This window comes from Corvus cornix, chromosome 5 (genome assembly GCF_000738735.6).
Source record: "Corvus cornix cornix isolate S_Up_H32 chromosome 5, ASM73873v5, whole genome shotgun sequence".
Lineage (NCBI taxonomy): Eukaryota > Metazoa > Chordata > Aves > Passeriformes > Corvidae > Corvus > Corvus cornix.
In genome coordinates this window covers 41,086,440-41,157,008 of record NC_046335.1, presented here as the reverse complement: position 1 = coordinate 41,157,008, position 70,569 = coordinate 41,086,440, and the positions used below count along the sequence as shown (strand labels likewise).

The following is a 70,569-nucleotide window of genomic DNA, read 5'->3' as shown; positions in this document are numbered from 1 at the left end:
TTTTGCTTTGACACCACCCCCCATCCCAACAAACACACACACACACACAGTGAGCCCTCTTTGGGTAGCGTGGGAGTTCCTGTGCTGGTGCCATGCAGCAGGCAGAGGAAGGAAGATGAACTGAGTATGGATTGTTGGTGCCTGCCCTCTTTGCAAATGGTGTTTGAGCTGAGCCATTAGTGCTGAGCTCAGCCCCTGACTGATGCTGGGAGCCTGGGAGCACTCTGGCCTCAGGGTCTGTCATGCCCATCCCTCTCAGATAACCTGGTTGCTGACATTTCCTCACTGTGGCTCAGGAAAAGGAGGTTTCCGTACCCTCTTGGGCTGAAGCGTTTCAGACTTTAATGACTCGAGTCTGTGGAACAGAAGCAATAAAGATGTGGGAGAGAAGGAGGGGAAGCAAACTCTCTCTCAAAGGTACCAAAGTGTGTAACACCTCGTAAAGCAGTGGGAACTGGAGCTCAGAAAGTTATTGGAATCAAGACTTTCATCTCCTGTCAATAAAGCGTTATCAGCACCGAGCCTAATTTTCAGCTCTTAATTCCAGATGTGCACATTGGAACTTCATGCCTCTTCTCATGCTGAAACCTGAAGTTAAGTTCAGGCCCCAGGGCAGATGGAAGGTAAACTAGAAAACAGAAGAGTTCTTTCCACTTGTGTCCAAACCCCGGAGTGTATGCCCAAAATTTAATCCCTACTTTCCTGGGTTCCAGTCAAGACGAAAGGATGTGACATTGCAATGTTCCCTTGATGAGAGAGCAGTACATGGCTGAATTAATAGGAAAGGCCATGAGCTATGGCTTCTTTCAGGTCTAGAAAGAGAGAAGCCATTCAATTTCCTGGACAATCTGAAGCCTTTCACACAGAAAAATTATTTGAACAAAGGCAACTGGCTACATCTTCTCTCCAGAGTGATCATAGTACAGACAGAATTGAAACGATACATTTACTCAATATTGCAGCATAGTCCAGAAGAGGTGGAGACAACACCTCTCAGTCTTTACTGTCTTTTATTCATGCCTCCATTGTCTGTTGGTGGAAACACAGCTATGCCAGCTAGAAGCCTGTCGTGGTCTTCCCTTCCAAGCTCATCCTGCAACTCAGTCCTGAGAAGCCAAATGTCTCAAACAATAATCAGTGAGTTGAAATTTTTATGCTGGAAGAAGGTGAATATTGTCACCATTGGAGTACAGGTGAGGACCATGAGGATGAGAATAATCTGGTATTGTTCAGCTGGGGTACAGGAGGTAATATCTAGCCCCCATTGCCTCTGACAGTAGAAGTTTACTGCCTAATTTTATTCACCAGTAGCTGACTATGTTGTTCCACGAGGGTTAGCTGAGATGTGCTCCCACAGCAGCAAGAAGGACACCCCACCTGCTCATGTCCTGCCTTACTTTAGAGAGCAGGTCTTGAGAGATGTGCAGCTCAGGTGGGAATCATACAAGGGTTGAGTTCATTGACAATAACAAGAATATGCCGCTTGGATGTCTTCACTGTGCAAAACATGCCCATCACCTGCGCCTCAGGAGACCTCAGGGCACACTTTGCCTCTCTACTGATCTCACTTTGAGATCTCTGTTTGAAGTCACAACAAAAGCAGACAAAATCTCAGGCGGCCAAGGATAAGAGTTGCACAAGGCACTTTCGGCAGCCACTGTACGTGGTAAGATAATTAAATGTAGGGGCTTTTGGGGTAAATGAAAGAGTAGTGCTCTTTTCTTTTGGTCTCAACTATACATTTGCCAAGGAACAATCAGAGAACAGGCAGCTTCTTTCAGTGGCAGACAGCCACACTTTTGGAATCAAGCACACAGGGAGTTGGAGATATTCTTGTACAAAATCCATGGTAAATTATCAGGGAATAGGGAATCCAGAAGAAAAAAAGGCAAAGGGAGAAAGGATAAGAAAGAGAAAATGACGGAGAAATCCCTCTCGTGATTCGCAATGAGTCTTCACGTTCAAAGTGAAAGCAATAGAAACACTAAACATTTTATAGTGCAGCTTCATTTGTTTAGGCTTCCCTACTGAGCATTAAATTTTATGGTACTTTAAAGAGTGCTTGATAGTTTTGTAAAGCCCTGCATTAAACACACACGTACACACACACACGTGCATGCACACACGCAGCTTTAACAACCTCAGCATCCTGTAGTGGCCCAGTACATTCTAATTTTACACTGTGAACTTAATGCAAGGCATCAGAAAACACCTTGCTAGGAGAGAAGTGTTTGATGTTGGAAAGGAGAGAGGAGCAGAAGGAGAGTGTTTGGAAGGAGGCAAACAAGAGCCAACAGAGCCCGCTCCAGCTTGTTCCCAGCAGCCTCATGAGAGCCTGCTCTCGTCAGTGAAGCAACCAGCCTTGTGTGTGTTATCCACAGGAGGTTTGTCTTTCCCTGGGTTGTCATCACATGGGAAGAGACTTGCAGCCAGTCCTCTGCATGCAAACAGACTGGTTTGCAGTGCACAGGGTAGAAGGTGCAGTTGTGCAGCAGAGCGTAGGGCACACAGAGAGCACCAGGTGGGGAGCATGCTCTGCTGACAGACTATCAGATGGATGAACATATTATCTGGACACCAAGGAGACTCCCAGGAGCTGGCCTGGCTTTCCCTGAGCCCAGATGTATTCGGATTTATTGGAAGGAACTAGCACCCTTCAAAGGATTTCCTTTCATGTGCCCCACACTGCACAACCTCCATACCTTCTGCCAAAGCTGTGATGGACTTCTCATGTGATGAGACAGAGTAATGAGGGAGGTCTTAAGCAGGTCTGAAGCTCCAAAAACTTCAAGGATATGCTGGAGGCACTGAAGGACTGTGCTTCCTTGGAAATACCTAATCCCCTTCAGATGAGAAGCTCTAACCTATATGACCCTGGAGCCATGAATCACCCACAAAAGGCTTGACTCTCAGCATGCTTGATTGTCAGGTTAGCAGTGGAAGAAGGGCTTTCTTTATGGTTTTCCCTCAGGAACACTCTGCTCAGGACTTCAGAGGAAGACCATTTATCAACAACTTTTTCTACCCCAACTTCTCTCTATGGCACTCTGAGCTTCTGACTGTGACAAGAAGGTGAATGTCAAGCTGTGGGTACAGATAATGCCATGTTGCCAGTCATGGGGTATTTCTAGTTCTCCCAGCAAGCTCTGACAAATGGGAAGCTCTTGGTCCAAGCAAGCAGAGCTGTTTTTTTCACACTTTACCTACTGTTGTACATGTTTCTAAGAAGAAAAAGAGCATGGAAACATCTGCTGTGAGAACCAAGTGTTTTTCTGGCTCTAGCTGCAGGTTACAGCTGCCTTTGCATTGAAGCTGCACTTCACAAGATGTCACTCTGTGCCCCACGGTGGCTACACAGCAATTCGTGTAGCACTGCGTGCACATAGAGCTGTGGTCTTCTGCCGTACTCAGCAACTGAGAAGAATTGACAGCAGAGCTTTATGCACCTGCTTTACAAGGCCATGGAGGGCTCTGGTCACCCAGGTGATGGCCTGTCCTGAAGCCTAATGCCTGGGAGGGAACCATAGGTGCAGAGAGTTGTAGGAGATATGCTGCAAACAACACTCCTTGCACTGCCATACAGACATCTTATGATGTAGCAAGAGGTGGGACAGGGGAGAACAGCACAGAAGTAAACTGGGAGCATGTTTTTCTTTCTCGTTTTACTTCCCAAGTGATAGAACCACTTCACTGAGATCATAGGCTGGCTCTCTTACACAGATCAATGTTCAGCTGCTTTATAGCTTTTTGTTACTTCATTCCTCAATGCCAACATCCACCAACAAGCCCCTAGCCTGGCCAAGCCAAGCCAGGAGTCCAGGCTCTTCATCCCTCCTGCCTTTGGCTCTTCCGAAGGGCAACCAGAGCATTCTAGTGTGGTTTCAGGTCTGCATTGTGCCCAGCCAAGACACCAGCTGCTCTTCAAATCTGCCACCAGAAATCACTTGGATTTTTAACAAAACTGTCAACAGGACAGTGAATTCACAGAGGGTTTTTTCCTTCTCAAACACATTCTAAGGAGGAGAACCAAAGACTCTGTGATGGTCAGGCTCCCTGAAAGCCATGTGCTTTAGGCAAAGACAGTCAAGGGATGTGCAAGTTAATTTCCTTGGTTGTCCTTGCAACTTAAGAAGCTAAAGGTGCTATATAAATAGCAGAAGAGTTATATAGATTTAGAACATGCATGTTCTGTATTTTGTAAGCATTTCCTGTATTTAGAGGAGATTTCCAACAGCCCACTAAAAGTGCTTAATACCTATTTTCTTCTAGTGACTCAATTATCTTTGGTTTTAATTGTGTAGGTTAAGCAACAGTACGCCTGAATTGCCCATTAAAAGTTGTATTTTGAGCACCGAGAGAGGGGTATCATGCAGAGAGAGTCACGCTGCTGTGACACAGTGTGGGAGTGTGTCCTAGCACCCTTTCCTCATGCAGTATGAGTTGGACTGAATTGGCACTGGTGTGCTGGCTGGCTCCTAACTCTAAGGCAAAGCAGATTTTGAAACCAGGACCAAGTAAATGAGGACCAAGATTGGGTTATGCACAAGAAGAAATGAAGCCAGGCTAATTAGCCCTGGGGTCTACCTCCAGTGTAAAAGTGTCCCCACACACATGAATCAATTCAGCCTCACCAAGCAAGCAGCCTGAGCCCCATGTCCATGCCACTGAATGGGAAAGCACATATCCTGGCTCAGTCCTGGCTCCCACAGCAAGCCTAGAGCAAAAATCATGATTCTCCAGGATCCCATTCGGCTGCTCCCCTCCCAGATTTTATTGTCTTTGGGAACCCACCACAGGCCAATAACAAATTATGCAGATATAGAAGCTTTTAAAAACATGCTTCTAGTTATTCAGGTGCCTGGTCAAGAGCCACATACTTTTACTTGTGGTACAAATGACTTGTCTTTTTCTTGGGGCCCTCTCCTTTTCTTCTTCCTCCATTTTTATTTCTTGGCTGTTCTGTCTTTCCTGCGAAAGAGAACTGGGGGTGGCTGTTTAAACATCATTAAAGCCAACTACTTCTCACAAAATATATGCTTGCAGGAGTAACCCCATTGCACTGGGGACAAATATATCCTGGTCCCAGAGCTGTCATCACAACCATATGCATTGTACTGTGTCTCTGAATGGATTCGTCCCAAGGTGAATACAGTAATGCTTTAAAGTATTGCATTTGTTAAGTACTCTGTCAGGAGTGTAAATCAGAACAGGACAGCATCCTTTCTGCTGGACAGGCAGGATCCTAGCCAGATCCTGAAGCCTCATGAATGGCAGTCATGGGGACTGAACATCACACCACATGCCCTCCTTGCTGGTGAGGAGGAGCTCAGGCCCAGCTTATGGGAAGATGTTCCCAAACTAGTGCTCACAAGCCCTGCCAGGGTCATAAATCCAGACATACAAACAGAGGCAAGCACTGCAATCCTACTAGCGAGGACAGAAACAAAGCAAAACAAAACAAAGGGCATGGGATCACTAGCATAATGTGTTTTCTAGATAAGTTATTCAAGGCAGCCTTGAAGAACAGTATCTACTTCTTGTGAGCTTGTGCTGCTTCTGGGAACCATAGCAGCATGGGCACCCAAGTATTTCAAGTCTGGCAAAGCCAGTCTGTGCCTAAACTTCACCACATCATTTAAAGTTCAGGATGTGGCTGTTGGGCATTACCAGAAAGAAGTAGCCACAAAATCTGAACTCTCCCCAAGTTTGGGAGTACTCAGATCCCTGCATTCACTTCAGTTTCCTCTCTGGCTTTGTCTGGGAATGTTTGTGCCAGCAACCTACAGAAGAAAATGAAGTCCATTGCACACAGATGCTTGGCCAGCTCTCAGTAATGAAACACGTCTTTATCGTCCACAATTTTTGATTTAAGGAAGGGGCAAAACTGCCCACAGTTTGCAGAGAAAATAAAATATATAAAAAAAGAAGCAAGCCTCAGTGCTTAGGTTGTGAAATGCAGCTTCCTCGGGACAATAAAGACGTGTTTCATTATGGAAAGTGGCCGACCATCTGTGTGTTTTTGCCTCGTATCCCTCAGATCTGGGAAGTAACAAGGCCAGTTTTACACTCACTTTGCTGACTGTAACTGTGCTGACGTGTCTGACTTTGTAAACACTGCCAGCATTTTCGGAGTGAAGACCACATGCCTCCTGCTCCTCTGGGCACGCTCCTCCCGTGGGGTGCAGGGAGCCCTGCCGCTTCCCCTCCTGCAGGCAGAGACATTTGGCAAGTCTTCTGTCTGTTATGAGCTGCTCTGGAGGACTGTTCCCTGTGTGGCTGGCAGCCTCTGGCATAGCTGAAATAATCTCAGAGGAGTGACACTCATTCTGTGTGCAGGGCGAGGCGTGACGCCCTACCTTGGGATGAGGCGATGCTAGACAGACCATGCTTCGCTCCTAAAATCCTGCTGTGCCTCCATGCAGGCTGCTCCGCTGCTTGCTCTGCTCATACTGGTTTCCAAGCAAGGGCTGGTTGGACAGATGCACGTGGAGCTGGATGCTTACTGTCTGTACACAGTGTATGGCAACAGCAGTAAAGGTGCCTGGGTTACCCCTCGTTGCCCCTGTGCTTGGCTGCTTGTTCTGAGGGATAGAGAAAAAGGTCTCCAACATGGGCAAAGATGGTGCTGCCACCTCAGAGGCTGCTTTTTCATATCAGCTGCTGCACCTGACCTGTGGGGACTTGCTGGAAAGGAATCCATGCCCCCGCCATGATCTCCAGCCAGAGCCATGCATTCTTAGCCAGACAGAACTTGTGTGGTTGCAGCAATGGGCAGGGTGGTGCTAGAGGAGGCTGCCATGGGAAGGGGAAGGAAGGCTGTTTTCTGTGTGAAGAGTGGGATGGAACAGAGGGTGAGATGTCCCAGGGCTGGCTCCAATTTGGGGTCAAGTCATTCTTGACATGGAGGGTTTCACCTCTCATATCTCACCTGTTGAAGGCCAAACTCTTGCAGATCTTCGGCTTTACAGTTTTGAACATATCCTTTTATGTTTCTGGCTCACTGTGCAGTCTGTATGTCTATCTATGTCTGATGCTTCCTATGGCTATCCAAATGCCAAGGCTGCCACTGGTTAGGAAAAAACTGCTCCAGTTTCAGAAGAGACAGAGCTCTGGGAAGAGTAACAGTTTATACCTATCCAACATGATTGAAGATGTACCAAAATCTACTCAGGCTGCTCCAAAAGCCATCAAAGACAGCATAATGACTCCAGCTGTGACCACCAGCCTTCAGATCAGGTCCTAAATGAAGCCATGTGAACTATATGTGGTCAGAAGAAACAGAGCTCTAAGTGCATAATGTGGCAAAAATATGACATTTTCCAAACAGCGGGTGAACTTATTTAAAATAAAGAGAAAGGGGAGAGGAGAGAAGAGGAAGAGAAGAGAAGAGGAAGAGAAGAGGAAGAGAAGAGGAAGAGAAGAGGAAGAGAAGAGGAAGAGAAGAGGAAGAGAAGAGAAGAGAAGAGGAAGAGAAGAGAAGAGAAGAGAAGAGAAGAGAAGAGGAAGAGGAAGAGGAAGAGGAAGAGGAAGAGGAAGAGGAAGAGGAAGAGGAAGAGGAAGAGGAAGAGGAAGAGGAAGAGGAAGAGGAAGAGAAGAGAAGAGAAAGAGAAGAGAAGAGAAGAGAAGAGAAGAGAAGAGAAGAGAAGAGAAGATGGCCAGAAGAACAGAACAGCACAGGTTTCCTCTGTGTCTGCTCTGAATGGCTAAAAAAGGGTCATACAGCACCAGGAGCCCTCATTTCTAAACATGACACAAGGACCTGATATTGGTGTTTACACAGTCATTTTAGGGAAGAAAGAGAGTTTAATTTCAACAGCACCCCACCTACAAGTGTGCCTGGATATCATTATTGGCAGGTGCATGTAATCACAAAAACACCAATCAAATAATAGAAACATTAAGTTTCAGCTCAAGATCAAAAGAAAGAACCAAAACCTCTACCCTTGCTCAGCCTGATGTGTCAGCCACATGCCTCTCAGTACCTATAGCCTCAAGATTATTCATTCCTCCAAGGCACATATGTTCAGCTCTCTAGGAAAGCTAAGGAACTTCTTGTCCTGGACCCCCACCTGTAAAATCAGTCAGCAGCAGCATTCCTAGGAGCAATGCAATGAAACCAAGCTTGGGGAAATTTCTGGATGGTGAGGTCTTGTAAAGGGCTTTTTGCAAAGCCCCAGGAGCAGCACAGCTCAGGTAACCAATACTGGTGAGCAGATGTCCAGCCGTGCCTACTGAGGGTTTGCAACACCCGTTTGGGGATGGAGAGGGTAGGGCAGGAGAGTCAGGGACAGACAGGTGACAAGGCAGCATTATTAAAAGTGGGAGAGTTGGTAGAATGGCACTGATCAAAAATCAATGTCCTTCCAAGACTGGAGTCACCTGCCCATCATTTAGATAATTTTAAAACTAGATTATATAAGGAGTTGAAGAAGAAATGGCCTGGATCAGTCCTTCAGTGGGTTCCCAGAGAAAAGCTTGAGATAGAATTTAACAGCTTTTCCCCGCCAGTTCTAATTTCCATTAAATGGAAGCCTTTGTTTCTGCCAAAACCAGAATGCAAGGTTTCTTTGAAATTCTTGGCTAAAGGTTCCTCTCTTTGCACCAGGAGAAGCATGGATTTAATTCCACAGCAATCACTGGAGCACACCCAGGCCTCTGGGGTTCAGGCCTGCCCGATGTCCCCGCTATGTCCCCTGTTCCAGCCTTCACACAGACACTGCTCATGTCTGTCCAATGTGCTGAGCAGCTGCCCTGTCACTCAGGAAAAATCAGTCCCGGTCTCCATCAGGCTACACTGTAATGTTTTATTCTTTCTAAACTAACTAGTAGCTGGACCACTAAAATTGGCATTTTAGAGTCACTAAATTGCAGCTACTTGGCATAGTGCACCCAGACAAGCAACGGAAAAAGGAAAGAGAGCAAGGGATTTGTGCACACAGTGTCCAGGTCAACAGTGGTTTATTAGGTCCCATTAACCATATGGTCACGATTATAATAAAAGTCTGAGTTATGGCCAGTGACATGTGCAAACCACCCCTCCCTCCTCAAAAGCCAATATATATATGATGGGTGTAGATTCAATGTGAACACAGACCTATATCACAGGAGTTTTTTAACCCTTTCTGGTCCCTAGGGGAAAGGAAGAAAGACATGAACACAACCAGGCTATGTTTGATAACTCTCCAGGTCAGCAAAGCCTCTCAAAAAATAGAAGCTCTCCTGTTACTGCTCTCCTTTCCTTCAAGTGTTTGCTGTAGCTTCTTGGGCTGGGAGGCCATTCTTATACCACCAGACCGCAGAAATTAGGATACTTTTCATTTCTGAGTGGGCCCAGGTCCTGTTCCCTCTCCATCTGCCTTGTGAAGAACCTGGGTGGTTCTTCCGAGCTGTGTAACGCAGAGCAGAATTTGTCCCTGAATATTTCTGAGCAGTTTTGTAATGGCATAGCTCTGGACTGAAACACCTGCATGCTGACCCTTGCAGGTGAGAAAATACTCTTGGTGCTGTGAAGTCATGCCATTTCTTCAGTACCACTCATGGAGGGTGTTCACAGTACTCCGCTGGTGTGTAATCATTGGACATGTGAGATGCAAAGACTCTTCAACTATTTCATGTGTCAAAGAGCCAAGGTAAAAACAGGCACTGGCTAACGTAAGTGATAACATTAGTGACAGAGCTAGAAAGAAAAATCAGAGATCATGAGTAGGAAGAAGCAGAAAAAATTTCAGAGGTATTTTCCTGGCCAGGCCAGAGAAAGAAACAGAGAAAAAGAATATGCAATTTTAAAAATTCTTTCCATTTTAATCATTGCGGAAGTTAATAACCCCTGGAATGAAATTTAAATGTGTGACTTTCTGCTTAGGCAATGTGCCTTTGAAACAGAAAGAGGCAGTGGCTCCTCCCAGGCTGCCTCCTCCACTGCACTGCATGGCAGGCAGCAGCAGGTCTGTGGCTCCCTCCCCTGCAGCTGCAGGAGGCTGGGACAAGGCCTGTGTGCCCTCAGCCTCCCACAGCTACAGACAAGGGACACAGAGGCCTGGAGGCCCACACAGAGCCCATGGCCAACCCAGCACCATCCCTCTGGCCACTGCTGCTTCCAAGCCCTCTAGAGAGGTGATGGGACCAGCAGCTCTGCCATGTTGAGTCTGGCTCTTTGCCTCAAGGTCTCTGAGTCTGTGAGATAGCTCCAATGAAATCCACACTCTGTCCTGTCTTTCCATGTGATTAATTTGCTGGAGAGGTTGTTTTCTCTCAGTGCTCCTTCCTTAGCCTGCGTGTTGGCATCTTGTCCTCCTGTGTGAACACACACCAGGCAGATCTCCAGATCTTGTATACTGGGGCATGTCTGGTGACACGCCACCCTAGTTATGCCCTTTGACCATAAACAATGATATTATAAGAGATATTTCCATTTCCTGGCTCTGGGAAGAATCCAAATCTAGCTCTTCACGGTTTGGATACATCATCGCTACGGCATGGAAGGACTCCCCCCCTGCTATGTCACTGTTACAGGGCTTGTCTGAAAAGCAACAGAGTTTGTGCCTTGATCAAGGCTTGGAGTGAGGCTGGTGGCAGAGAGCAGGCCCATGCAGCAAGGCACAGATGGTCACTGCAGGCAGGGGAGCAGCGGCTCTGGTGACTGCTGAGGAAGACCTGGAATTTGGGAAAGATTATAACTGCATGCAGCAGTGGTCAACATGTGAAGCCCACTGGGGACAATACCTGGGTCTGTCCTCTCCTCGGGCATCTTAGCAGTCTGCAAACACTGCAGCCAAACAATTCCCAACGTGCGTCCATCATGCCTAAACCATGTACTTATCCATCCTCTCTCCCAACGTGGCTGCATGTTCGGCCTCAGCCCAAAGTCACGCAAAACTCAGCTGTTAGCACTTATCTGAGCACCCCCTCCTGACACACAACCCACCCATCCCCTCCACTCAGCAGCTTCCTAAATCTCTGTCCAGAGGAGTGATTTGCCTCAGGGATTCAGTTCTCTTGGAGAAAAGGTCCCGGTCAGGAGCTCAGCTCACCTTTCCATCACTGGGAGCTGGAGAGTTTCAGACAGCAAATCCTAGGACATAAATAAAAGTTTGGTCGAAACTTGGAAAGTGCCGGACGTGCAAAGAAATGACCTATAAGGTAAAAGTCAAAGATAAATAAGAACAGTTCATGTAAACTGTGTGCTCATCTTAACAATAAACAGAGCGGCTGCCGCAGCGAAACTTGAAAGGGCTCCACTCTGCAAAGATGAATGGTTTGCTGAGGCTGCTCTGGGCTCCGTTTGAGGGGCTTCAGCATGAGTAATTGGGTGTGAGAAGCACTGGCTCACCAGGGCCAGAGCAGGCGAGCTCCAAGGAGGGGAGCGTAATGATCACTGGGGTTATTTATTGTTTCGTTTGCTCATTAGCTTGGCATCACCTTAGCTCTCCAGCCGCAGCGCGTGACAGCTTTGAACTGGCGCCCCGGGTGTCGCGGACGCTGTGACATGCGGTTTGATGTGTGCCCCGCAGCTCCCGTAGGATTTCCGCTCTCCGCTCTGCTCAGCCCAGACGTCCAGCTGGGGATAAATCACCCTTCCCTCCCCAGAACAGCTCAGGGCTTTATTGGTATTATCTATCATTGTATAGTCCTTGTCTGGACGCGTGCAAGCTTACTGTCTCTCAACAGTGAGGGCAGGATTTCAGAGTGCTGGGAGAGCTAAAACATGGGGAGCTAAAGCCTTGTGGGTTTCCCCAGGCTCACTATTCATCACAGGCAGCGTGAGGAACTGGAGACAGGACTGGGATGTAGCACGGTTGGTTCTGGCTGAAGGCTCTTGCCTGCAGAGGGGCAAGCTCTGCAGAAAGCCCATGCACCACTCCCCAGGAGCCTGGCAGAGTCAGTTCTGCTCTCTGTGCCTCTTGGCTGGAGGCTGGCTGAACTTGCAGTCCCTTTACCCCCTCGGCAAGGGCAAGTCTTCCTTGCTGGCACTGCCTGGCCTGAGCGGTGTTGGAGAAGATGCAATGTTAAAAGACAAGCCCAAGGAGAAAAGAGGAACTTGGAGAGAAACTGTCAGTCCAGGAACACCTGCTCCAGTCCAAAACAGCTGCACAAATGCCAGTTGACTGCTTTTAAATGTAACGTATGACTGAGGCTTTGGTCCAACAGTTGTGGACTTCAGCAGGCCATCTGCACAAAGGGAGACTGCCAGTATCAACATTTTGTGCCATTAACCACCTTCATTCCTTTTATTTGGCACCAATTTTCCCCTAACCTAAAGAAGGTGTGTGTTACAAGTGACAGACAGAGACCAGAGGCTTCCTTAAGCCACCCTGATGTGACTTGTGATCATGACAACGTGTCATGCAACTGCCATGATAAAATACAAGCTCACCAAAACTACACTGGCAGGAGAATGCCAAGAAAACACCTCTGTGGTTGAGAAAGGTGAATAAGATCCCAAACTGCCCAATTGCAGCAGCATTTACGCTGTCCTAGTTCCCTAGCAGATCCGAGATCCGGTCCACTTGTCTTTCCCTCACTTTTCATTAAGAGGGTTTGACCATGTTCTGTTAATGGCTTGCTAGACCCTATTACTTAGGGTGAGCTTTAGAAAAGCATTTATGATCAGAAATGGGCACATCATCAAACGTGGGTAGGCAGCTCCATTGCTCAACCTCCTACATCCTAGTGATGCCTATCAGTTAATGGAATGAGAGCTCAGTGGCAAAGGAAACACGGGAATTCCTCTCTCCCTCCTTTCATAAAAAACATCTAACTAGCAAAAGCTGATGTAAACAACTAAATGTTTCAAGATACAGCAAAAAGTATCAGGCTTTCAGTTCTGCTGGGGGAAAGTTCAAAAGTCCTCTGCCAAGAATTTTATGCACTCAGACAGGGAAAATTGTCAAGACCCTTTTAGAAGCTCCTAGTTGTTGGTAAAGAGCTCATGACATCTAACGCAGAGAACAACAGTAAGCACATGGCTTGGCCAAATTCAGTAATATATCCAGGGGGATGGATGTGAGAGGCATTAGAAGGCAAAAAGGTGTTTTGATGCTGTAGAGCCACTCACAAAAAAAAGGTGTTTTTTTCTGTGAGTGCCCACACAGGAGACATCCTCCTAACTTCTCTGGAGACAGAACTACAATGCTGCCATGTGTTGCTCTGAGCATCCATCCTGGCACAACCATCCTGCAAATGCCTCTGTAGTCTCACCAGCAGTTTTCAAGTTTTAGATAATACTGACAGCCTTTTACCCTGATTTCTCCCTAACTCCCTTCCCACCCTCCCATCCCAGCTCGATGCAACACGAGCAGCAGATCTCCCTTTTCAGGGCTGTTTTCCCATTTTTCCCTGTGATGCTCTGCTCTGACATGTGCCCCACATATGGGCCAATGTTTGGCCCCCTGGGGTTGCAGGCAGGGGGGCAGCTGCATGGCATGGATGATACCCTTATTAACACACTTCCTCTCCGCATTCTCAGACTGGATGTCTCTGAAATGCTTTGGGTGGTGGTCCCAGTTCTCTGCCACCCCTCCTGCACTGGCACAGAGCATTGCTAGGAAGGGCAAAGCCAGGTTTTGCAACAGTGCCTCCATTCCCTCCTTTCGAGCTGTGAATGCACAGTGGCTCTGTGTCTGGGCTTCCCCCACTGTTCCACCTGGAGCCATCCAGGTGAGCGTGGATGCAGTACCCAGGTAAGTGGACCCCAAAGAGTCCCTGGAAGCCTGAGGCAAAAGAGTGCTCCAGCTGAAAAACCCAAGTGCACCTCTGTGATGCTGGCTGACAGACATTAAAGGCATCTATTTCAGCTCCTTGGAGCCAGATGCCTCCTCCTTCCTCTGCTGGGCAGAGAGCCGGCTCAGCATGGAGTTTTCTCTCCCATTTCCTAGGGATGTCAGTCAAAACCAGGCTCTTGGAAGTTCAAGCGTGGCCAAAAGGAAGCAGATTTCAAAACACACCCCTCCCTCCATTCCCCCCTTCCTAGGCCTTTTGTTTCCAGTTCCCCCTCCTCCCATCAAAGAAAGAAACAAGAAAAGATTCTGGAGTCACCAAGCCATGATCTATCATTCTTTCAGGGGAGTTTCTTCTAATATTAATCAACACAAGCCTCTCTCCCCGCCTCCCCTACCCCAGGGGAACAGTGGGCTTGGAAAGCTCAAGCGGGTTTCGAATGGATCTTGCAGCGAAATTCCTTAGTTCTCAGTTGGAGCAAGATGGTGTCGGTGCAGTTGCCAGGCTTTCTGAGATTCGTGGAAGATAAATGAGATTCACTGCCTATTGCCTAGTGCCATGAAGGAACAGGACACCCAGAAACTCCTCTGTTTTTTGCAAATGAGGGCCAGAGCCCCTGCTTTGCTGCAATTGTCCCCAGCAAAGAAGGTGAGACTCCAGCTGGGAGCTGATGACACACACCTTCTGTATTTTGCTTTTCAACCCTGAACTGGATCGCAGAAGCATAAAGATTATCCTAAGTATGTCAGCTGCTGACAGACCTCTGGGGGTGGCTTCAAAGTGGCACAGAGTAAAAGTACAATTTCTCAGGCCACTTTTTCCCCTTCAGGTTCCTCCCCTTGGTCTCTCAGGGGGTTCCAGCAGATCAGCACAGGAGTGAGCTCTTTCCTTCCTGTGCCCAGTGGTGACAGCCTTGCACTAGGACATGAGGCAAGTTTGGGCAGTCTGAAGGGTGCAAAGGGACTAAAGAGATGCAGAGAAGTTGCCTTGTCCTGCAATCTCTGCCCCAAGTACAACATGAATGCCTCTGGTGTTAAGCTCTGCAGATGAGCCAAGGAATGTCCTCAGTGGCTGCCAAGTGGGACACTCCTGTTTGTGCAGTTCAAGATGCTGGCTGGCCTCCCCTCAGGCCAGGGCCTGGGCCTGTAGACAGCAAGAGGCTTACAAAGAGCTTCCAGCTCATCCTTTCCTGGAGGTAAAGCAGGTGTCCAGCCAGTGGAAATTAAAACTATTACTCCATCACTGCTGATCTGGCTGTTTTGCAAAATATCATTTGCAAAACTTTGCACCCAGGCTGTTGAAATAATATTGCCACTAGATTTACTCCAGTCCATTAAAACCACAGTGGTGGTTCTCTAATCTTTCATGAACCCTTGCCAGCTCTGCTGACTTCATGGGTTTTGGCATGATCTCTGCCCTCACATCCCTTTGACTTCTTCTTTCTTTTGTTATTTATTTCATTTAAGCATTAAGAACCAATAAGAAACTGTGTTACTAGTCCTCCTGATAGCTCTAAAGACACAATAGATGAGGGAGAGCAAAGGGAAGTCTTCCAAGATCCTGCATGAGAACCTGGGTGCTGAAGCATAAGTGGACTGCACCACCCATGAAAGATTTCCTGAGAGTCAAACCAAGTCACAGCAGAAGAATTTTCTGATAAAATAGTGTGGCCTCCCAAACACTTTGTTTAAGACAGCTAATTAATCTAATGTATAAAGATGGTAACATGAATATCCTCCACTACCAAAAGTAGGGACTGACTCTAAACTTACAGAAGTCTCCTTCTGATGACAGATAGTCTGGTAACAATCCCTTCAGTATATGCTACCAGCAACAAAGGTGTCCTCTCTAGATCATGATCTCCAGAATACTCTGGCCATATTTTATTCACTTTTTATCTCAGTCTAAAGGGAGATGATTTCATACTCCCTGATTTCTGATTTTCATTCCCATAGAAAAATACTTAATAATAGGTTTTTTTCCAGCTATAATAATAATAATGCTGGAGTTTCAAAAATACTATTTGATTTGGTTTGTTTTATCATTTCATTTATTGGTATGTTCTTATTGCTTCCACTATTTCATTGCACTTCACCATAAACACATGCTGGACACTTGGAAGTAGTATAAAAAGGATAGCAAACATAATGTAGAAAGGAAGGAAGACAAAATGGTATTTTGAAATTTGACACTTTTCCAAAACCAGAAGCAGTATTTTTCTGAAACAATAGCTTTTATAAATGTCTGAGATTATCTTAAAATTCTGCTTCACTGAAAATTATAAACATATTAGTTTTCATTTTTAGTTTAGACAGAAAGGAAACTCATCGGTGACGACATCTCCTGTACAAGCAGCATTCAGAGGCTGAAGTAGCTCTCGGTCTGTGTCTTTAAGAAGGAGGGATGACAAGGGGCTGGCGTGCAGTGGCTGTTAGCATTTCCAAGATGCTTTGTATTATGGCAGGGCAGAAGAGTTGACAGTCTCTTCTCAGTTCTGTGGTTAGCTGGCTACAGGCATGCAGTCATTACTTTATATTAATGTGAGATGTGAACATTGTTTTGCTGGTTGTAATTATTCTCCAACTGGTACAACCTTAAAAATTACAGCTTTGGAGGATCTCTTCCTCTGTAGTTCTTCCTGGGAGTCGCTGCCTGGGTCGGTTCCCAATAATGAGATTTTCTAAGGAGGCTGGGAAAGTATTGATTGATTTATTTGCTTTTGGATGCTAATTAACTTTGATGTTCTGCAGCCACACTCCTGGCTGCCATACTGCATGCAGGGGAACACTGAAGCTGGGCCTCTGTTTAGGAACAGGACCACTGTGGGGGTCAGATGGGAATAAGTGTCACTAGTTTGTGTTGCATTTCCTGAGCCCGAAGCAGAAACCTTTCTGAAGGGCTCTTCTTTTCACAGGACATGCCAATGGACAGGAGCAGGGGAGTCCTTGCACACCAGGCTTTTCTAGTATGGGCAAGGCAGAAGGAGATGCCCCAGTGTGGGGCTGCCTTCCGGTGAGCTGAGAGTGAGAACTGTCCCCCCCATCCAGGAAACTGTACCTTCTGGCAAAGGTTGTCCTGCAGCCACTAGGGCCTCCAACTTCCATGCTGACAAAAGCAAGGCAAAGACATCTGAAACAATTGCTTAAGCAGTGATGAAAGGGATCAGCCTGCCTTTATCTCCACAAAAGACAGTGTCATCAGTCTTTGCACCATATTTCAGCACTGTTCTCTCCACCGAGCCTGCCAGTGAGGGGCTGTGCAGCTGTGCAAGCAGATGTGGTGATGGCTTCAGTGTTGTTGAGTCTAAGGTTTGGATGAAACCCAAGTGGCTTCTCCCACACAGGCGAGAGCCATCAGCAGACATGACCTCTGGTAACACTCAGCTCTCAACGGGATCATAACCAGAGCCTTCCCCTCCACCACCATAGCCCCTCAGCACGCTTTGAAATGAGGTGCTGGAAAGCCAAGAAGCACACATGAGCCCTGCTAGGCTTTGGGATCATGTTGCTGTGGCACAATAATCCTCAGGCCAGCAGAGGGAATTTAGAAAGGAACATAGTTAGCTAATGCCACACACTGATGTTCCCTCCTCAGCCCAACACTGACAAACACACCAAAGGTGTCTGGCCTTCAGCTAGGGTGCACAGTGTGCTTCAAGATCCAAGTGAAACTGCAACATTCAAACTCTTTGCATGCTGGAAGTGCAATCATGTTTTTCTTCTTTACTGCCTCCCTCTCCACTCTCTCCTGGTTTTGTCATAGCGTACATCAGGGCCAAGTGAAATAGGAGTGGAGAGATGCACTCATTTCTTCTGGTACTGCAAAACAGAGATGGCCTTTTTTACAGGGGAAACAACCCTGTGCTTACAGAATACCATTTTAAGAGCTCTAACTCTTAAATGTTTACATGATGCTGCATCTACTAGAGCAACACATGTGATACCCACATTTCTAGTAGCAGCCTCCTCAGCCATCATTTTGCCACACACATAAGTCAGCAAGACCTCCTGCATGTTGCTCTTGGAGCTCTGGCTTTGTGCCTCTCATCCAACCAATTTATACCACACTCACAGTATTTAGCAGCTTGCCACAGTGCCAGAGCCAAGGCATAAATCCCTTGTGGGGAGTTGTGCTATAAATGTCCACTTGGACCTCTACACTGCCAGGATGAATCAGGCCATCCCCTGGGGCCACCAGGAAGTGGCCTCTTCCCTGCTCCTAGTCACGCAGTCACCCTTAGGGTGGAGAGGGCCAGGTACCTACTGCTGCTGCTTAGGAAGGACCCAATCTGTCTGGAGCATGGTGCTGTTGTTCAAGCACAGGATACAACATGCTGCCTGTCCTTTCAGTTGTGTCCAACTCTGGGTAGAGGCCCCAGTTATCAATAGGTGACATAAGGGTTTGAGACCTGGACAGCTTGGTAGCTGCCTTTTTATGTCATATCTTAAAAGCCAGTCTACAAATGATGCTACTGAAGAGGTGAGTGAGGAGAGCCTCAGTTAAAGGGGAAAATTCACTCTTGAGCAGGATGCAGAGAGCCTCACTGAACTTAGGGTGAGACAACTAAAGCTCTGCCCTGTGGGGAGGGATCTAGCACAGAAGATGGCCCAAAGGAGCAAAATCAAACTGTTTTCACATTGCAGCAAGAGGTGGCAAGATGAGAACAGGCAAGAAAAGCTGTGGAGGTACCTCTTCCTGCTTGTGATATGGAGGCAGCAGAGAGCTGGTGCTGCTCATCAGCAGGGTGGGTGCAATTATCCCTCTAGAGAGCAGGCAAGTAGTAGGGTGTAATCATTCATTCACAGTAAACTGATCTTTGGTCTCCTGCTTCCTCTCCCTTTCTAATCCTGGCTCTGATCCTCCATGATTACTCAGATATCAAACTCCTCTTTAGCTGCCATGACGTGCGCTAAAAATCCAGCCATGTGCCAGCGGTCTGAGCTTAGTGACAGATCAGTGGGTGCTATGGGATCGTTCGTTGAGCTCTCAGACAATGAAAGGACAGTTTTTTCCAAACCTTCTTACTGACTGCCAAATTTAATGAAGATACATATTGGGACAGTCAGCACTTTAGGTGGTGAGACCATCAGTTGTCTTCTGCAATGAAAAGGGCATTTTTTTCACCCCTCTAGTTACTGAAGCTTATTGAGAGAGACTGCAAGAGATGAGTTATCCCAGCTGAAGAGTCTGGGCCTGCTAAATCTCGTAGGGTGGCTAGCTGGGCAGCACTATTGCAACACAAAGATGACTCAGCCACATAGCATCTTTGTTGGCATCCCATTAACTGCTGTGGAGACGATTATTTCTTTATTACTAAACCAAGCCTGTCAGTGGCTTGGGGCATTTCTACGAAAAATGTAATAGAGGAGGAATAATAATTCAAAACATGTCAGACCAGAAAGCCATGGCTCATCATATCAGACTCCTTCTGCCTGAAAATCAACCAGTTCAGATCGTTCAGAGTGGGTGAACCACCGCCAAGGATGCTCTTGACTTCACCGAAGGCAGCGCATCCTTCCAGGAAAGCAGGATCCTCTTCTCATACAAGTGCCCTTACAAATACAGAAACAGAGGAGAGCAGAGTAATTCTCAGAGTAGAAGCTACATCAGCAGAACTGACTCAGAAGAGAAATTTGCTTTTCAAAGTTTTCCAAGAGGCGTCAGCTGCTCCTGGGTGAAGTGATGCTAGCAGGCAGCATCCAAGTTACTTTCCCACTGTGGGAACTGAACCCTTTTAAAACTGTTTTGACTGTAACCAAGGAATTAGGGAGATGGATGAAGCCAGCCGAAAGTGTGACAATCTCCTAAAGGCACACAGATGGTAAGCAGACGCTGCAAACTGATTCACTTTGAGCGATCACTTTCCTGAAGCACATTTTGGACGGTTTTCAACCTCTCTGAGGACCTGAGGAAAACCGTAACTTCTCCAAGGCAAAATGAGAGGCGGGAAGGGAGAAGGAAAAAAAGCATGATTTTTCCTTGAAATGCACATTCACACATAGTTAGTTATTTATTTGCCCTTTGACATTGAGAGAAGCTCATCTCCAAGAATGATCACCCGTGGCTCAGCCCAGATGGAGGTGGGCTACAAATTTCATTGCTAGTGCTAACCATGAAAAAATATTCCCATTTTACCAGAAACCACAATCTCCCATAGTTCCCAGACTGCTCAAGTGATGTATAGCTTGGTAATTGTCCTGAAAGATAAGGGAAAGCCTCCTCTGTGGTTGCATTTGATATTGGCCTGATGTATGGGATTGCTCAGTGCCGCTCGGTGGAGAGTGTCTAGAGACAGTGTGGAATATGCTTCTCTGCCTCTTCTCGCTGGGGAAACTCTGCTGGTGGCAAGCAGGATCCTGAGGCTTGAAAATTGCTTTCCCACATCTAACATCCCTTTCATAGCAGCCTTAGTCAGTTTTTGGCATGAGGACTAGAATTAAAGAGTTGTTTATAGCTGCTCCAGAGCCTCCTCTGCAGTGCTACCACCCCTGTGGCACCCCTGCACCAGGGACTAAGTGGAGCTGCTGAGACAACTCAAAAGGGTAGGAGTGAAATGGGGCATGGTGGGGAAAGTCTTGCAAGTGGAAGAGGGAAAAATGTTCTGGAGAGGGAAGTCTTCACCCACAGCAAGTGACAGAAGCTCTGTTTCTTGTGTCAGAGGAAGTGTCTGTGGACAAACCCCTGACTGATTGACTATTAGAAACACTGGTTGTTGAAAATCCAGCTAACCAGATGAAGCCTGATACAGAAATCTTCCAGCTTGGTGCTATATGGAAGAGATGGACCACTTAAGGTTTTCAGATAAAACTCTGTGATGTCTATTTTTCCACTTTCCACAGAGAAACGGGAATCCTGTCAATAATTTGTGGTAAGATTGTCCAAGTAATAGGGACAAGCAGCTGCTAGACAGTGTGTCCATCCTCATCCAAACCCAGTGTCTCACAGCCGTGAAAGTCGAGGATACCCCGCTCACCCCACGCAAGCACAGCAAAAGGATGATATTTATCTCAGCATCTGCTCTAAGAAAACGCTGGCACACTTTGCAAAAGTTATTTTGCATTGGGGATCTTCAATCTGATGAACATTCCTCTGTGATTTTAAAAGGATTTAAAAGTAAGCTTCACACAGATTTTGCCAACTTGCTCTCACTGGTTTCAGTGAAGATGTACTAGGCCTGCAAAGAGCACTTATGTGCAAAACAGCTCGTAAAAAGAAATATACAGTGCTTTGTTCTCCCACAGGAGGGCTAGTGAATTATTTGGATAGAACCCACATGAAGTAAGACGTTATTGGTAGATACTATTTTCCAGATCCTCAGCTGCTGTTATGTGGTATACTTCCCTCGTTTATACTAGCTGAGAGTCTAGTCTCCAGGTCTCCAGATCAGAATTAAGCAAGACACCAAGAAGTCTTTGGAGAAAGGAGCTTTTATTTGAGGGGACTGCCAAACACATTAGATTTGGACAACTTTCTCTCAGAGATTTAATCTCAGAGGAACTGGCAGAACAGAAAAGGCCCAGAAACAGAAGTGAATCAAGCACATTAGCACATTTATGCTATGAGCCACAGCATTTTCCATGTAGTTGCAAATATCTGAAGTCTCTAAAGCAGAGAGTTCCAGTGTAGCTTTTGTCACTGAAAAACTGGCTTGCACTACACATAAATTGAAAAGGATTTCCCTACCAAGTAATTCTTATATACCGTAAAGAAATCGGGTTCTAGTGCAAAAAAGCTGAAATCGCCTCCCCCCTCTCCGAATGCTTTCCACTACAATATGAAGAAAGCTTAGAAGTATCCCTTGCCTTTTCTGTTTCTGCTCAAGGGCAAAGAGTGTGCTCTTATTTGGTGTTATTTTGAAATTATTCAAAAAATACAATTTCATTAATTCAGTGAAGTAACACTTTGTATTCCTCTTGAATGACTGTGAACTTCTCTAGCACTTATTAGAGGGTGAGTCAAGCCAGCCCTAGCTCTCTGTAACAAAAACTAAATCAAATTAGACAATGAATATATTACTTTCTCAAAGTAAAACAGTAACTAAAAATAAGTATTTGAATTTCCTAAAAACATTCAAAACGGATGGGAAGCTTACAGCAAAGCTATACAGCTGGGGGGGAGAGAAATGGAGTCCCACATTTTGTGAGTTCTCCATATTGCTAATCACGGGGGAGTCGTGGTGCACCACTGAAACTTAGGAGTGCTTTATATGGTGCAAATAACAAATATTCGTCCCCAGGAGAGCACTACTGGAGATCTAGCCCCAGATTTGAGACTAAAGGGAGACACCAAGTGGAAGAAAGACTCATGACTAATTGCAACTTGCCAGCGGCCCTCAGGGATTTAACTCCTCCGTGTGGTTTGCTGCAGCTTTATGTGCCTAAGTAGGTGATGCAGGGGTGCATTTGGGCACTTCACTGGCCATGTGGTCATTGAAACTTGCATCTGTGTGAGAAAAGAGAGTGAGGTAAAGGCAGGAAACAGATTCTTTCCAATGCAAGATTTAAAAAGGGTTAACATAGTAAGGAGGAACTTGGATGCCTTAATAAATGAAATTGAAGGGAATTAAGTCTCTAAATACTTCTGTGGATCTGAGCTTATGTAAGAGGTATTAGTGTCATAGGATTGTTTGTTCCTCTCGCCTTGCTCCTTCAGGTAAATCGTGCCAGTGTTGCACAATTCCCTGAGAAAATACCCAGCCTGCCAGTACCGGCTCCCAAATGCTCCCATTTGCTTGGGCAGACCTTGAACTGGGTTCTCCTTCCTCGGGTTTCCTGAAGTGTTCACGTTAACTGGACTGAAAAGGATGACTTCTCACCAGTCTCTGGAGCTGTGGGGTGTGGAAATAATACCGCCTAGGCAAGAGGATCTCTCCTGGCACACCCCTCACTCAGATCAACGGGGATCAGCAATGTTCATTCATCTCAGTCCAATGTAAAAGAAAGTTAAAAGAATTTCAAGATATAGATGAATGTTCAAAAACATTTATTCAGCCTTCTATCAGATGAAGCTGGTCTAGGTCAACATGGGTGCCAGAAATGAATCGTGTATGAGATCTGCCCAGATGAGTCCATGTTTCTCTAGTGCCAATTCTCTTCTTCATATTTTGAAAGACAAGGGCAGATGCATTCAGCTCTGCATTCAAGCTGCGAACTTATCAGCACTCTGGATCCTTCTTCCTACCGTGCAGAAAAATGCATATACTTAGCCAGGCAGCCCAACCTCAGGAGGACTGTTATGGAAAGATATTAAGGAAAACAGCTCAAATCTTGTGGGAGGCAAGGAATCTCATAGTGATTTGGCATTTTGTAACCTCACAGTGCAAAGCTGCACATAAAATCCAGAATATCACTTCAGTCTGCAAATATTAGATCAAAAGAAGTTTATAAATGAAACTTACTGTGCTCCAGCAATCTACCTTTAGAAACAAGATTGTACTTGGCTCCTGGAAGAACAGTGGATATCCTTGCTGCCCTTTGAACAAGAGGTTGGGATTCAAAATAACCCCAGCAAGCAACCAAGCCCTGTGCAGCCACTTGCTCACTTCCCACCAACAGGATTGGCAGGGGAATTGGAAGGGTAAAAGCTGTAAAACTCTTGGTTTGAGATAAAGACAGTTTAATCAAAAAAAGGAAACAAAGCCAGGCACACAAACAAATCAAAACATGGAATTAATTCAGTTCTTCCCATGGACAAGCAGGTGTTCAGCCACCTCCAGGAGAGCACGGCCCCATCACATGCAATGGTTACTTGGGAAGACAAATGCCACCACTCCAAATGTCCCCTCTTTTTCCTTTTCCCCCACAGTTTACATACTGAGCATGATGCCATGTGGTCTGGAATATCCCTTTGGTGAGTTGGGGTCACCTGTCCTGGCTGTGTCTCCTCCCAACCTCCCATGCACTCTCAACTTTCTCACCACTGAGGCAGCATGAAAAGCAGAAAGGGCCTTTGCTCTGTGTGAGCCCTGCTCAGCAGTAACAAAAACACTTCTGTTATCAACCCTGCGTTCAGCACAGATCCTAAACACAGCCCTGTGCCAGCCACTGGGAAGGAAAGTAACTCTACCCCAGACAAAATCAGCATGCCTGCAAAAGACACAAACAAAACACCTTGTATCTCCAAGGAAATAGAGCACACCTAAAGAAGCAGGATACTGCTACGTAAGAGGAAGCAAAAAAAAAAATTGGTGTCTACTACAGAAGCCTCAGGAAAACAGTCAAGTTCTTCAGGTATTCATCCATATCTACAGGTTTTTAAAAGGACTGAGTCTGAATGCCACCTGTTTGAAATTAATTTCTGGTTATCAAGGATGACTGCAAAAGGCACAAGGAGGATTGTAAAATTGGGTTAAGTCCTAGATCCACCTAGTTTCACGAAGTTCCACTGTGAGTGGTGTTAGCCCAGGCATGCCCATGGGCTCAGCAAAACAAGCAAGAGCTCCTTAGTGAGTGGGAGGCATTTCTGAAACCCATCAAGAAATTTTCTGTCTTATCTGCCTCAAATGAGCAAGCCCGTGGCAACAGTCATGGACTCTTAATCCAGAGACATCTGTGACCTGCTCCAGACCTTTTGAGATTTGTTTCTATGAGGACTTCTTTTAAAAGGGAGAAATTATGGTAAGCACAGGATGGCATATCTTGATGATTTGTTCCAGCAAATTTCCCATCTCAAGGGTCAGATAGATATCCAACAGGTATGAGGGCACAGGCTTCCATACTTGCTACTGCTTAACAGATCCCAAAAATGTAGAGTTCAATAGTCCCAAATCTAGTGTGTAGGAAGATACATACCTGTGTGCTGGATTTTCCAGCACTTATTGAAGGGGATCAACATTTTCTCACAAAATACCAAGTTTGGGAGTGCAGTCACCTCTGTAATAGTCAGCCGTGAGGGACCCATACCAGGATCCAAAACAACCCAACTACAGACAAATCTGCTTCCCAGTTATACATACGGTGCCTCTGGCAGAACAGTTTACTTTTAGCTTATCGAAGTCCAGCTTCTGGAAAACTTCAATTGCCTGCATTTCTCATTTCATCCAGGGGAGGGCAACTGGTCATCAGGAAGATAAGATCCGTTTACTAAAGCTGCCGTGCACTTGGTAGTCCTAAAGCACAGAGTATTAAAAATATTTTAGTCCTGAAAGCATACCTTTCGATAAACATGTCTTCCTCTAATATAAATTAAAATAGTCCCCTCTTGCCACACAAGCTTCAGCAACCACTGCACTTCTATGGCTGTTCACTCTAACCATTATTCTTTGTATATAATGAATCTGATAGTAAATCACAGCTTGGGGTAAATAAAAGAGGATTCCACTTACGGTGCCATGAACACACTTCAAATTAGACTTGACAAAATCTGTAATTTTAAATTGTGCTTTGCATTCTTTCTCTTTTATACTGTGCTATCAGATACTAACCATAAACTCTATGTTGTTTGGTTATTTTGTTTTTAACTTTGAGTTTAAACAGAAACACCCCCACCCCCTCCCCTGCACAGCAATTCTTTGCTCTATTTTTGAAGTCTTTTCTCCTTGTCAAAGCAACTTTGAAAGAACATGTTTTTTTAAAGTTAGGCAGTTTGTACTAATAATTACAGCCCTTGTCACTACATCACCTGGACCACTCAATGTCTTGGTCCTATCAGCAAAGAAATCCTTCCTCTCTTAAAGTCACAGTAATGTGTGGCCAATTCAAAGACTTTTTAAGGGAAATAGATATACAAACATTAGAAATCCTGTTTCTCTGTTCTCCCTAATGCCAAAGACTAATTTCCTCCTTCTGGTGCATGCAACACTGGGCAGCAACCTGTGCCAGCTGAACCTCAGACCCTTTATTCTCAGAGATCCTCTGAGACTAAAGAAGTTTGGTCCCTTCCACTCTGCAGCTTGCAGCCAAACAACCCTGAGACCTTCCATCCCAGCTTCAGAGAGACATGAAGAGCTGCCTGTACATAAAATGATGGAAACTTTCTTGCTTGCATCTGACTGTTCCAGGAATGGCCCCTACCCAGACAGACATGGGCTTACCAACAGAGAATGAGGGGACTGTAGCTGCCTCCATCATTATCAGCCACCCATAATTAGCAGCCACCCATGCCATATTTGTGCTTTCCATTGCAAAGCAGTGGGAACTGTGCAGCTTCTCACAACCCTGGGCAAGGTTGCAAGCAGCCATAAAAGCACAGCCAGCCAGCTCTGTGCAGGGCATTAGTATTCCCCTGTGCCTGAGGAAACAGACCTTGTACAAATGATTCAGAACCTGTACGAGGCTGCATCGCAAGGACTTGGATTCCTGTGCAGACTTCCCTTGTTTACCCACAGAATAGGCCATGACTTGATTTGGTACAGAGATTAATTCCTCCTAAAAAGAAAGTATTCATTTGACAGGGAATGGTTTTTGTGTTTGAAATGAAGATGGGCCAAGGCAAAAACAGATTGCTTGGCTCAATGACCCATTGGCTGATCTCTGGCTGCCTTTGAAATGGTATTCAGTTTTCGGCCTTACATGCCACATAATGGTGGGTTTCTCCAGCCTGGGTGTTTTCTTACAAGCACTTTTGTCTAATCACTAGCTGAGAATCCAGCCCGATGTGTACATTGTAAAAGATGCTGTTTATACTTGGGCTTTTAGTCTGCCATCTGTGCACAGCTTAGCTGCAACATCTCGGTAGATCTGCTCCTCCTCTGCTGCCAAGTCCCTGTTGCAAGCCTTCAGAAGAGCATGATTCACGTCAGACTTTCTAATAAAATACAGGCACTTTGGAAGCTCTCTTTTAAAACCTATTCCCTTCTCTCAGCAAACGCAGTGGTATAGACTTAATGCTTTTTCTAGACTCACTGGTTCATATCCGAGTGGCACTCAAGCATAACCAGCCATACATGCAATCACTGATGCATACATACTCCCACCCTGCCCTTGCTAACACGTATCCCATTCTCAAAGCCTCTGACACAAATGAATTCAGGCACCAGAGCTGCTGGCACAATCCATTTGCACCACACCTTGTAATCACTTTTTATTTAAGACCCATTTTCTTTAAGGAACAGCCTTTGCACTAATCCTCAGGGGAAATATTTTGAGCCCAGGCTTCCTCGCTCAAAGTAGGACACTTTTTGTAGGAATCAGAAACAAGCTACATGCTCAGTACCTGTAGGCTTGGATAATCTGTCAGCACACAGATGAGGAAGACTAAATATAAGAACAGGCAGATGCTATTTCACCTGCCCCACCGAGACTTGTGTCTTTATAGGTAAGTATTCTGGCTTACAGATACAGGCATAAGCCTGAGCAGATGTTTAAATTAAAGACAAAACCTATAACAGAGAGAGAAGGGGTAAAGGAAAAGTACTTATAATATTTTGTTTGAGAATAGGATTGTTTTTAATGAAGGTTAGTTCAGCTTGAAAAGAGATGCTGGAGTGCTGCTGATTTCCAGAAAGAAACAGTCCCCAAGACTGGTTGTAGATGAGTTTTCCGATACTGCCCCAAATAATTCTCATGCATAATTTGTCCTTGTCTTAGACACTAACAATGGGCCTTACAATTTTTTTTTGGTATGAGAAAGGAATCTGAGCTAAAATAGACAGTTTGGTATTGCTGTGAACAGCTGCAGAAATAGGGGTGGTGAGACCACACCCACAAAAACCCCCTTGCAGAGCAAGTCATTTCACTTCCACCTTCCTGTCCCTCTTCTGCCTCAGCACCTGCATTTCAACCCCCTCTCCCCAGCCAAGTCCTCATGCCAGCTGATGAGTCTGCAGTTACCTGCTGGTGGCACGGAGGAGGACATGGAGCCCAGGGTGCCACATGCAAGTGACGCTTTCTCTCCAGGTGCAGCCTCCTCCCATGGGCCCCCTCCTGCCTCACGCTATCCAACATGCATGATGGAGGACCTGTTATGTGGCCTGGCTTTGCCCATTACATGACCACATGCTCGTCCTGACAAAAAAGCTGTCTACAGGATAAAGTACAGGCTAGTGGGAAGGCTGCTGAGCGCCACTGCTGAAAAAGAGAAGGAGGATGTGGTTAATCCTGGTATCAGAGGAAATGATTGGGAGCTGAAGGGAAAGGTCTGGACTGCACGGGGCTCTAAATGCAAAAACTAAAGTCAAGTAAATGCAATGAATAAAGTGTAGCCTAGAAAATGACCTTTTAAAGTCTTTTCTTCAAAGCCTAGTGGCATAGTAAGGAATCAGCCTTCAGACACAGAAAGATGACCAAGAGGTATCTTGTTAGGAGAGAGTAAGGGGGCCACTGTACACCTGTCTCAGTACAAAAGCCAAACTGGTTTTTGCTGCTCCCCGGGAATGGGACTGGGACCTTGAGCTGCATGAGTTTGCTGGTCCTCCTCATGCTAGGATAGCAGAATACATGAAAGTGAGGAATGTTGCTCCTCAGAAAGGTGAGAGACCTCTTGATCTGCTTTCATTTTAGGATTGGCTTGATGGGTTTGGGTTTAGTACCTTTGAAATGAGGATTTACAGAGGATCACGTTGTTGTTACTGTTAGATTGCCTTATCACTTTTATTTTTATTTGCGTTCTACCACTAGAGAAGAGGCAGGATCCCATTGGGCTAATTATGCCACGTGCCAAGAACAAAGAGCTGGTGGTTCGAGCTTGCTGCCTGCTGCGCAGTGGATACACTACACAAAACAGAGAAGCCCATGGAAACAATGCAGTGGCAGTGGTCAGCAGAGCAAACAGCAGCCACAGCATGCAAACACCTCATCATCTTCACAGTGCTGGAGGCACTGGGGCAAACAAGAGCTTAACGGGGTTTGGAGGGGGAACAATGTGCAGCCCGGGTGATGTTTACAGGATTCACTCGGGCAGCGAAATTGCCCATTGGAAAAATCTTCGGTGGGTCATCAGGCTTGTTTTCACTGGGCAGGGAGCCACAGCACGGGTCTCGCAGGACTGGACAAGCTGCGAGCGGCCTTACACGTTTAAGGGGTGTCAGTGTGTGTGTGTGTGCGCGCTTGTTGCACCTACTGTACGGGCCAGACAGGGCGCTCACGGGAGCGGGCGGGCTCACGGCAAGTGCAGCGAGCAGGGCAAAGGGCCCAGCGCACTGCCTGGCCACCTGCCCGAGCGGAGCGGGGAGATTTAGTCTCAGGTGGAGAGGAGGAGGCAGCGGCCGAGGCCTCGCAGGTGGGCAATGGAAAACGCGTGACTCGGTTTGAGGAGCGAGCAGCTCGGGTTCGGAGCGGGCAGTGCCGGGCGCTGCGCGGAGCCCCGTTGGCCGCAGGAGCCCACGGCCCGGAGCACGGCGGGGCCCCGGCCGCGCACGGCTCTACGCAGGGCCCGGCGGGGGCCGGGCTGGGTCGGGGCCGGCGGCCCGCCCCGGGGCCGGCTCAGCCCAGACACCGGCTCCGCCCCGGGGGCCACATCGGCGGAGGGGCAGTGCTCCGCTGAGCTCAGCCGTGCCCAGCCCGCCGAGCAGAGCAGGTAGGCGCGCTGCGGCCGCCCGCCCCAGAGAGGCCGGGGAGCGGGGCGGCACGGGAGGGGGAGGCGCGGGCCGGGACTGCCTCCACCGCGCCCGGACACCCCGCTCCTCTCCACCCGGGGGTCTCGGCGTGGCGGGACGGGGTCCGTGCCCGGCGGGGACTTCCCGGGGGTTTTGTGCGGGGCTTTCTGGTGGCCGGGGCGGGAGCCCCCGCTGCGGTTCGGCAGCCCCGGCGGGGGCCGGCAGTCCCTCCCGGCGGGGCTGCGTGCGGGGCCGGGGCAGCCTCTCGGGGCGCCGGTCCCCGCTGCTGGACGTTCTCAGGCGCGCCCCTCCACAGTCGGGTCGGGGGCTGAGCTGTGGTCCCTGGCGTAGCTGGTGTGTGACCTGAGAGAGACCGTGGCCAGGTGCAGCGGACCCGGTGCCCGCAGGAGCGGGTCCTGCGGGCTCGGCGGGTTGCTGTTGTGCGGGGAGATCGGCCGGGTGCGTCTGCTGCCTGCTGATAAGACTGGGCATACGGCTGGCTTCAGTCGGCTCTGTCTTGATTGATTTCCAGGATGTGGATTAAATGCTTTTGTAGCGATCTTACCCTATTACCACTACAGAAATCTAGTGCTGGCCCAGCGTGCCGTGTCCCTTTTGCCCTCTTTTAAGAGCCCTGTGAGCAGTTCAGAGTAATGCTTGCAGTTCAGCAGCTGGGTAGATGTTGGCTGCGAACTCCATTTGTAATGTGACTGGTAACAAATCTGTTGATAAGGGGCATAAGGGGATGGCGGTTTGTTACGCTCCAGGCATGCTGATTCTGCCCCAGAGCATTAAAGCTCTGCTGTGTGCACTTTAATGTAAAATGGAGTGTTTGGTACAAAAAAATAACAAACCAAAAACCCAAACCAAATCATCCTGAAATCTAAACATTGGCTTCAATAAACTGTAAAGCTAGTTTAGGACAAAGTGTTCCTATGTCTTGGACGAGCTCTAGCATATTGTGTATAAGCTGAGAGCTTGAAACTTTACTAGCTGTGCGAGGGAGGGATAGTGTTATATTGCAGTGCTCTCAGAGGTAGTGGCTGGGGAGAAGAGCTGCTCTTGGAGGTGTTTGAGCTGCTATTGACAGTAGAGGTTCACAGGGATGTAACACATCCCACCACTTTTGAGGCCTCTGGGTAGTTAGCTTCTAACAACAACCTTGTGTTTCTGTGCAAGCAAGGGCGAACAGCTGGAGAGTGCTGTCTTGAAATCTGCCTCCAGTGATACTTCCTCTCCATGTTTTTTCTTTTTTTTTTTTTTTTCTTTACTTTCTCAGACATCTTGGGCTTGAGAAAAATCCCCTTCAAAGCCTGAGATGTGAACCTGCTGTTGTGCAGCTTGCTCGCTGCATGAGAACAGTCAAGCAGAAGCCTGTGGCTAGTATCATTTTGGTGGACCACAAGGTCAAAGTGTAGAAACACTGCTCTGAAAATCTAGATGGAAGTGTCTAGTGAGAGGAGCAGTCTCGGTAGTGTGCTGCTGTATGGTGATGTCAAGCATATGACAGACTGTAAAAATGACAAATTACTCAGCTCTTACTAAATAGTTCATGAGCATTAAGTGGGAAGAAAGTGTTAATGAGGCAGAAGGGCACAGGGTGGTACAGTCAGTGACCTGTTCTGCAGTGTCACAGCATGGGCAGTGGAAGACCCATAGTATTCCATAGCAGAACCTCTTGCAACAGTGAGGTGGTTTTTAACATTTACACTTGGTTTTGGTCCTTTGGCTGGAGCAGGGACTCCTACAGCTGCAGTTGTGCTTTAAAAAGAAAAAAAATAAAAGAAAATCCATGGGTGCTTGCTCGTGTTCAGCTGACCACACAAGTGAAAAGAACCTTTGCCAACTGCTCTGTAAACCTGTGTGTGGATTTGGAGTGGCTCAGAGAAGAAACTAGCCTCTCCTCGCTCCTAGCATTGTGTTATTTAACACCCCTTTCATAGAAGGATCTTGCTGCCAACATATCTTCACTTGGTGTAGCCTTTTTGGACCTGAACCCCTCTTAGCCTGTGTTTCTCCATCCTTGCCAAGGGCTCTGGGAATCACTGAGATGACATTCTCATCCCTGTGCTGCAGGGCTGGGTGAAGTCTTGCAATGTTTGTTCAGCTTCTTACCTGCGTGTGACAGAAATAGAGCAAGATACAAGCCGAGTGCCTGGAGAGAGCCCTTCCTGTGGGCAATCTCTGTCCTGCTGCATGGAAGCTCCTCCCTTAAGAGGATTTAGCGGCTTTAATGATGTGGCTCATCTGGACTCTCTTCATCACTGTTATTGTCTCTATTTTAGTTCTCGGGTGAGAGGCAGGTGTAGTGTGACCTACAACTGTAAGCTGGTGCAGGAAATGCTCTAATGAGGACTTCCCACAGCTCCGTGGGGGTTTTCTTGTCCCTGATACTCAAACCACTCTGCGTCAAGCTCTGTGAAGTGCAAGGGGGAGTTTCACATGAAATTTCTCATCTGACTGTAACCAAGGAAAGGTTTTATCACTCCTGTTGCTCTGTGTCCTGGTTTAACAGCTGTAAGGCAGGAGGGGTCCATCCAGGACTGCAGGTGTTCGTCCAGTAGATGTTTAAGTCAGAGAGATGCAAGTGGGAGTTTTGCAGACCTCTGGTAACCACAGGCCCCAGGGCACTTTTCAACTCAAACCATGGCTGTGGTTCTTGGTGCCTGCTGGCATTGTTACAGCAGGAAGCACACAGCGCAGGCAAAAGGCATTGCCACAAAGACCTTTGGGCACTGATGGGATAGGGTCTGTTATGGGAATGCCAGGGTGATGCTGGGAATTGGATCATGCCCCATGCTATCTGAAGCAGTAATTATTGCTCCACTCTAATGGTGCTTGTGTCATGGCAGCCACTTTCTTCCTGGTCTCGTTGGCTGGTGAGTGGGAGGTGCTAGAGGGGGTGGGTCTGCCGGGGCTCGGGCTCTGAGTAACTTGGAAGGCTGGAGGAGGTAGCAATGTTTCCAGTGGGCCTGTGGAACAGGGGATGATTGGAGCCTCAGTTCTTGCACTCACTTCTCAGTTTCCTTTGTGGAAAAACTTACGTGCACCAAAACTAACTTATTACTGTCAGGAATTATGGCATTCACCCTAGAGTGCCTTAACTTCATTTCTCTAAAATAGGAGCATGACATCTGTATCCCCTTCTTCTCCTTCCCTGCCTTCCTTTGTCCCTGAACATGGTTCACGCCATCCAGAGATCTGGAGTCCTTTTGTGCAGCAAAAAGGGGTAGCTGGGCCCAGTAGCCTGCCCCCCACCATGTGGTTGTCAGCTTCAATGGGCAAAGAAATAAACTCTGTACTTGCACTAATGCATCTGTTGGCGGAATGTGGGATTGGAGGTTTCTACAGGCTCCTGATTAATGACATTTGTGTGAAGGGATGGCTGAGTGAGCCACCTTTCCTTTAGCAACTGTGTAATGAGATGCAATCCTTACCTAACCACCTCTGTCTCTTTTTGGCTCTTCTCTAGTCTTGGAGGGAATGAAGTGGAGGAAAGGCTAAAAATTACAGGCTCTCTTGGCATGGTAAAAGGAATAATACAGGAGGCACAGTCGGGGCCAGCAGTTCCTTGACGGCTGTTTGGCTGTGGCAGAGCCTGTTTGCTGAAAGCTTTCTGGGCTATCAGGGCTTTGGAAACACTGAAGCAATTAATGACTGACTTCAGTCTAGATGGGGTGATAAGTGAAGCAAAGGAACTGCGTAGTGGAGATTGCTTAAATCACTCCTTGTGTGCACTGACAGATTCAGAGCTAGCTAGTTTTCTGGAAGGAAGATGAGGCGTTACTGTGGGCAGCTCTTCGAAAGGGACTGCCTAGTAGATCAGAGCAGGAAAAGGGAACAAAACAGTAGCCTGTGGGGATGGGAACAGGGATTGGAGACTGCCGACTCTGAATCCAAGCGTGTGTCCTTTTGAACACCACAGAGCCAGGGAAGTTGGGTGGTTTGTGGCTCATCCAAAGTAAATACAGGGGAGAAAGGGAAGGAGACTAAGTTGGGGACAGGCTTTGTCCTGTGGGAAGAGGTGCGTGCACAGGCTGTCTGGCTGACTGCTCTAGTTCTTTGTCTCCTTGATGGAGCTTCAGAACTGGGACACCACCTACTGGGACACCACCATTTAAAAGCGAGTCAAACCAAAAGTCCAGTGCATGTACTTAATTTCTGAAAGTTGCTGGTGTGGTAAGTGCTCTGTTTGTCTTTAAGGAGCTCAGGCGCTGAGAAGGACCAGAGGGAGAGCCTTGCACATAAGGGAATTCCACACTGGTGGAATTTGTTAAGGATTCTGCTGGGCTGCTGATTTTAGTTTCTTTGCAGCACAGCCTTGAGGCAGGTGCATTGTGAAAGCGCTTTACCCTTTACTACAAAATTGTTACTGAGCTGTAAGGAGATTGCTGATCTCTCCCAGTATGATGATAATCCCATGGGCATGTGTGCTGGAGAAATGCTGATCTGGGACAAACTGTATACATTAGGATATCCAGCAGCCTGAAGATTTGAAGTTACATAATGGGGAGTTCCCTTTGTAGGCAAAACAAGCCTGCTTCAGTCTCTTGTACGCAAGCAAAAGAATGCATGACCTGTCAGAGCTGCAGCCACGCACCTTAAGCTGATCTGATCTTCCCACAGCTGGAGGTGGGAACTGCCCTTGGTCCATCCTGCTCCTCAGCCGTTGCCATGGAGGTAGTTTGGGAAAGGGGAAGGAAAGAAATTAGAGAGGTTTGCATAGCAGGGACTGAGCATGCTGTAAAGTAGCTTTACCTGTTGGGAATGAAGGAGGCTGTTTCCCACAGTTGTTCTGGAGAAGGTGTTATGGTCACTGGATCTAACCATATTCTTCTCCAGCACCTTGCTTTGGTCACTGCCTCTGATCTGTGAGGTTTCTGTGCCATCACCAGGATGGGTTCAGGGGGCTACACAGGAATTTGATGCCCTCAGCTCCTGCCTCTGCAGGAGAGGCTTCATGTGGCACCTTGTCTGTCTAGTTTTAAAAGCAGCCTGCTCCAGGATGTTGGTTTTGCTTGGGCTGGTGTACCAGACTGGCACAGGTGTGAGTGAGCTGCCTCTGGGGTTTTGTGCATTGGGTTGCTGTGAGACCATGACCTGAGCTGTGTTAGTGCAGGGCATCTGGAGCACCATGGAAGGCAGGTGTGGAAAGGGCATCCTGGCACTTGACTAGGACTTCAAGGACTGCTGCTGTCTTCCCATAATACAGGAATAGACAAATCCTAAATGCCCAGAGCTGGTATGTTTCCTGTGATGGATGGTTAGCAGTTTTGTTGGGAATCAGTTGTGAAGTCTAAATTAACTAGATTATTTCTAGTACTACACAAAATGCTTCAGTGCTCTAGTTAAGACCTTTCCAGGGAAGTTTCTATACCTTTTGTGGCATTTCAGTTTCTAAATGTTCTAGTAATAGAGGAAAAAATATTTGTGTTGGGAGTGTCTTATTTGCTTCCTACATAATTTTTTTCTGATTTCTCCTTGGTCCTGCAAATGGCTTACTTAACATTACTCAGAATATGTGTGGAAAGAAATTGAAAGAAGTTCTGTATTCAGTGGTGGCAGTATCAAGGGGTTTTTTGGACTTTGGTCTCCAGAGCTAACATGCCTGCTTTCGAAAGTCACTGTGCAGACTGCTCTGCTCCTCTCCTCTCGGCTTGTAATCAATTCATTTGCAGAGTACTCTTTGCAGAAAAAGGTGCTGTTCTGGCTGTTGTGGTGATAGTACACCATGTCTGGGGCTGATGCCTTAGGTTTTAACTTTTATATATTTCAAATCACTGTACTGCTTAGTGTGTAACTCTGAAGTTTCTTGTAGCCTGTTAATTTCTGCTCTCTCATACTAGGTAGACATAGCAAAGCCTCTCCAGTCCTGCTCTCCAAGGACACCCAGACCGTCCTAGGCCCAAAAAGTATAAACCAAAGAGCCTCTAAGGCGGGGCAAGTGGAGGGGAAATTACATCATTAAACTGAAGCTTTAATTGGAGAATTTACCCTGACATGCAAATGAACCAAACCTGTAAAAGTGTGAAGAACTCATGACCTGTCGTTCATCTTGGCAGTAGCCTCTGGCTCCCCAGGGGGTACCTTTGAAGGCCTTTCAAATAAATACCTACTTTTATTCCCTTACTCCTGTCTAGTCTCTGTTTCTAGGAGCTGCATTGGTTCTGGGGCTTCTTTCATGCAATGGTGTGGCACAAAGCATCCTCTTGCCTGCCATGGAACTGGTCATGTGTCTGTCGTGGGTGTCATTGTGGATTGAAGTTGCTGGTGATGAGTCAGTCTTGAGTGGTTTTGCTGGAATGTCCTCAACTTCGCAGCGTGTTTCCTTGGTCTCTCGTCCCCTCACTCCCTTTCTTCTGTGTCATGGAGCTACACTCCCTGTAAAACACAGAAGCAGAGCGGGACTTGGATTAAGGAGACAGACTGCTGCTGACCTGCAGGTTGCTTTGAACTTTGCTTTGACGAAACCGATATGGGAACTATTCTGCAGCATCTGTGCTGCATGGCTGAAGAAACTGGGGCTTAAAAGGCAGGCAGGAGTTCTAATTATGCTCACCTCTGAAGTCTTCCAGGGGAGAGAGGAACCCCAACCAGACAAAACTCCAGCTGCCTAAATGTACTTTCCCAACAGCCTAAGAAGCTGCTGGACTCTTCTTTGCATTCAGGTCCCTTTCTAATGCAGGCTTTCAGAGATACACATGGAATAACTAAAGAGCGCTCTGAGTTGTGCAGTAAATCTGCCAATTCCCCAAGGAAGCTCTTTTAATTAGAGAAGACTTCTGCTCGGCAGCTGCTGTGTGGGACAGTGCTAGACCACTGCTGTGTGGAGAAGCCCTGGTGAGCTGTGTGAAACAAGGTAGAGGCACAGCCCTTCCCTGGCTCCTAAGGGGTCTGTTGCACTTGTGTGGGGAGACTGCATAGGAGTGGGGGGAGAGGCTGCAAGTACAACAGAAGTTCCTGCAGGCTGGTGGAGTCCTGTGTGATAGACCAGCCTTGCAAGTGAGCCCCAGCCCCTCCGTGGGACTTGCTGCAGGGGTGGCTGCTCCCTGTGCACAGAGCTCAGCAGCTCCTTCGCACCAGATCCTCCAAGGGTGAGAACACCTTGTGCCAGTGCAGCTAAAATGGGGGTGGTCCTGGCTGCTCCTGAGGGCTTGGAGGTGATGCCCACAGCTGCTGGTGCTTCTCCTGCCTGGTGTGAGAAGACCTGAAATGTCAGCGTTTCCTCTTGCCCTTGCTCCCTGGGGGAGGTGTTGTGACTCACGGCTTCCTGAAATGAAACTGAGGTGACATAAATGCAGTTGCCAAAACTTCATGGGAATTTTTTAATGTCAAAAACTGCATCAAACTGGCTGCTGCCTTGGCAGAAGAGGCTATTTCAAGGAAGGGCTATTTTGAGGAATGGCAAGCTGCTTTAGTTCCTGAGTCCAAGACCTCAAAGACTTCTTTGATTTGGTGCTGCAGTCCTGCTGGTGGCATCGGAGCCTGAGTGTTTCTGCATTCATTACCAGTCTGTCAAGTTTGGAGGCTGTTGTGGCACTGATTTAGACTCGATCCTGTAGTAAAACACTAGGTTCCTGCTCTGTGTAGCTTCAGGCAGATAGGAGACCTCTTCCTATCCCAGCTGTCAGCTACCAGCAAGACCCACTGGCGTGTATACAAGTAGATGGCCGGTGCTGTCCCACGGGAACCTAAACAGTTGCTCCTTGTTTGCCCAGAAGAGAGACAGCCTTCGCCACAGGGTGTTTGCTGTCAGGAAGAGCAGCCTGTGCAGCCGTGTGTGAGCTGAGCCAGGTCAGCAGCTGTGTTACTGTCTGATGGTTATTCCCATACCCAGGATCTCAGTGGAGAGCCCTGGTGACCTGTGATGGGTGGTTCTTCTGCTGGCAGCCTCCTGTCAGAGGAGGAGCATGCAGTGGGGCTTTGCTGGGCTGGGTTTCAAGCTGCTGCACTAGTGAGAGGTGGGCGTGTATCCTGGGGGCACAGGGAGCCATGTGTCACAGCCATAACCTGCCCAGGTAACATGCATGAGACCCCTTACTGTAGTTTTAGGTGATTGGTAAGTTTGGCTTGATTAAAAAAATTGTGGAGCTGATGTGAAGTAAAACCAGGTGGACTGTGGGGGGAAAGACAACAACACAGCGGGACAGAGGAAAGTAAGAAAAATTGTGTCTGCAATCCTATTAAAAAGTAGTTTTAGCCTCAATCACAATTTACTGATTAAAGATGAAACAGACAGCTTTTTTTTTTTTTCCCCTCTGAAATGGGAGCATTTATGTCTGCACTGAGGCTCATTGGACTATTAGTACGTTAGTTATTCTGGGTTCTTTCTTGTTTTAAAATAAATACCTCTGAACTACTCTTTTCCATCTTATTCTTCTAGCATTCCTCCATCAAATAGTCTTCTGAAATATTTGTGCTCTAAATATAGAAAAGGAGACCTTTTCAGGAAAGTAGAAAAGGCCACCCAGCCTCTCTTGGTTCAGGTTCAGCTGAACCCGTTTTCCAGACCACTGTGCATAGGTCTGCAGACTCCAAGGAGGCCCCTCTTTTTCCCAAAACAGACCCAGCTTTTCAAAGTCTTGCTGTCTACTTTAACTGCCAAATTCCTAGGGAACCTATCCCACATGTCTGTTCTTCTTGGCTTGAAACAGTTCTGTCCAGAACCTACACATGTATTGCTTTGAAGGACTGATTGATTATTTTCTTTTTTGGGGATGGTGTTGGAGGAGTGACCTTAACTGCAGGTGGCAGGCCTATCATTGATTAATGTTCTTGTATTGCTCCAATTAACTCTGCTGGGGTTGCTGCATGGTAAGGTAACAATCATCAGGGTAGTAAAACACCTCTGTATTGCAGCCTGCCTTGGAGTTCAGGGCCATCTTCACAGAAGGGCTAGCAAAAGTTTTTGGGTATCTCTTTCAGCTGGCTAAGTGTTTTCTAGAGGACCCCTTTGTTTTCCAGCCTTGTCTGCTGAGATTTCTTACTGTGGCATTTCACTTCCTAAAATGCTTAGACTGGGAACAAAGCAGCTTCGCTGCAGCTTCTGGAACAGCTCATGCTGTGCTATGCTTTCTCCTCACAGCAGCTGTACAATGTAGCTTTCTTTTCCACTTTCTCCTGTAGGATGAGCTTGGCATGAGGAGAGTGTTCTGTAAAGGTGAAAGGAAAAAGTGCAAGACAATGCTGCCGTACATCTTGGAGACTGTACAGCAGCCCCTGTGGGGACTGTCTGTTCCAGAGCAAGGTTTGAAATAGCTTCTGAGTTGCATCCTCAGAGTGATCAGGGCAGCAAGGGGTTTGGCTGTTGTGGCCAGGTGCTGCCAGTTACAAATGTGAAACTATTTGTATGATTTACCGTGATGTTGGAGAGGGAAAATGTGGTTCAGGTGAATGTTTTTGAATAGCAGGAAGTGACTCAAAATATCTGTGGTTTAAAGTTCTGTACTTCAGGACTTTTCTTGCCCTCCTGCCCTCTGTATGTCATCATTTTGGAAACAGGGGCTGCTTGAGACAGAATCCCTTCCTCAGGAGCTTTTTATAGTTCTGGCTTTCTCTTTTAGTTCGTACCCTTTGGTAGTGTCAAGTGGCATCTGGGGCGTGAAACTCAGGATGTTGTGAAATGTTCATCCTCAGACTGTCTGTGACAATGCTCCTCTCGTCAGCAGGCAGGCAGACCGTGCTCCAGCAGGGCACAAGGTCTGGTGTGACCCTGGGATGGTCTGGTGGAAGTACAGCTTCTTCTAGGGCAGAGGCTGGGTCTGGGAGTAACCTTTTGTGGCTGTGTCACTGCTGCCACAGCATGTGTGATTCTGTACCACTGAGTTTGGAGACCCCAGGTTCAGCTAGCCCCGTCTGTTTGTAACAAATGGTTTGGCTGAGTTGCCTGCCTCCCTTGTCCTCCCTGGTGTGCAGATCAGGGAGAGATCACAAGATACTTTGTGTGAGAATCTAGCAGGAATCCTGTACTTCTGATTCCTGTGCAGTCAGCCTGCAGTGGGGGCCTTCAGATTGGAGGTGCATGGTGATGGTAGGGCAGACTTTGCCGAAGAGGGGAGATTGTTACAGCTGCTGATCTGTCCTGTTGTGCTCCAGAGTCACAGGTAGCAGTGCCAACATACTAGCAGGGGCACAGGAGCGGTTCAGGTATTGTGTATTAGCAAATGATCTATTTGGCAAAACCCAAGTTTCCTAAGATTACAAATAGTAGAGGGACTGTTTCTGGTAACAAGCCAAAAGATTAATCCCCTTGTGGCCTGAGGTACTTTCCTGTGCCAGTGGGACTTCTTTTCACTTTCCAGTCATGATGGATTTGCAGTACTCTTCCAGCTCTACTTGATCTGTGGGCTAAAGGGTTAAAGCCTCTGCTTCTTGAGATCAGTGCCTTGCTATCAGCAAAGGATCTGATATAAAGCATTGTGGTATGATTAAAGTAGACTACTAACCTGTCTCTTCTGTTGTTCAAGGAAGATTACTTAATTCTAAAGCTTCACAGTCATTTGGAATAACAAGCCAGAGGCCTCTTCTGTTTGCTTTGTGGTGGGTTTTGGCTTTTTGGTTTGTTTGGTTTTTTTTCCTTTCTGCCACTTGAGATCATGTGAATGTACTCCAGGGAGAGAGGTCTTAAGGTGAATCCTGGTGCCAGAAGACACTTCCATTCTCCAGTGGGCTGGTCTGTCAGCTGCAAGGGACTTCACTGCTGCGATGAGTTGGCTAGTTTGGCAGGGTGTCTCCAGAGGGTTAATCTGAGAAGGACAAGGGAGTGCTCATTGTCCTATGCCCTTCTGAAGAGGCAGTCTCTGGTGCTTTGACTTCTAGAAGTGTCTGGCTTCAGCTATGAAATGTACTCCAGGAGAACCTGCAATTACTGGGAATGGTGCTGGGTAAGCTCAGCTTCCTTCCCATGCTGGGTGCTGGTGCCCAGGCTCTGCTCAGCCCCATCCACCTGTCTTTGGAGGCATGTAGTCTGAAGTCTCAATAAGCAGAGGGGAGGTGGAGAGAGACGTTGTTTGTTTAAGGGCTGTGCAAGTTGCTAAGCTGGGGAAAACTTCCTGCCCTTGAAGTAAAACTACTTTCTCTGCTAATTCCTGAAAATAATCAAGAGAATAGGAAACCTCATTTCCCAGGTCAAGCAGATACTGTAACTTCTCAGAAACATGTTTGTCATGGGCATGCTGAATCTAATTACCCTCTAGTTATTTACCCTAGTGTCTGAGAAAATGGAAGTAACTGAAAACCAGTTTGTTTGGAAAGGGAACTTTACAGTAAAAAGTCCTCGACCTTGACCTCTTGCATTTTATGGGAAGAGGAGGCAGAAAAGATAAAAATCAGTTATACTACCTGGCTCCTACCTAGGTCTCACAGTCTCTGTTGCTGTCTCATAAAATAGAAAAAAAGGCTTTCTTCCTGAGTGGATTGTGGTAGCTTTTGGGTGCTCTGGCAGGAGGGGAAAGCTGGTGGGTCTGAGAAAGGTATCTCCAAGCCAAGTGGCATTGGGAGGGATATTGTGCAACTCCTTGGAGGAGATTCGTTGACCTCCAAGGCATTGCTTGCATGAGAAGGGAGACAGGGGAGTCTGTCCTGTGCATGTACTTGCACCTGTTATTTGCAGGCTGATGACTGGCATGGAGAAACACTTTGAAGCATCCCCTGTGCTGCAGAACCATGCTGGGGAGAAGCTTACCTGAGCACAAGCAGAGTACTGCTTTTCTGTGCTGGTCACCCTGCTGCAGTTCGGAGTGCAGGTCCTGCTCACAGGTTGTGCTCCTCTGTGGGGAGGTGTGGGGCAGGCCAGAGCAGGGGACTGCTTTTGACACACTGGTGCCACTGACAGGTGTGGGAGCTGGTGGGCACATCCATTTCAGAGGTTAAGTTTGCAGCCTGACAGCTCCAAGTGTAGAAAACAAAGCTGAGCTGGTCTCGTTGTTGAAGCTGTTAAAGAGCCAATGTAGTCAAGTGACAGAGTTGCCCAACCAGTTTTGTGAAAACTCTGCATTTTTACTGCTTTGTACGCTGGCTTTAGTTAGTGTGGAGACCTCTTTCTGGACCTGACCTGCAGAGCTTGTTGCACAACTAACATTCTAATACGTGGTAATTAAAAAGAGAAAGTCCACTAAACTGTACTTTTGGTTATTTCTTCTGTCTGCTATTTTTGGTAAGTTGATTAATTTCCTTTACTTTCTTTTTGGTCTTTACTGACTTCTGGGACAGTTTGTGGGGTTTTGGGTTGGTTTTTTCCTCCCATTTTTTTGGCAGAGTTGTATCTCTGGTCTTGATGCATGGAAAGTTCTGCTTAAATCGTAGAAATGCTGTCCTGCAAATACTGTCATGCTATGCAAGCATGAGTGTGTAGAAAATAGCAAAGAACTTTCTCAATTTGCCAGTTGTAGGGACTGAAGACCTACTTAAATGTTGGCTTTCAAACTCAAGTGTGAAGGCCAGATGTTCTCAAAACCTATTGCACTGCTTGTAAATACTGAGATGAAAACAAACGCTTCTAAAACCTCTGCTGGTCTTTGATACTGAGCTGCGAACTTGGTTTCTTTTTAGCGATATGATAGTGGTTTATAAATATCTGATCACTTCCTGTCGAGCATCAGAAGTACATTTCTAAAATACGCATTTCCTTTTTACAAGATGCACAACATGTGCTCGCTGTGATAAAACATACCGAAAAATCTGAGCCGTTGTAGGTAGTCCTACGGGTGCTTTCTAATCCAGGATCTTGCTGGAGGATGCAGTTGCTAGTCAGATAATTCACACAACAGTATATTGACTACAGAAGTCAGGCAGAAAAGCTGAATGTCTCACCAGGAGCAAGTGTGAGCTGATGAATTTCCTCAGAAACTGTTCTGAGAAATCTGTTCTTTCCAGGGTATTTCTGCAGTACTTGCAGCCAGCTGTTGCCTTGCTCTAGTCTGCTCTCTTTGCCCCAGGAATAGCAAATGCGGAGGGACTGCATGCACGTTTGAGTCTCTGTCCTGCAGATGTCTTGCAGATGCTGTTCGGGTCTCACTGTACATGTCGGTGCTGGTAGTTCAAAGTTTGCTGACAACTAATTGTGATTCTGCAGTTTGCAGGCTGTTGTAGCTGGTCTCTCTGTTCTTAGCCCTCAGATCATCTCCTCTACCTTGAAGACAATTGCTTCTGCTTAAGAAGAAACTGTCTCTAGTAGTGGATGGAATAAGAGAGGGTCTGCTGTTTTGTTCTGTTTTCAAAATTTGTATTATGCAGAAATAGTTTTCCACCTTGTACTGACACTTTCCTTCAAAAAGAAGCCGTGTATCACTGAGATACACACGTATAAATATATAGAAAATATGATATATATATATACACCTTAATTTTTAGGATCCAGCTTCTCCCTCAATCCTTCCATTGTAACTTGTGAAGAGATGCTATTTGGAAAATCTCCACAACAAACATAATCTTGTTTACGTTTTCAAGGTCATTACACAGCTGGTATTATCTCAGTGAAGCTTAAAGGAAAGTTCAGTGAATTTAGACTTGGGTCATTCATCAGCTCTGTGGTTATTTGCTTGCCAGAGACAAGATGTACCTCCCAGGTGTACTGAAAGTCCAAGGCCTTTGTATATTAACGTCAACAAGATGAACTCCTTAGGATATTCTTTGTATGTTAATGGGGCTGTATCTTACAGTCCCTGCCCTGAGGGCAGAGATGTACCTGGTTAACAGGAGACTTAGTAACTCTGTCATTGTTCATTAACTGGTACTGTTGTGTGAAGCTGTCCTGTCCCATCAGTCATGATCAGGAGACTTTCTGATTGCCCAATGTCTGTTCTACATGTGCATGGACAGAGAAGCAGCTGGCTCTTAGGGTGCAAGGGCTCAGAATCCTGCAAAAAATAACCTGTTTCCTCCTCTGCCCCATGGCTTTCTGAGCCGCCCCTTCCCCAGTCTCTCCTGCATGGGGATGTCTGCCTTGGAGCTGGAAGGTGACCATTTAGTGAGCAACTTATTTAGTGTGCTGACTTCTGTGGGTCTCTGTCCAGCTATAGGTCTAATCTGGTTCTGGCTTCTGGGTTGGGATAATACTGCAGCAAGTAACTGCACTGGCCTTCAAAATGGCCTCAACCTCATGCAAATTACTGTGGAGATAAACATCTTTATGGAACCAGCAGCATGCTGATCCCTTTCTAGGGACACCTGCTAGTTGCTTTGGGCAGAGGGAGCCGGTTATGCAACCCGAGTACAGCAGTGGGAGCTCCTCCATCTCCAGGATTTCTTGGTCAATCTGTCTGCGAATGAACCCAGCTAACTTTGGTCAATGTTAGGTGTGAGAAGAAAAAAACAGGGTGGTGAGACCAGATCAGGGACAGCTTTAGATATTTTAAGTGTTCAGCCTTGTAATATCTTGAGGGAAATGTTGCAATGTGTAAGACTTAGGTAAGTGAGGAAGATGGTGCTTGCTTCTTGTGTCAAGAAGCACCTGCAGTGCTTGAGGTCAGCTGAGGCTGCTTTGGTGCTTGCTTCAGTGGACCAGCTGGACTTTCACCCAAAGATCCCACCTTCCACATCAGATGCAAGATGCGAAGAAGGATCAGGAGCCTTAGGGTATGTTGCAGATCTTTAGTTGATAGTGCTGGCTGCTGCATCTCTGCATCTGTCAAACTGGAAGTTTCTCCTTGAGCAGACAGGAGGGATAGCAGAACTGAGCCAGCATGCCAGCCTTACAGGGCGGTCGAGGTGTTTGTGGGGGCAAGGGAAATAACTTGTGAAGGCCAAATCTGGTGCTAGTTTGAGCTCATCCTAGACTGGTAGAAGCTGGTAGTAGGGCATCCTGTAGGGTCTGCCTTTGTTTTATGTCCCCTGGTGTTAGAGCCTGAGGGGTGGTGGTGGAGCGCAACTGGTCAAAGTACACAGAATCAACCTGCAGCTTCTTTGTAACCAATCATTTCCTTTCCTTAAGCAAGAGGATCTGGCGAAGGGGGGGATAGCATCCTCAGGCTATGTAGATGCAGTCAAATGTGAAACTGCTTTACCTGAGTTGGAGTACTTGGACTGACTGTCAGAGCTCAGTGCTCTTGGGAACACGTGTGCTGTCCTTAAGGGTTTGCATGAACTTTGCACTTTTTTGTTGATCTACTGAGATGGTGATTTCCACAGCTGTTCTGCTCTGGTTTGCTTTCTGGTTCGCTTTCTGGTTCTTCTTCCTTTTCTTTCATCGCACTCATAAATGAGCCCCTTATTTGTGCTGTACAGTAACTTGGCAGCTGAGGTGTTTCAGCTGCCAGAGCTCATCAGGGAGAAACCTGCAGAGTGAGCGCAGGGGTGGTGCTGCAGAGGAGGGCTGAGCCCTTCCCAGCAGAGCTGCGTGGCCCAGGCATGTACAGCTCTAGCCTGGGCCAAATATCATAAACTTCACTGAGCACCAAGCATGCAGTGCTTGCTGGGTGGAGGCAGTACAGGATCTAATTGGATAGAGCAGAATTGCAATTAAAAATTAACTTAGCCTCTCTGCCCCTTGACTGGTGTGGTTATAATGTCTGTGCATGAATTTTCCCCCTCCTGCCTTTGTGGCCAGTGGTGGGGTCGGAAGGCAGAGGTATTCAACTCTCCCCCTATCACCTGTCCTTCTCTGGGGTCACCTTTTACAGGAGGGGGGCTGGGAGTTTCACAGGCCCCTGTGACAAAAATAAGCTAATCTCTGAGCTGTGAGGGGACTCCTCTGCAGTTACTAACAAAGCAGGGCTCTGTCTGCAGTTCTTCAGGCACATGTGTCCTGGATTTTATATTCCTGCTCCACATACACGTCTTGCTGTCATTGCTGTTGCTGGGAGAACGACAGGCCTGAGAACTAGAGGTCATGGAGGGGGCATGAAGCCATCCCCTGATGCCAGTCTAGCCTGAGCAGATCTGTTCCATTTCCTCCTGGTAGGAAACCCCTGAGTTCTGGATCAATTGATGCCTTCCTGGAATTAGTTCTCCCTGAAGGTCCTGGGACTGAGCCTGGGCTGAGAAAGGCCCTGGATCAACTACACAGCAGCTGACCAGGCTGTGTTGGCAACCAAGTTTTTATGGCAGTAGTGCTTCAAAGCAACACACTGCATAAATAATCCTGCATATCTTTACAAGATGGAGAATGAGAGGTTGGGAGAAAAGGTGATGGTCTCTTATGAAATCCTCTGCAAAGCTGGCATCAGTCTGGAGAATGGCAGGGAAAACTTGGATGTGTACATACAGGATTGTTGAAAAGAATGGGTGTTGCTGCTTGGAGATGAAAATTCAAATGGTCAAAGCAGTAGGAGTGGAGAGGGAAAGGAAAAAACAAATAATTGTGGACAATCAGTGGAATTTGAAAACTGAAAACTTCATGTATTTAACCTCTGCATGCATTGCTGCAGGACATTAAGGCCCAAAACTTGACCAGCTTCAGAAGGCAAATGGGCAGCTCTGATTGCAGCTCTGGCTATGGTACTTAAGCTGGTTTTTTGCTGCCAAGTGGCCTGTGGATATGCCTGGTTTTGATAACTCCAAGCTCATCTGCTTCTAAATCTATCTCAAATTTTGTTGAGCTGCTGCTTCTACTGTATGACAGTGTTGCTAGTCTTGTGACTGCATAATTTCAGAAGATAGAATTTTGAGGAGTTTCATTGATGTAGTGAACAAAAATAAATTAATTTGCAAAGAACAGAAAAGTGGAAAATCTTTAATACTTCAGTGGAGCTCTAAAGTATCTTAAAAGCTCAAAGGTTTTGCTTTTTCTCTTCTGACTTGAAAACTGTGCTTTGAATTACTTTGTGTCTAGGAGCTATGAAGGAGATGTGTTGCCCTGTGGCAAGAAGAGAATGGTGCATAGTGCTGTAATGCACAGTTGGGGTTTGCTGTTTGTTTTGTTTTGTTTTTAATAAACATTGAAGATGGTATGTCTTTAACAAATAGCTAGGAGTAGAAGAGCTCTGCAAGCAATATCTTACTCTTGTTACCTCAGGCATATCTTCTTCCACAGTAAACTTGCTTAACTGCCTAATTAGCTGAAATAACTTTTATAAAGGTCCTAACAGTTCTTCAAATCTCTGTTTTCCTGACTAATGAAAACAGTGTGGGCAGAGTTGGAAATAGGCAGCGTATGGCTTTTAGTGCTAGGAAGCAAGTCAGTGAGTACTGGGAGTTGCCCCTCCAGTTTGAAAATGAGGAGGATTGCACCTGGGATCAGATGTCTTAAGTTAAGAAGTCCAGTGCGTTGTGCAGGAGGTTGTTACCTAGCTTAGTTCTTGGCTAGGTTAAAGAGGAGAAAAATATTTGTAACCCCCACAACAGAAATTCATCATTGCCTAGGGATCTGGCTGCCTTCACGTTCTGGTTAGACTGCCAGGCTCCAGTTTGTGATGCTATTAAGAGGAGATGTGTTCATGGTGAAGCCAGGAAGCAAGCCAGCTGGATGGGAAAATTTACATCTTAGTTATCCTCTCCAAGTGCTCTCTTAGGTGTTGGTACCTTCCAGGACTAGTGGCCTGAGAGAACGTTTCTCCCACAGAGGAAAGGAGGAATTCTGCCAGCAGAGAGCCTTCATTCGCTTTTCCTAGGCTGGTAGTGATGCAGCTGTTGTAGAGTGCATCTGTGCTGGAACAGAACCTGCTCATAACTGGTGGCTGCACCCAGGGGCACTGGATATGGGAATGCTGTGTGTTTGGTATTTGGTGTACATATGGACCAGAAACTATTACAGAGCTTTTCCATGGCTCGTTTGAAGGACCTGTTTTTGGGTGCTGCTGGCTTTGTCGCCTCTGATCTGACGAGTTAACTGAAGAAAATCTGACTCACGTGCTGCTAACCTGGCTGTGTAGTAAGCTCCTTAGGTGTGATGACTGCTATACAGATGAGATTTTTTTGAGATAAGTCTGTAGCACAGCTGGCTGACATTTTATATCTGTGTTGCTTTCCCATCTCAATAACATCTTGCTAGGTGCTGTGCAGTGATGGGCTTAGCACAGTCTCTAGCCATGGCATTCCCTGAAGTTAGAGCAGCAACTTCAGCCACAGAGTTCAGACTTCTGCTCTCTCCTGGTAGTTTTAGGGTGACCATTGGTTGTTGGGAAGGCTAGCCAGTTAACAAGGCCCACATACCAGTTTAGCTCCAGAGTTAACCTAAATATTTAATAGGATTAAGCAAAAGCCTTTGATTGAAACAAAAGAACGTACTGGATTCCAGTGATCCTTGGTACACCCAGGCTGACAGAAGAGAACCTTGCTGACCTTGCTCTCTCTTGGGGCTGTTTCTTCCCAGGCCAGACTGGTGACCCCAGCCTGGTATTGCTGTTTCTCTGGCTGGTGATTCTTAAAGTGGCATGGTCTGTTTGGAGAAAGGAGCTTGGTAGAGCAAATTTTAAGGAACTTAAAAGTTCTCTGTTGTTTATATAGGAAACATAACTGAGTCTGGGGAGGAAGGAGAAGCAGGAAAGCTGACAGAGCCACAGAATGGGTCATGCTGGAAGGGACCATCCAGTGGATCATCTGGTCCAACCTCCCTGCTCAGGCAGGGTCATCCTAGAGTGCATGACACAGGATTGCCTCCAGATGGTTCTTGAATATCTCCAGTGAGGGAGACACCACACCCTCTCTGGGCAACCTGTTCTGGTGTGTGGTCACACACACAGCAAAGGCGTTCTTCCTCATGTTCAGGTGGAACTTCCTGTGCACCCATTTCTGCCTGTTGCCTCTTGTCCTATTGCTTGGCACCACCAAGCAGAGCCTGGTTCATCCTCTGACACCCTCCCTTCAGATACTGACAGACATTGATGAGGTCCCCTCTCAGTCATCTCTTCTCTAGGCTGAACAGGTCTTACTCTCTCAGCTCCGGCCCCTTAATAATCTTTGTTGCCTTTAATAATCTGTGTTGCTACAGAAGCTCCATGCATCTGTCTTACTGCTGTCAGGGAATTGAAGTGGCTTGCATCACTTTCCACCACCAGTGGTAGCTAGGGTTGGTGTTTTGGTTAATGCCACTATTGCAAAGTCCATATAAATAGTGATGGAATTAGCAGTGTATTTGTGATTGAATCTGTTCCATAACTGCTGATAGCTCTGTGTCACTCTCCAGGAGATCTTGGCAGCAGTGGTGGTGGTATCCTGCTTTGCTGTCCTGAAAAGGCAACTCAGATATTCTATGCTGTCTGTGCACGTGCTCTGAGACCCACCAGATGATCCAGAGCTCTGCACAGGGTTAGGGTGTTGCTCTGAAGCTGCCCAGAGGACCTGTCTGTAACAACGCATTGTCTGTCTGCTTTCCCCTTAGGTCCTGCAAGTGAAAGAAGATGGGGTCTGGCTGCGTAAAAGTCACCAAGTACTTCCTCTTCCTTTTCAATCTCCTGTTCCTTGTAAGTATTGTGAGCATCTGTGGAGTAAGAAGGAAGGCCTGGACCAAAATTAGCTGGAAGATGGGGTTTTTTTGGGGTTTTTTTTGGGTGTTGGCCTAGTCTCTTCATTAAATAAAATGGCCACAGTTTTGGAAGGAGGGAGGGCAACCCCTGAAGCTGAGGGATGTCAGAGCTGCTGTGTGTGTCTCAGGTAAGCCAAGCAGCTCCACTCCCAGTACGCACCTGCTGCCTCCAGTGCAAACAGCTCCCTCCCTGTGCTGGGAGGAGAAAGCAGGAGTTACGGGTTCTTTCTGGGAGGAGAGTTGTTGTAACTACTTTCTCTGACACATCTGGAGCAGCAGCTGAACTGTCCCTGAGCAACAAAGCTACAAAGCCTGCCAAGTAATGGCAGTGCCCTCCTAAATAGGCCAGGCAGGCTTCAAAGAACAACTCTAATTTTGTTTGAGTCCCAACGGCTGGTTTTGATTTGTAACAAGATGAATTAGTCCAAGTCTCCTGTTTGAAATGGAGTTGGGAGGTGGGGGAGACTGGGACAGGCTTGTCTGGGGAAATAAAACAGCCCACTGGCTGCAGTCATTTTCAAGTGTGAGGCTTAGCAAAAGGTGAACTCCTTTTGGAACAGGTTGGGTCTGGGAGGGCCACACACATTCTTGCATGTGTCTTTCTGATGCTTAGATATTGTGTGACCTGTGGATGGTGATGGTACTCTTAGTGATGCCTTCCTGCAGTGGAATGGTGTAGTGGGGAAGTGCAAGGTTTCAGCTTTCCACATGTCAGCCAGAAAATAGCCTGTCTGATATCGTTATCCTTTGTGCAGTGTGTAAGGAAAAGGAAGGGTCAGGCTGGGAGAGGAGGGAGGGAAGTAAATCATGATAAGGTGAGCACTGCTTTCTAGTCTCTGTCTCTGTCCCTGCACACAGCTTCACTCCTGCTTCCTGCATGGCTACACTGTGCTGGTAGCACACAGGATGAACTTGAGGCACATCTGGATCTGGTTTCCCTTGGCTTACTGTGCTCGCTCTTTGCTCTCTGTGTTTACTTCCATCCTAAGTGTAGTTAACTGCAGTCTTATGGTCCGAAGCCAGAGGTGTTCAGAGCATCCATGGGGAAGGCTCTTGGGAGGGAGAGGAGAGGTATTTCAAGTGCTGCTAGGTCTTTCTGAGTATGATTTAGTCCACTTTAAAGATAGGAAAAATCATCTGAGTCCAAACCTGTCCTCCTACTAGTGCAGGACTCCTCTGCAGAGATCAGCATCCAGTCTCTCTCCTCTGTTGAAGTGATAAATTTTAAGCAGCATATAACAACCAGTCTACCCTGGGAGCTGTATTTGTTAAGACAGTGTTTGGGTCTTGCTGAAGCCCAGTAGCTGGGCACTGTCTGGTTTTCCTTTATGCCCAAACCTCGGTCTGAGTTCATTAGCTAATCCCTGCGTAGAGAAAGTTCTCTCCAAGAAAGCCAGCCTAGCATGTAGGAAAGGAGGAAGATGACAGCTTGAAATACTACAGTACCATACAACACTGTCACTGTTTCTGCTGTATGCTGTCAATGGTCATTGTGACATCTCTATTCCACGTTGGCTGTCTCTCCCTGCTCTGCTGAGCCGGGCATGGTTGCAGGCAGCCTGTAGGGATAGATGTGCTCTCGGGAGGCAGAGTTGAACTGCTTTGTTGGGCTGACCCACATCCGCACTGCACTTTCCTATATTTTGCAAGACTGTGGGGATTGCAGGCACTGAATCCATCTCTGGGTCCTGGAGATGTTTGAGAACTCCTGTCTGGGTGGCAAGTGATTGGAAGTAGCTGTTCTTTGTCTTGCACACACCCTGCTCCAAGCCAGCTCCTCTGGTGTAGCACCCAGACCCCCTCCGTCTTGTGGAAAGCTGATCTGATTCACTGAGCTGGGCCTGGAGAGCAAAACTGTAGGGTAGGATGTATTGTGAGAAGGTCTGTGCTGACTGAAGGGAGAAGCTGCTTTAAATGAGCTCTTTAACCCTGCTGTGCAGCACAGGCACTGTCTTCCCCTCGGACTGCTCTGTCAAAGTGAGGTCTTCAAAGCCACTGCGTTCTGGCTGAGCTTGATAACTCTCTAGAGTGAAGATTTTCAGTGTGCTTCTGCCTTGACTGATGGCAGGCTTTTTGCATGTGCCAGATGTTGAGGAAGGTGGCATACATTACACCCTCCCTCTCATAGGAAGTAGTTGACCTGAGATGTTTTTCCATTGTTGTTGTTCAAGGTCTGAATTGGGGAGGGTAGTTGGTGATTCTTGAGCTTGTACAGTGTGGTAAAGCAATATTAGTCTAGCAGAGAAACTGCTTGTATTGCTGTGAGCTGTCAGCACAGACAGGTTTTGAATACCTTGTGCTGATTTCCAGAAGCTGCTGAGCTTTGGTGAAGAGAGTGCTTGTGCAAAGGTGAGCACTATGCTGCTGACAGAGCCCTGTGTCTGCTCTGACCTTGAGCTGAGCCTATGTGATTGTAGCTTGTGCAGGCCAGCCCTTGCTGGCTAAAGTGTGTTCTTCAGCCTTGCTGGTGATTGAAGCCTTTAGAGACATGCTGGTGCCTCTTTTTAGAAGTTAGTCATTGAAATAGCACTTCTCTACAGCTTGAGGTCTGTGAGAAGGTCGCTTGCTATAGCTGAAGTAGTTCGGGGACTTAGTGGTATTTTGCAGTCTTGGAGCCTTAACTTCAGGGAAGGGTTTGACCTGCTTTGGTTAAAGGGAAGAAGGTTACTTGGATTGCCTGCCTGCTTGCTAGAAAAGATAGCAGATAAGTTTGGAGTATAATCTTAGTTTCCTAATCAGAATTTAACATGTCTACCTTCTTGGCTAGCAGACATGTGCTGCAGCACATGCTTCTCCTTAAAGGAAAAACAGGTCTGTCAGACAAGTTTAACAGTCTCTGGAAAGTATTTGTTTGGAATATATCTGTCTGTCCTACTTCTAACCCTTCAGTAAATGCAGCAGAAGGCTACCACCTAAAGCAAGAGCCTTTCTGTTGGTCCCTGTGCCAGTCTCAGTGTTACGTCACGCAATCGGAGCATGAAGGAAAGCAGTGCTGGGCAAGGACAGCTGGGAACCCCCAGATGTTCTTTCCAGAAAGATGAGTCAGCTCTATCACAGCTTAGTTTTTCCAAGCCCCTCTTGGCTAGCTCTCTGTGGGAAACTGCTGACCCTGTCTTGAGGGATCTGCATCTTTCTGGCTTGGGTGTAGAAGGAGATTTTGCTGAAACTGGGGGTGACACCTCCACCCCCCGGGAGGAGGGGAGGCATGTGTTCCCCATTTCAGAAGTTTACAGCAGTGGAGCAGAGGAATTAAACTCCATGGAAAGCAGATGTGTTTTTTTCTATGGAGGGTCTGAAGCCAAGCCAGTGGCAGAAGCAGCCTTGCTATGCAATGTAAACTCCTGAAGATGCTGAGCAGAGATACTATCCTCGTAGGAAAGTAAATATACTTTTGTTAATGGGACAGTGTTTTCTCCCTGTAGTTATTGTCTCCCTGCCTTCCCCTTGTAGTGTTTTCTGCAGCCGCTCCTGGCATATGCACAAGTTGTGGACTGGAGCAAGGATCAGAGTGAAAACAGGCCTTGGATAGTCTGAGCATCTCATAACAAATAACTTCCCAGGAATTCTGCTCAGCAGCCCTTCTGTGTTTTGTCAGCAACAGCAAAACTTAGGTGACATTTCAGGGTCAGTGAACCAAAAGGGATGTCGCATATAGCCTGGTTTGCATCTTTGTTAAGACAAATGTTTATTAAAACTATAGTTTAAATGTGAGACTGCCTTAAACTGTCTATTCAGCAGTTCTTGATACCACCACGTTTGAGAGAAATTTTTTAGGTGTCCTGGTTGTTGCATGTTCAAGGGGCCTTTCTAGCTTGATCAGCAGACTGAGCGTTGCGGGTGTGGCATGTTGGGACAAAAGGCAAGGGGGAATTCTTTTTTTCTGGGATACAACAGCTACGTGCTTTCTGAAGCTGAGTCACTGTGCTCTTCATAGGTGGGAACTTGCTTGATGACTTTCTAAAGCTGTCCCCAGAGCTGACTACATGTTGCACCTTCTGCCAAGATGAGACAGCTTGCAAGCAGCTTATTTCAGGCTGTGGCTTTATCTTTGTTCAGAAAAGCTTCTTTGTATGAGGAGCTGAAGCCTAGCGTAAACTTTCAAACTGCTGAGCCAATGCCTGTCCATACAACCCTCTGCCAGCTTGCTTCAGGTGGTGGTTTGGCATTTTCCTTGTCTCCCAAGTGTTAGAACATTATCTAGTGAAGCACAGAATTGCAATCTCTCTTTAGCCCTGTTACTTTATTTCACTTCATCCTATCTTGAAATCCTGCTGATGTGAGAACAGCTTCTTGGAGTTCGCTTGCAGTTCTTGTCTGCTCCTTGTTTCTTCAAAGCCTGTTTTAGACCTTTGCACAAGTGTTTTCCAATCCTAGTTGGCTGAACAGCGCAAGTTTCAGGTTCTTACCAAACCTGAAGACTTGCTGATACTTGAAAGCTAAAACAGAGCATGCTTGCCCCCACCTTTCTAAGTGAGATGAGAAAATGAGTGTGTTGCTTGACTGCTGAATTCAGTGTCTGGATTCAGATGAGTCCTCAGAGGGGCATATTGCTCTGCTAATCCTTGCCCTAGATAAGACTGTGTGGTGAGCAAGGCAGAGGCCACGGCTAATGTTTCGTAACTGTTGACTCTGTTGGGGCTCAGATGTGTTGGCTTGGGGGGCTGAGGTATTCTGGCACAAAGTAGCGGCCAATCCGAAATGCCTGAGCTTGGCTTTGGAAGGGGTGAAGCATTTTGCTCAAGGGAACCCGCTGCTGGATTTTTGTCTTCATGGTTTGAGGCCATAGCATTGTAACAGAGCCTGACAAGCCAAAGTTTTCCTGCCTGGAGAGGTTCCCGGTGCCAGATATCTAATCCTTTGTCAGCTATCTTCCAGCCTGGCCCTTAGAGTCACGGGTTTGTCTATTAAAAAAATATTTAAAATCATATGTGTTTGTCTTGTCTTGGTTCTTCACAGAAGCAATGCACTTACCTTTTGCTTCTGACAACAGTGTTCTAGCAGCAGGGTGTCTCTTCCTCAGACTGTTTTGAATGGTCCTCCTATACAACATCATGTGCTATGAAAATACTGTGTGAAAAACTGCCAAGCAGATCCTGGGGCTCCTGTGCAGTTGCCTGAGGCATTCTTCCTGTAGTTGTGCTAATCCTGTTTACTCTGGGAGGAGTACCGTAGGGGAGATGGGTGGGAACAGCAAAGGAATGATTGTTTTTAGTCTGGAAGTATGGATAATAGTGACTGCCTCCTCTTATTTGTCTAAGCTTATAATTTACACAAAACCATGTATGTTTTGTTCTTGCTCTTTCAGATTCTGGGTGCTGTGATCCTGGGGTTTGGAATATGGATCCTGGCCGACAAAACCAGTTTCATTGCGGTTCTACGTAAGACTGCGTTTCTTCATCTTCCTTCTTTTTCTGAGTTGTCTCTACTCTGGGGGGCTGGGTTTGACCATGGTGTAGTCAGGAATAGCAATACTTTTGTGCATGGTCTGTGGCCTGAGCAGTAACATGGTGTTTAGCAAGATGAGATTGTTATCAGGAACACGGTGAAAGGGAGCAATCATGGAGACACAGCATTCCTCTTAGTCTTGTGGATTGAAACACCAGGGCCAGACTGAGTGAGACCATTGCCTCTTCAACCAACAATCCAGATATTTTGTCTTGAACATAGGGGCTAATATTTCATCCTATTTTCACTGCATGCTCTGTGTTTCCACAATGGTTTCCTTATTACCATCATGTGCAAAGGCCCCCAATGCCTTAATGCAGTTTTGCTGTGCGAGTCCTCCATGCTTCCACTGCTTTCTTTCTGTAATGATCTATATTCAATTTGAATGTTTTAAATGTCAAAGAAAGTAAGTACCTGGTTTTATTGGTGCTTTATGTACATTGAAAGTAGACGCTGTGTTTGTTCCTAAGCAGTGGAGGATGCTGATTTGGGGGGTGTGGCTATGTGAAGTCTTTAGTGCTTTGACTTCTAAAACATACTCTTATATACACTTGATGAGACTTACCGTGGGCATCAGAGGTGTTCTGTGTTGTGCAAGGAGCTTAGCTTCCTTTCCCTAAAGTCAGCCACAAACTTTGACTTGAGTCTTAACAGAGGGTCTGCTTTCTGCAAAAACCAAAAAACTAAGCTGGTTTTCACAGGACTGTAAGTGGCCTTTCACCAAATGAGTATCTCAGCTCTGTCTTTCACAAGATCCTCTTCCTTTGAGCTTTTTCCTAGAAACACTTCAAACTTTCCTGCTTGGTGGCTCTGGTTACTTGTTGTCACTACCTCCAGAATTGCTGAGTTGGGCAGCAGCCTCAGACAGTACAAGAGGGCTGCCTGCATGTGGGGAATGAACAGTACTGGCATTCGTAGCCCTGTTCCCAACGACACTGATTCTGCAAAGGGCTTTATCTCCCAAGCCCTGCTGAGCACCCTGGCCTGGTTTGGAAGGTGCTGGGTGGTGAAGACACCCCTGCTAATACCACACATGCAGATACTGCTCCTTACTCTGCTTTTGTGCTGTGGCATCTGGCTTGCTCTTACAGTACTAGAAGGTCAAGAAGCACAACAAGGGGTGTTGGTTAATAAAGTAGGGGCATGAGCAGAAACAACTTTTAATACACGGAGGCTAAAAGGAGCCTGTTGTGGCCTGGCTGTTTGCAGTACCCCTTACAGTCTGAGGTGGGCTTAGTACCAGTGTGTCAGCAGCTGATTCCCTCAGGTTGATGGGTGTTGCAGCCACTTGTGGAGGGAGAAGTCCCTAAACTTGGCTCCGTTTCTTCCCATTTACTCAGAATCTCTGCTAACAGAGCATTTAAGGATTTAGTTTCCTTCCTGGAGATTTCCAGTATCAGCTCTCTCCCTGCCCCCTCACTTCCTTTCCCATGCCTTGCCCCTCTTTCCCTCTGCTTTAGTAACCTAGGCATCAGGGAGGGCACTCCAGCTGCTGCCAAAGGAGCCTGTTGTTCCCTTGCTTGGCTGCCTGCCCAGCGCAGGGAAAAACACGGAGTGACAGCAAACAAGCAGGAGTTGAACACCCTCAGAGCCTTCTCTTGCAAGATAAGACTATCGCAGATGAGAACTGCAAGTGTGGCTCCTGTCCCCTGACACTGTCAGTTTTCCAAGGGGCTTTTGAGTTGGAAATACCTTTTTCTTTCTTCTAATGGGAATTTGACGAAGCAGCTGCTTTCTAGCACTGTGGAGGTGCTGCAGCCTGGGCACTTGAACACTGACTTGTGTGATAGCTGAGCTGATTTTGAGGGAGGGAATAGGGTAGATTTGTGAAGGCCACTCCTGTAAGGCTGCTGCTTCAGTAAATGCTTTGCAGTATCAGCACGTAACCTGCACAGCAAGAGTCACAGAACTGGTGAGGAAGCAGGATCCTGGGGTTTGTGGCATATGTCCAGCCAGGGAGAGTCTGGCCTGGAAATTAATCAAGGCTGAAGTGATCTGTGTAGCAAATGGATCTGCTTCATTTCTCCATAATTGAACTTTCCTCTGTTCAGCATATTTTGGGGAAAAAAGTTGGGAAGCTGGTGGCTTGTGCCAGGTATCACAAGTAGGAGGAAATATATATTTGGGGGGAAAGCATCAGCCTGGACTTGATTATCCTCCTTTAACATATTTCAGGAGGAGCTCAGAGGAAGCTTGCCTCCTGGGACTTCTTTAGTTCAGGAAACTAAATGCTGAGGTCTAAGAATGTTATTTTTATTAATCACTGGACGTACGGAATTCCCCTACACTCCGCAGCTTGCAGATTTCCCTATGTCTCTTAATGATAAATGAGGTTCCTAGTTACTGTTTCTAGACAGAGTATCTCTTCAAATTTTGTGCCCTAGTGATTGCTCTCTCCAATCCTATTCTGCAAGAAATAGTCTGCTGACCAACTCAAATGTAAGAGTTTTTCTTCTGTTGCTTGCAGTACTAAATGCTAAGGGGAGAGGGCTGACAGCACCAGCACGTCTGAAATAGTCTGACCTAAACTTGGTTGAAAAACTGTTGAGCATTAAAAAGTGCAGACATTACAAACAATAGCAGGGGATAGCTAAGAGGATTTGTAAAAGTAGCTAATTTGAGCATTATATCTGTTCTGATCCTGGAATAGCATCTGTTTGCAGGGTGCTGTGCACAGGTGCTGCAACAGCCTGTGGTAAGTGCCTGGCCACAAGCCATTCAGCACTGACTTGCTAAGTAACCTGTCACATCATCTGTGCTCGACACTAGCTGTAGCTTGCTTCATGTTTCACTCCACAGAGTTAGTGTGTCTCTGTGTTGACTGTAAGTGGCTAAGTGAAAACAGGATGGCTACAACAAGAAATAGTGTATTAAAAGTGAAAAGGCTGTCCAAAAAGGGGGTTTAAGACTTGCAACAAAGCTTCTCTGAAGATAGCAAAGGGAATTGAAGCAAATAGTAGTTGTGGAGTAGATCATCTTTTATCTTACTCAAAGTACATTCATGAGGGAGTAAAATTTCAGTAAGGAGAAAACTTTCTCCAAACAAGGTCCATTTGTTTGGAGTGACCTTGAGTCTTCCAGACTCTGTAGACCTGCAGGATGGCTTTTAAGTGTACCTTCATCAAAAGACAACCACGTTTGTCACACCTCTATGTAGTCTCTTTGTAGCAGACAAAGACCATTATCCGTAGATATGGAGGCAGTTCTATAAATGGTGATGGCAGATGTATTTTTTGTCAGTAGCTGATGTTGTTCTCTCTCCTGGCTCCTACAGAGATGTCATCTCCCTCCCTGAAGACTGGTGCATGCATCCTCATCGGTGTTGGGGCGCTCACCATGCTGATGGGGTTCCTGGGCTGTCTTGGTGCAGTCAATGAAATCCGATGTCTCTTGGGTCTGGTGAGAGTATTCATGCCTCTTTTAGAGCCAACCTTTAATACCTCTCCTGCTAAATATCTGTTGGATTATAGATGGGGCTTTAGTCTCCTGGGGATGTTACTTCTGCTAGGTCAACTTGGATCTAGTTCTTAATTTGCACACATTAAGTTCTCCAGCAGTCAGCAGACTGCAGCAGAGCTCGTCAGGCATTACTGATAATGAGCTCGTAACTCTGAATGAGAGAGGATGTCACTGACACTTTCTGCACACAGGCGGTTGAGGACTGCCAGCTGAGAGGTGTACCCTGTCCCCCTCACCCTGACTTCCCAGTTGGCACTGTGCTCTCAATGGTGGAAGAGCAAGTTCCAAGGGCAGTGAAAGACAAGAGGAAGAGTGACAGTGTCCTGCTGTGTTAGATCTGTGGAAAGTGCAAGAGTCAAGAGAGACCCAACTAGGAATGTCCTGTGTGTCAGGACCTCTCTTCAAACAGTTAATCTCTAGGAAATTTTCTGTCCATGATGGGTGAGATGATACCAGCTTCATACATCTCAGCCTGCTACTTGACTCTGGCGTATTCAGAGCACATCTGTATTGGAAACCAAGCATGGCACACATTGTGTGCCCTGGTATTAGGAGCATCTCCTAGTCTAACAATAGTAACTGCCACCACTTAAAAGTAACCTCAGCAGTTTGCTGCTGGATCTTAAATTTAGATCCTCAAACAAATTAAATAGAATTTTTAAGAAAGGTAATTGATTTAAAAAAAAAATTAAAAAGGAGGTTTGTAAAATTGACTCTTTTTTCTTTCTGTTGAGGCTTGGGGTAGGCAGAGTCCAACTGATTGACTGAGCCCACAATGGTCTGGGAATGGAGTTGGATGTGGGAGAGAGAGTCCTAGCTGGAGTGACACATGCAGAGAGTGCTTGTAAACCCTTTCCCTCCTGAAGCCTTTCAGTTGGCCTGATGGGAGAAGTGCTGAACTGCACTGGTCTGATGTTGGTGCTTGTACTTAAGCCTTTTCCTGGAAAAGCATTGTTGATAGCAGAGTTTGTCTGCAGGCAAAGAGGTGTTAGCTCAATGTTGTAATTTCTCTTGTATATGAAATTTTATTAACTTTTATGTACAGACCTTTCTAAAGACTGATAGTGATCATCTATTGTTTTTTGTTTCCAGTACTTCACCTGCCTCATGTTAATCCTCTTAACTCAGATTGCTGCTGCACTGGTCATCTACTTCCAGAGAGAAACGGTAAGTCTTTATTACTGTGTGTCTTTTCCTTGGTCTTGGCTTGGGAGAAGGGTGACATCTAGAAATTCTTTCTTCCAAACTGGGCTGTACTGTTAGCAGGCATAACTGGACTCTCCTTTTCTCTACCCCAGATTAATAGCTTTGCTGTTTGATTTTTCTGTATCTGTCTCCATAGTGCTGCTTTCTCAAGGATTATGAAGCTTTATTTGGTATGCAGGCTTTATTTTTGGGTAGTGGGAACAGTGGGGGAAAAAAAAGTCCTGGAATGCTTTAGACCACACGTCCTCTTGGTCCTGCTGTAGACAATTATTTGGGCATGTAGTAGCAGTGGTTACTACCATGTTGCCATCACTGGTGCCTTGAGGAGTTACCAGCCTGAGCGCTTTTTTGACTGGTCTTCCTCCTTGTTCTGTCCTTTCAGTCTTTCTGTATCAGTGTGTAGAACTCTTCTTGGAGGAGCTGTCCTCTTTCCCCAGGAGCAAACCCAGATATCTGGTGGTTCCTGTTCTACAGCTGGAGCTTAAAGCCAAGTGGTTTAATATTTTGAAGTGGATTCCTTTGTCAGGAAGGCAGTTTCACAGTGTGTGTTTCTAGAGCTCCAACATGCTCTGTAGTGTAAAAGGAAATAATTTTTGAGCTACCTAAGTGCATTGCAACAATCCATCCTAGCTATAGGTTTCCTAGCCAAGGCAGTGCCTGGTCAGGCCTTCAGCTACTTGACAGCTAAACTGGGAGCCACATTTATGCAGCAGGAACAAGTTATAGCTGTGGGGTCACTATTGGCTTCTGGTACCAGTTGTGGGTAACCCTGTCCTTGGCTACATAACTGTATATCTATACCACTGTTTGGCTGTGCTTGCCTCTCCTAAGCCAACCCTTTAGCTAGATGCTTACAGAAAGTAGAATGGTTGAGGGAGTTATGGATGGGGCCTGGTGGAGAAGTTTGGGGGCAGGGGGAAGGTACGTGCCACCAGCAGATCTGATCTGAGCTTTGTACTGTGGTGACTGTGAGCAGCTGTTGGCTGGGTTCCTTGCCAAATGTGGTGTGACCATAGCTTGCTCTCTGGGCTGGCAGAAGCTGAGGGAGAAACTAAAACAGTGACTAAAACTGGTGTGTAAAGACGATTCTCAACGCAGAGCTCTGACTAATGCAGATGTGGAGGTGGGGGGATGGCCATTTCCCTGCAATGGGGAAATGTGACTTCAGATCAGGAAATTCTGTATCTCTGTTAGCATTTCTCTTCCAGCTGCCAATCTACTCTAGAAAACTCCAACTTTTAAGCTGTAGCTCTTCATTTAAACCTCAGTCAGACCAGGGAGAGTTTAAAAGTGCTGGGGGTTGTTCTGCACAGCTGTTGGAGCCGGAGTGACTGAGATCATCACTTGTACAGGTCTGGGAGAATGGTCAGGGAAGCTGGGCTTTGAACGGGTGTTCCTGTTCAGTCCCTAATGTACAAAATTAATGGAAAAGCTCTTCTAGAGCCATTCTGTTTCAGGGATCCTCCAAAGTACCTGCCTAGAGCACTAAGAAAAACTGTTTGAGGAAGGTCTTGGCTGAAACCTCCAGCACAGAGGTTTGGGGCTGCGCTTCAGTGCTGCTGTGTGAGTTGCTCTGCTTCGCTGGCTGTACGTCATCCCAGGGCAGCTTGGAGCATAGTGAGGCACACTGAAACTGCTCAGCAGCCAGTCCCTAGATATCTATTGTGTTCTTTGTGTTTACTTCTTTCTGACTTCAGGAACTTGGTTAGATAGAAAACAAGGAATAGCAGGAGTGAAGGAAAGGATTTCGGATCCAGAATGTAACAAGGTGATACTCGCTCCTTCACTTGTAACTGAAGTATTTATTTGTATGGATTCACTTGATGTTATTGTTGGCATATCTGTTCCTTTTTGGTGTCAAAATCCTCCCCAACACTGAAATATGAAAGTATACTGAAACAGAGTTAGTGTAACTGTAAAAGGCTGGGCCTCTGACAGGGAGGCTGCTGCTTTGCCTCTCCCATGGGCATTGTTAGAGGAATGCCCCTTCAGACTGGAATTGCCCAGTACTTCTGGGAGGATGTTGATGCAACCTAAGTTTCCCTACATTTGTTGATGACTGAAACTGTGAGGTGGGGTTTTTTTTATGGACAACAAAATAGTAACATCATAAATGTTGCAAATGATACTCTACTTCCTGAACTGAATGTTGATACTCACCTACTCACAAACCCCTAAACAGAGCCTGGGCAAGTTCTCTCTTGGCCTAGTTCACACAGTTCTTTGCAGCTTGGCTCTGAGTGCCTTGAGTAAAGGAGAACAGTGGTGTTTTGGGAATAGCCCTACTTGCTAGCTATTGTTTGCAGCAAACAGGCCTGTGTGATTGCATGCAGTGACTTGTCTGGTGCTATGGACTATGCATGAGTTTCAGAATCTGAAGTGACAAGGTAGAGGAGGGTCCCTCCTGGTTTTTTGAGCCTAGTTTTGTGTGCAGCCTAGATGCTAATAAATGCTGAGGGAAGGATCTAGCTTGTGTCTGACAGGGACAGGATAGATGACTGACAGTGTCTAATAGGGGAAGAAGCCTGCGCAATCCATTCTGTGATCAAAGATCTGCTCTTGCCTCTGGCATTCAGCCTTCCCCATCCCCTGCTTCAGTAGCCCATGGGATGGGGAGACTGACAGCCTTGCTGCTTTCTGTCAGTGAGCTGTGCCTGTGGTGCCTAGGATCTAGGTGCCCCTTCTTTGAGGTGGTGGCATTGTGCCTTTCTGACAGTGTGCTTGCTAGAGCTGGGAAGGAGCAAGAAGCCCTGAAAGCAGTGGTAGCCATTTCCTGAGGCATTTATACCTCACACAGTACTGAGTCCTGATAGCTTTAAATGGGTGAAGATGTTGAAAGCCCAAGGGTTCCCTGTGCCTCTCTGGGTTGTTGCTCTTCAGTTTTCCTCTGCCAGGTGCTCCCTCTGCACCAGCTGCAGGTGCTTGTGTTTTCCCTTTGGGCTGCTCTGCCGGTTAAACCCACAAGCAAGCTGCCTGTGTGTGTGCTCTCCAGAGCTGTGCCATTGTTTGCATAACATTCCCCCTCTCTCAGATTGCTTGCTGAAACACCTAGGAATGCCTGATTTTTTTCTTTAATTTGAAATGCCTCACTTTTTGAAACAAGAGCTGTTTGCAAGACTTCTTGCCTGCTCTTTTGTAAGAGTGAGGGCAGAGCAGACACACAGCTTCCCTATGTAGCTGTGATTGGGAGCATCAGGTTCACGTCCTGTCTTTGCTTGTGGTGGGGTTCTGGGATTCTTGCAGAAGTGACACTAGGCTCCATCTGACCCAATAGCTAAGGGGCTAGATGGGCCCAGGGTAGGAAAACCAACCCAGCTCTCCTTGCCTCCCACTGCATGTGGAGCAGCAGTGTGCAGGAGGGGTCAGGGTGGCAACTCAGAGGTTCAGTAACTGATAAGGCTTATGGCAGCAGCCAAGGCCAATCTCATTAGTGAGAACCAGGTCAGGTTGCCTTGATTTGAAGGGAAGGAAAAAGGGAAGTGAAGTAATTAAAAGGGGAAGAGCTAGACATCATGAGAAGAAAGATCATGCAGCTCCCATCTGTCTGGCCTGGCATAGCTGATCCCAGTGAACTGAGCTGCAGTTTTCCAAAGAAGAAGAGTTGCTGATATAGAGAAGCTTCTCTTAACAGTAGGCAGTGCATCCTCTTACTGAGTGTCCTGGTGTTTGTCATGGTCATTGAAAATGCCTGATAGTAGAAGAGAAGAGAAAACCCATTTCCACTGATTTGAAATATGCTGTAGCACCACAGTCAAAAAGGTAATATGTGGGATGGGAACATCATAGTCCTTAGGCTGATATAACTCTATCCTATCCCTCAGGCAGTCTAATGACACTTTTTTCCAGCCTCTTGTTAATCTGGGTCTGTCCTTAACAGTCCTCATGTACAGGCTGGTTAAGAAGAGCTTCAGAAGGAGGTGGGAAGGAAAAAGGTGAAGAAGTCTGCTAGGTGGTGGCTTGCACTTCTCATCAAACTGAAGGGTGTTGTAAATACCTCTGGAGAAGGAATGGTGGTGAAGGGATGACTTGATACACCGAACATTGTGATAAGACTGTTAATGAGCAGTTTAGGTAGTTGTAATACTTCCTGTCCTAATATAGAAACAGCAGTTGTGGGAGTTTGGGGAGAGGTAGATCAACACCTTGTGAAAAAGGCAAGTTTCCACCAGCTGTATATCAGAAAACCCATCTGCATTCAGGAGCAGAGTGGCTCACAGCTTCCCTGAGCAGTGGCGATGAACTGCAGTGGCTGAGATTCTGGACCAAGGTCTTGCCTGCAGTACGAGGTTAGAAACACATGACCTGTGAGTCCTTAAGGCAATGTTGTCCTTCAGCTTGCACTTACTTTGCACATCTGTCTCGTCTGGGGCAGGCAGTTAGTCATTCAGCCTGTGTCTTAGCAGGATAACCATACCCAGTTCTGTTTCCTTATTGCTCATCAGGTTTGTACCCTTTCCCTGTGCCCACGCAAGGACTTGCTGGTGCTTTGGCTGTTGCAGCAGCAAAGCTGCTGTTCTTACCTGTACTTGTTAACGTTTTGCAGTCAGCTTTTATGAGTGACTGTAGCTTTACATATGTATCTGAAACACCGAAGAAAAGGCTACAAGGATTGGTAATCTAGCTCTCCTGCCTCTTTTTTTCTTGCCAGCTGAAAGTTGAGTTGTCCGACATAGTTGTGGATCTGATTAAAGATTATGACCCTTTGAATGAAGATAAGAGGAACTTGCAAGATGCGTGGGACTATGTGCAGATGCAGGTGAGTCCTGGGGGGCAGCAAGAGGTAGATGATGCTATTTGCCAGTGCAGGCAATGACCTTTAAAGCTAGGCTGAGGACAGAGAAACAACTGTTGCATGTTGATCTGGCTGATCTACAAAGTGGCCTGTGAGGTTTGGTGCCTGCAGACTAGAAAATGGTCTGGCTTGCTGCTTCTATGTCAGACCTTGAGCCATTCCTGCATGCTGCGTGTTAGAACTAGGTAGTGTTGGCTGCATGGCCTAATGTATCCAATCTGTCAAGTGGTACTCCAACACTTCTCTTTGTTCTGCTGGGCCTCCTGAATACTAACATGTGTGAAAAACATTTTTCACATGATTTTTGTAGCAAAAAGTCCCTAGTTTATTACCAGGCAAGTCAGCAGCACCACCTGCCTTACTACTTGGTACATGTTGCTTGCTTATTGTGATGGTTCTTCTGCAAGTATCAGCATTCTTGGGAGCCGTCCAACTGCCCATGGTTTCTGTTTTAGCATCAGGGTCAGCACTTGAGCAGCTAGAGAATATTCAAGCACTCTGGAGTCATGACAGCTGTTTACTGCCAAACCACAAGCTTGAGAGCTGGCTGGCTGTTGTGGTTAAATACATACCCAACATGGGACTGATGTGTAGTAAGTACAAGTAACAGCATTTGTCTTCTGTCTGTTCTTTGGTCTGCAAAACACTGACCTGCAGTATTTCTCCTCCTTGGAGAATGATTTATGTGTTTTGTCACTGTAGTTGCAACTCCTTGTTAGTGAACTCAAGAGAAGCCTCAGTCTATTGTGGAGAGAGGCTTGTTCTTGAGTCCTTCTTTTATGTAGGAACAGAAGAAAAATGTTTTGCAGAGATGGAGAGATCGAGTGTTAGGGGTCTATGTCGTCTCACACATTGGAGTTAGCATTTGAAAGGGGGTGGGGTTCTGTAAACCAGTCTTGGAGTTAAAGTCCAAACTTCTTGTGAGGGAGAGGTAGTTCCTTCTGGAGGCTGGGTCTTCACAACACTCTTTTGGAAACCAAATGCTTGTCCTGGTGTGAGTTTTCAGCTGTTTGTATCTCATGTCTATTATAAGAGAAACATGACTTTTCCTTTCTGAGCAGAAAAGGATTTTCCCTAAACTTCTTCCTCGACATTGACAGACAGCCTTTCTGCTCTGTACCACTGGGCAAGCACAGGGATCCATGCTTAAGATCTTACTCCTTGCTAGACTTCCCCATGTGCTTTCCCCTCCAGCAAATAGGGTTTTATCACGTGGCTCTGTAGGAATGTAAGTGTTTCTTTGGATGGAAAGTTTTCCCCATCCCGTGCTCCAGCTGGTCCGTACTACAGCCAGGTGGGCACTGGCGTGCAGTGATGTGCTGGGGCTTGGTGGCATGGGAACGCCACCGTGCGGTGGCTGCTGCTGTCGGCGGGGCCACAGCTGAGGCCCGGGGCCCTTTAACTCTTGTTTTGCTAGCAGAATGACTCTTTAGTAGGAAATAATGTCCCTGTCTTCTGGACAGCTCTATACATAGGTAACCGGGGTGGTGTTTAATGCAGCTAATTTGTGCAAAATGTGTGCAAATGACTTGTTTCACAGAGAGCTCCTGAGTACTTCTGCCTGCTTATTTTCACGTGCAGCTATCTTACCAGTGCAAAGTGTAACACTGTAATGACCTCTTTCCCATTATTAGATTGCCTGCTGTGGCTGGACTGGAGCAGAGGAATGGGAAAATAATGAGATTCTTAGGAACAAAAGCAATACTGAGTATCCGTGCTCCTGCTCCAATAGATCTAAGGACTTAGTGGAAGGAAGAGGTTTCTGTGTTCTGGATGACCCTGTCAATGGCACTGCAACATATGCTGACTGGCCTGTTCATGAGCAGGTGAGTGGGCATGTCTGGGCCCTGTGAAGCTTCCACTGAAGCTGCCTTGTCTTTGCTCCCCTGAAAATTTAGAGCACTTCTTTCACATCCTTATTGCTTGAAGTACCTGGGGAATTTGGGGCAAGAGGGACAGAGTGACAGGGATCCTGCCCTTTTCTGCAAAAGCTTCCATGAAACATGGTATAGCATGTAACTGGGATAATTCCTGTGTGCAAAGATATGTTACAGATTTTCAGTTTTGAGATATTTGGAATCATGCCTCTTCTTTGTGGCCGTGTTTCCTCTATAGGGATGCATGGATGGTGTAGAGCAGTGGCTGAAGGACAACCTTGGTATCATTCTTGGAGTTTGCACTGGTGTTGCTGTTGTAGAGGTAAGTCACTTCCTGACATGAACCTATACAGTCTTATCATGGAGACTCTTTTAAAGGCAAAGCTGTTTTCTCAAGTGATTGACACCTGGTTTTTAATGGCAGTGCAGTTCTAGCTCTTGGTTGCGTCTGCCTGGACCTTTGAACTCTGCTTTTATTGATTGGATTAAAAATCAAACAAAGCCTTGTCTGCTTGTAGTTCCTCCTGCTGTATCTGACTCTTGGCAATTCTGTAACCAGAATACCGAGGCAAGCAAAATCCCACATTAGTGAAATCCCACTTGTTGCCTTAAGAAGCCCATGACATAGATTGCAGATGAAGGCACATCTTTATGAAGCCCAAACTTTTGTCATTCCAATTATTGCATTTGCCTTGCGTTGCGGACTAACTCTGTTCACCTGTGTGGTGTCATTAAAAGATGTTCACTGTATTTTGCTCCCCTGTATCACCTGTTCTTCCCACCTTACCTGTCTGGTTGCTGATTTTGTTCCCATTCTTCATACTTATTCCAGCTGCTGGGGATGATACTGTCCATTTCGCTTTGCAAGAACATACACAGCGAAGACTACACCAAAGTGCCCAAGTCTTGAGTTGGCTGGCTCCAGAGCTACAGCACCACAGAGAAAGGAGCAAACAGAACATTCCTGCCTCATACCCAGACTGTCCAACCATTGACCATTATTCCTGTGACATCCCATTTCTGATACCACTCTGCTAAGAACTTTTAGAGCTGCAACACAGCCTGATCTTCTGGCAATAGGGCCCCTGGGCCACCTGCATCCTGCCTCTGGATTGTTTCTACTTCAAGAAGCAGAACTTAAACTGTCTCATATCACATGAGACACCAATTAACCTGAGGGGACAATGCTTTTGCTGCCTGCTCCATGTTAAACAATACTATTCATATCTTCATTCTACAACCCCACTGGGCCTAACATACAGCAACATTTCTCCCCCTTGCTCTTCTCCTGCACATCTTTTCACCTCCCCCCTGAAGTCCCATGAGCTAGGAATTCTGCTGAGATTCCAGTGCTTTGGTAGCTTCACTTGCTTCACTGACTTGTGGTGATAACTAGTCATGCTTTATAGACCTTCTCGTTCCTTGCAGTTAACCTGATTCAGCTCGTCCTATGCATCTTCCAGCCTAGGTTCTCATCTGAAATACAGAGTGCTACTGTCACACTTGCTTCTCCTGTTTCTGGAGTCAGCTATGCCTTGCCTTCAGTGGAGCTCTTCCCTTTGAGCGTGATGAGAAGCCACCGGGAGGGAGCCAAGCCTGCCTATTTATTCCTAGTGTGACCTGGCAGATTGTGGTGGTGGTGCTCAGCTACTGCTGGAATGGATCCCTTAGGTTTTGGATTTGACACTTACATGTTTCTCCCATTTGCCTCTTTACCTTTTCCTCTCCCCTAGCTCTGCTTTGCTGGCTCCTGTCAGCTTGGAGGTACTTCAGAGACTGCTGCATAATGTGCACTCAGCCCCAGGCTGGCTCTGCTGGTTGCATTCTCGGGTTGCCAACATTATAGAGGTTACAATTAATTTGATTTTTCCCCTGCTCCTTCATGAACATAAAATTTGTTAGCTGTGGGTTTAGATATCAGTATGGAGGGATCTGACTGGATTGCTGATGCTGTATATTAGAAATATCACTGCTATCAGTGCCCAGTATAGGTTGTGTAGTTTGGATGTAAAGACAAATTGCTTTTATTTCAGTTGTCCATTTTTCTGACTCCACTGTGGTCTGGAGCCATGGCTGCATCCTGAGTTCTGCCTCAAGTGCCAGCACTGCAGCAGAGAAGTAGCAGGTTCTGCAGTTGTGCAGGCTGCAGGTTTCTGTGCTAATGGCTGGGCCGTTTGCTCTATTCTACCAGTGACCAGCAGCAAAGAGTGGTGTAGACCAGTAGAAAGTAGGAAATGCACATGAAACACTGCCCCAGCTGCTTACATAAGAGAGCTGGGTGCAAATCCTCACTCTTGGAGGTGTCCGAGGCACAGCAGATTTCCTGCTGTTACACATGGTACAATCACCCTGACATCAGGAAGTTGTATGGGAGAGAAGTGGGTGGTCCTTGCCAGGGACCTGTTACAAGGTACTTGGTGAGAGAGCCTTTGCCTTACAGAGGTGGTTCCAGGACTGTCTCTGGTCGGGGGTGGGGCAGGTAGTAATAACACAGCAGTTCCAAGGGATGGTTTCAGTACCTACTTGGTTTTCCTTCTGGGAAGAAAGGTTGGTGCAGGGGATCAGGGCCCCAGCAGTGGGTCCCTGCTCTGTCCTCATCTTTGGAGAGAGCAGTGACTGGGGAGAGTAGCTATGACTGGGTAACTGGTTTTTATGGAGGTCTGATAAGGCTTTGCAATTTTGAGATATCTGCCCCTTCCTGCACAGATCCTTCAAGCTGACCTTTGCTATAGCAGAAGGCACCCTTAGCAGTAAAGCTTGCTAGCTTTTGTAACACAAAGTCTATTCTATAATGTGTTCTTATTTGTAAGATTCTTGTTCAGTTACAGATGCCAATGCTGAGCAGCAAGTAAAAAGGAGCCCATTCTGGGAATTCCTTTTTTGTTTTTGTCTGTTTTTAGCAATATCTTCCTACTGGAAGAAATGCATGTACAGATATAAAAGTCTAGAGGGTGAATATTTCTGTAATAAAGACTTTGCTAAAAAATACGTATCTCTGCCTATGACTTGTGCATTGAAGTGTTTTCCCCCTGCTTCCTCTCCGCCCCTTTCTGCTTTACATACAGATTACTGACATCTTGTTTGTTCAAGGTATCACAAAGCTGGTCTGGGCACATGTGTGAGATCTGCGTGGACAGTGAAGATACTGCCCAGCAGAGGGAGGTGACAATTTTTCTGGGCTGCATTCTAAAGTAAACTTTGTCTTGTTTTATGAAGTATGTTTGTCTTATGGTGAGCTGAATGAGTGGTAGTTCCTTGAATTACCTGCTATCTCCTAAGCTAAGTATTTGAAGATGTTGCTTCAAACCTGCACAGTCTGCAGTCATAAACCTTGAGGACTAATTCTGATAAAATACAAGCTTGCTGCTATGCCCACTGTGCATACAGCTCTTGCTAGCTTAACTATGTAATTTTTTCCTACTCACCTTCAGTAGGATTCTGCCTCCAGGCTGCTATTTAAAAAAAGGTTCCTCAGCCCCTGCCCTGCCACTGTGTGGAAGAAGAAAGCTAGATAGCCATTTTCAGTAGTTTGTGTCCCCACATGCTGATCTTGACTGAAAAGCTCTTGAGAAGCAGATAGACCAAATACATAAATCTTGCTTTTGTTACCTAAGCGGCTGAGAAATGGATGTGAGCTAGATCTCAAAATTCCTTCAGATCCTGCTCCATGTTGGTGCACCTGGACATTTAAAATGGCTCAGAAGAACCTAAGGTAGTGTGCTAATGAATTTTACAGCTATTGCTGTTGGAAGTAATAAGCATGACCTAAGTCCTCATACATGTTTGAAGAAACAGAACGAAGTTTGCAGAGAAGGTACTGGGGTGTTAACCAGCAAACACTGGTGGCAACTGCTCTAAGTCAAGACTTCAGTAACCCTGACCAGATGAGTGCAGAGCAAGAGGGGCTTAAATGGATCCTGGAGCCACAGTAGGGTGCAATGATCAGTCCTAGCTGTGAGTACAACTTGTTCCTTTAGGCTGTCCTGGCTGTGCTTGAGGAGATCTTGGTTCTTGCTCTTTCTGGTTGGTTTCCCGGAGCACCCTGCTTTAATCAGCTGGTAATGCTTTCCCAGGGCGCCACTTCCTGGCAAAACTGCCAGCCCTGATCTGATGGCTCCTAGGTAGGCAAGGGTGCTGCTGGTTTCCATTCAGCCTGTTGTGAAGCGGGACAGAGAAAGTAGGGAAGGTGAGGACAATTGCTCGTCCGCAGCTTAGGTCCCCCAACTGCCCGAGCTCTGTGGAAACCACTTGCCTTTGGCCACTGGAGGGAGGTGTTCCACCAAGAAAACCCAGCCTGGGCTGGTCCCAGGGGAACGAGAAGATGACACTGATCGCTTCCTTCTGCTCCCGGTTACTCCTGGCAGCAGGGTAGCTAAAATAACTTGTAATTACAAATGTATTCTCCTTGTAAACGATTTGTGCTACATGCTTGATATTTTTAGGGATAATTTTCCCTTCCATTTCTTGGAGAAGAACACAGATATTTTATTGTACATCTTCCACTACTGTGAGAGTTGTGTTTCTTTCTTGTGTTTCTGCTCTACCTAGCTCTGGAAGTTCAGCATGAGGCAATTCTCATGGTTCTTTCCTTGTCCCCATTTTTTCCTGTTTCCCTCCATGCTCAATTCCTTTGAGTTGGCAGTCTGTGGGGAAGGAGAGAGCATTGAATACTTATAAATCTGATCTAAAAAAGATCCCTGGAAAAATGTCCTCAGACCTTCAGAGAGCATGAAATCTGCTTCTGCTCCTTGGGCCAGGCTCCCAGCTGCTCTCCAGAGGTGAACGTTTGCTGCTGGAACTAGAAATCAAACTAGCACTCAGGCTTCTGGGGAGCTGCAGTGTTTGTCTAGCAAAGCCCACAGCGCCAGCCTCTGCAGAAGCTCAGCACATGGAAGCATTTTGTGCTAGCCAATAAGCTGCTCTATAGCCGTCCCAGGCCAATAATTAATATTGCAAGAGTAGAGTTGTGACCGCCCTGTGGCCTGAAGCAAGGCCCCTAGTAATGAACTGGTGACGTTCCTCATTCTGTGTGATCGTGAAGCACTCACGAGCTGCTATAATTCTTTCCATGAGGTGTTTTTTTCTTCTGGAGAGGGAAGAGGAATTGCATTAGTTAGTGTGGCTATGGGTAAGTGTATAGGTTGCAGTGCATCTTGTTTTCTGTATGGCACATACTCAAATTTAACATGTGGCAGCTGTTCTT

At 46.6% G+C, this 70,569-nt stretch overlaps 1 protein-coding gene across 2 annotated transcripts; it reads left to right on the top strand.

Moving 5' to 3' along the window:
- The first annotated feature begins 28,772 nt into the window (after positions 1 to 28,772).
- Positions 28,773 to 68,354, top strand: CD82 (CD82 molecule). 2 transcript variants are annotated; one of them, XM_039552925.1, is made up of 9 exons: positions 28,773 to 28,872; positions 48,444 to 48,525; positions 53,893 to 53,965; positions 57,307 to 57,431; positions 58,584 to 58,658; positions 63,346 to 63,453; positions 65,124 to 65,315; positions 65,605 to 65,688; positions 66,199 to 68,354. In XM_039552925.1, exons 2-9 carry the CDS (start codon positions 48,463 to 48,465, stop codon positions 66,274 to 66,276), a joined length of 798 nt encoding a protein of 265 aa, XP_039408859.1. In that variant the 5' UTR covers positions 28,773 to 28,872; positions 48,444 to 48,462; the 3' UTR covers positions 66,277 to 68,354. The 2 variants fall into 2 exon arrangements, with proteins under 2 accessions (XP_039408859.1, XP_039408857.1); XM_039552923.1 differs by lacking the exon at positions 28,773 to 28,872 and adding an exon at positions 29,068 to 29,169.
- The last annotated feature ends 2,215 nt before the right edge of the window (positions 68,355 to 70,569 follow it).

What these genes read in the sequence shown, in the direction of transcription:
- CD82 (XM_039552925.1), top strand. Translation starts at nt 48,463, where the DNA reads ATGGGGTCTGGCTGCGTAAAAGTCACCAAGTACTTCCTCTTCCTTTTC. An exon ending in TTTTCAATCTCCTGTTCCTT is followed by an intron (nt 48,526 to 53,892) that starts GTAAGTATTGTG and finishes TTGCTCTTTCAG; the next exon opens with ATTCTGGGTGCTGTGATCCT. An exon ending in TCCGATGTCTCTTGGGTCTG is followed by an intron (nt 57,432 to 58,583) that starts GTGAGAGTATTC and finishes TTTTGTTTCCAG; the next exon opens with TACTTCACCTGCCTCATGTT.